Raw genomic sequence first — 72,089 nt, 5'->3', positions numbered from 1 at the left:
TTAGGTTACAATCAGGTGTCTATAGCACTAGAAGACCAGCATAAGACATCTTTCAATGCAATGTGGGGGACGTTTGCATACAAAGTCATGCATTTCGGTCTCACCAATGCCCCAACAACATTCCAATGATTGATGTGCATAGCCTTAAAAGACTACTTGCAGAAGTGGTTAGAGGTATTCATTGATGTGATCGATGTGCACACTCTCGATGGGCAAACCATTTGGCTTGCTTAAGGAAGATGTTTGAGTGATGTCGATTATATCGTATATCCCTAAACCCTTTAAAGTGCCAATTTTGGGTTAAACATGGCGTGATATTGGGACATATTGCCTCTAAGAATGGTATATCCATGGATGACAGCAAGGTAAAGTTGATCTTGGAACTACCACCACCCACTAATTACCAAGGATTGCAAAGATTCATGGGCCATGTTGGGTATTACCGCTACTTCATAATCTTCTATGAAAAAATTTCCAAGCCATTATACAAGCTACTCATTGTCTTTGAATGGACTGAGGAATGCCAGGAAGCATATGATCGACTGAAGTAGGCATTGGCTAGCACGCCAATTCTAAGACTACTCAATTGGGACCTCATATTTCATGTGCATATTGATGCCTCAAACTTTGCTATTAGATACGTACTAGCACAACTTGGTGAGTTCAAATTAGACTATCGAGTGGGCTTTGCTAGTCGTCAATTGAATGATACAGAGGTGAATTACACTACCACGGAGCGAGAAGGGTTGGCCATGGTTTATACAGTCAAGAAGTATTGCCATTACCTATTGGCCAACAAATTCGTGTTCTTTGTGGACCATCAGGCCTTATTATATTTGGTGAGCAAGCCTTGCACTATGGGAAGAATCACACGTTGGTTACTATTACTATTGGAATTTGATTTTACAGTTACGGTAAGAAAGGGGACACAGCATGTGTTGGCCGATCATATGTCAAGAATTTCAAATGGGGAACAACTGGTGTCGATGATGTGCTTGTTTGTTCAAACTGGACATGGTGCCCGAATGGGGCAAGGAGATATTCGATTATCTCGCTTACGGTTTTCCACAAGAAACACCCTTGAACAAAGATAAAATACGGTAGCTTATCAAGCTTGTTGCACCTTATGAATTAATTGTGGGAGAAATATATAAGCTAGGTAAGGACAATGTCCTAAGAAGATGCGTGAGAGAAGATGAGTTCATCTCACGATATTAAATGAAGCTCATTCAAGAGGAATAGCTAGAGGATATTTTGCTGGAGAGATAATAGTTCGCAAGGTACTTCAAGCAGGACTATGGTGGCCTACATTGTTTGGGGATGCCATAGAGTTTGTCAAAGGTGCGAGGAATGTCAACGATTTGCTATCCCGCAACAACAAAGGGACGTGATGCCGCTCACCCCTGTTATTGTAAGACAGCCTTTCGAGAAATGGGGGATTGATTTTATTGGACCTATTAGTCTAGTGGTGCATCCATCATAAGCCCGATATGTAATCGTGGCCCATGAACTATTTCACCAAATGGATAAAAGCCACAGCCTTGAAGCGAGCTGATGCAAGAACAATAGTAAAATTCTTATATGAGAAAATTATCTCAAGATTTGGCTGCCCATTAGAATTATTTAGTGATCACGGTTCACATTTCATTAATGAGGTGATTACTCATTTACTTGTTGCTAAATTCTTAGTAGTCCACCAGAAGTCATCACCTTATTATCCAAAGGCTAATGGTCAAGCAGAGAGTACAAACAAGATTTTGTGTACTATCTTGACAAAAACATTGGATGCAAGTCGAACAAACTGGGAGCATAAGCTAACACCAGCCTTATGGGCATACGGAACATCATATAAGGTAGCGATGGGATACACTCCCTTCCATCTAGCTTATGGTGTTGAGGTAGTAATGCCTATGGAATACCTAGTTCCGAGCTTAAGGATTGCAGTGCAAGAAAATTTGATAGAGAATACATTAGCTAAAAGGCTAATCGATTTAGAGAAGATGGATGAGACCACACTAATTACATTGCATTGACTCATGGTCGAAAAAATACAAAGAAAACATTGGTTCAACAAAAACTTAAAACAAAAAGAACTGAAATGGGGGATCTTGTCCTTATGTATGGTGTAGGGAGCACTAGAAAAAAGAAACTCAAGTACAGAGGCCTAGGACCCTTCCGAGTGTCTGAGATCACACCTGAGGGGTTGGTTAGAATTGAGACAATTGAGGGTGTATAGGTGGAGGGTTAAGTCACTGGGAGTAAACTTAAAAAATATTTTGGACCACTGACCAAAGAGATGCTATTGCAAGAACATCTCTTAAAACAACAAAAGCAGCTCGCAAAAGAAAAAATCCAGCAAGCTCAAGAAGAGGCTAAGGCAAGGGAGGCCAAAGCCAAACAGATACTCTAGAAGATAATGTTGCACGTGAACATGGCTTCCCTAACTCTCTTAGATGAAGAGGAACTAAACTTTAAGCCATCATGACTCAAGGTGGTACTCTCTATGGCTAAATGTCATGCAACGAACATTGTATTGATACAGGATCAAGTCATAACCTGATCTCATATGAGACATGGGTAGCCTTAGATAAACCGCACCTTGAAACCACCAATGCGCACAAGTACATAGTGTGCACTTGATAACTACAAAAGCTGAGGGATTTTTAAGTGTTAATATTTCCATCAGAAATAATTCTTTGGTTGGGAAGTTGTTTATCATGCCTGTAGGCTCCATGGAAGAGGAAATGAACCTAGGATGATCCTAGATTTGCACCAGCAATTGTAATATCCAATGGGAGAAGAGGACATCACTACTGATGAATGAGGGTAACAATGTCATATCCATACCCTTATGGAGCCTAATAAACACAGGAAGCAGGCCATGATTTAGCAGAGAGAAACACCAAGCATGGTGACATCAACTTATGAAGCAAAAAAGGCAGCAATTCTGCAATCCCATGTAAAAAGCAGCCCAAGTCACAGGGTACACAACATTGGGTGTCTAAAGGTTCATTTGTTTGTATGTCTATAGCTTGAAGCAGTGGACCGCCCCCCTATGCAAGATGAATATGATTTTACATTACCACAACGGGGTTTGGAAGCTCTCTATGAAAGGGTGCAAGACAAAGGATCGATTGTTATTACCGGAGGACATGCTTGGTAAGCATGGCAAGTAAGTACATTCCTAAAACCATAACCTCTCTGTTTTTACAAAATTGATTTTCACTTGTGTTAGTTTTATTACGTTTTAGGATCATGTTACTATAAACGGTGTTACTACAAATGTGCAAGCAAGAAGTAATGGAAATGTGAGAGAAGAGGGTGGAGCTACAAGGAAAAATAATAATCGAAATACATGAGATGTAGATCCTCTCAATGTAGCCCTTAGCTCCATAGATTTTATTATGCTTTATTTTGTATATAACCTTTTCGGACTCATACACTTATGTAATTTCACCAAGTATTGTAATAGAACTATGCCATTTGCCAACCATAAATAGCAATTGTTCTTTTTGTTTTTGTAGTTGTAAAGTTTTACATTACATGTGTCCATAATGATGAGTAGGACATGAGCTTGTGTTAGTTTTACTATATTTGTATTAAAGAAAAAAGCTGGGGGCAGATAGAGGAGTCCTATGTTGACTCCCTAGTCTATCCTAACTTTTTTTTTCATGTAGTTCTATCGCTTCTCATCAGTATAGCGAAGCGAAATTTTGTTGTTCAGCATCGAAATTTTGCTGCTGAGAGTAGCCATCTTGCTCTACAGCAAAAATTGCAACATTTTTAACAGCAATATGGGCCCGACATCTCCCTACCCTTCTAGTTATAAAAGCGCTGCTACACCCTCATTCAATTATATTATCATTTTGGCGAAGGGCGAGTATCATAATGGATTTTTTAGCCAATCAAACTAGGACACATTAGGATTTTTGTTTTATTAATAGAGCTTTGTCAATCCACTTTTGGACCATCAATGCAATAAAGGTGGGGGTGGGGCCATCTTTATCCCCAGCATGTGTTTTTAATAAGCCCCTCTACTTTACCTAACTATTGTCTTAGAGAAGAGTCTTGCATGGATAGTATTTATGATTCCCTTACATAAGGACCTTTATGTCATTCAAGGATATGGATAACATCAATGTTTTAAATAAATATATATTTTTTTCCAAGTCCATGTTGAAAACAAGTTATGAAATTCCACGCCTTATTTTGGGCTTCTAAGTGTTTTTTTGGGCTTTAAATTATGCTTGAATATTTATTTAAGGTTGTAATCATGAAACCTTATAAAATTAGTGAAGAGTAACCTTGAAAACCAAGTAAAGGGTATAAAGTTTCAAGGGATGTAAGAATATGTGACACGCCAATGTGGATGTGTGGTGGGTTGGTTAGGGCAGCACACTACGAATGTGGAGGTCGTAGTGCTACTCACCACACCATTGGCACGATTAAGCCCGTTGCCATGATTAAGCCCGCCGACGGGCTGAAATTTCCCATTTAGTACCAATCTCTCACTAATAAAAAAAAGAATATGTGACATGCACATGGAAAAATATTATCTTTTGATATATCTTTTTGTTATTATGCACACACACATATATATCTTTTTATTAATATTGTATATACATATATATTACATATAAGTGATGAAATTCATTTATGTTGTAATGCATAATAGTTGGGAGGACCATACAACATACATGTATATTGCATATAAGTTATATATTGTATATAAGTGATGTAAAGAGGAAAAATTTTAAAATAATAATGAAACCTCACTTTGGGTTCTTCTTATTTTTTTTTTGCTATGTACATATTACACACACACGTATATTGCATATAAGTGATGTAATTTATTAATGTGGTAATGCTTAAAATAATTGGGAAGGGAGCATATTGAGACCTAAATTGAAGAGGAAAAGTGTTAGCATAAAATAAGGAAACCTTACTTTGGGTTTCAAATTTAAGGCCTTCTTTCTAATGGTGTCCTTTAACCTACAGTCAAACCGAAAGCTAGTGGGGTTAAATTCTTTAGTGTAAGTAAATTCCAAATTCTATAGTGTAAGTGAATTACAAATCCTGTTAGCTATGACAGTGAAATAGATTAGAAACAAAATAATGGGATGATTATTAGAGTGGAGATACACACGCACGCACACACACACACACATAGAGCACACAGATGCAACAAGTAAATAGAAATAGACAAGTGAAATAAATTAGAAACAAAATAATGGGAAGATTATTAGAGTGGAGATAAAGGTAGCAATACACACACATGTACAGATGCAACAAACAAATAGAGATGGAGAGAAGCATAACACACAAAGTAGATTGATGAAAATGAATGAAGTACAAGCGAAGTAATATCATAAGATCACTTACACACTCATGGAAAAAACCTCCTAAGAAGGAAATAACAGCCCGGTTGGCCCATTATTAGCCTATAGCCATAAGAGTGCATATACATGCTCGGGGAAAAAAAAACTTCTAAGGATGTAAAGAGTGTCCTGGCCCATTATTAGCCTATAGCCATAAGAGTGCATATACACGCTCGGGGAAAAAAAACCATCTAAGGAGGAAAAACGTGTCTTGGCGCATTATTAGTCCTCATCCACACATTACTACCATATGAATGCCTACAAATCCCCTATGTAGTGATGATGTGAGCATGCACCCCTAGGGATCACTACCATATAAATGGATATAAATCCCCCATGTAATGATGATGTGGGGTGGTTGTAAGATAAGGGTGACCCAATTTGGTAGTTTTTCTAAAATTGGGCCACCCCTTGGATAACAATTTCAAGTGGATGCCCTATCTCGATCGAGGTTCCCGAGAGTCATGAAAGAGAACACATGATTAGTTTCACTTTCATCATTTTTTTTCCTTTCTTGCATTTGAAAAGGCTTTAAGATGAATTTAATGAACTAAATTACATACTTTTATCTTCTTTTAAAGTGATAGCTATTAAAAATTTTTATAAAACACTAATTTCAAGTAGATTTTTGTAATACTATTTGGGAATTAAAATTTGTAACTTTTCTTTTTACTTTTTTTCTGGATCCTTTTTATTGCATAGTGTGTCAAAGATCGAAATCACCATAATTGTAGCCACTTATATGGTAGCGATGATGTATGCACATAGGCTAAATGGAGAGGGGCAATTTTTCCCTCAGCAGGAGGTTGTTTTTCCCCCGCGGTTGTTTTCACACTTATGAGTGAGTGTGCAAGTGACCTTATCATATCACTTCACTGACTCTCATCAATCTACTTTTTGAGTGTTGTGCTTCTCTCTATCTCTATTTTCTTATTGCATGTGTGTGTGTGTGTGTGTGTGTGTGTGTGTGTGTGTGTGTGTGTGTGTGTGTGTGTGTTACTACCTTCATGTCTACTCCAATAATCGATATCAGAGCAGGTTCTCTTGGGCCTCAACTCCCTTGTCATCACCTCCTAAAGCTATTATTTTAATTATCTCAGATTGAGATATTGTTACAAAAATTCACACTTGAGTTATTGGAAATTATGTTGTTTATTTTATATCCGGGGACACCCATGTGTGCCGTGCCAGTGGGGTACGTGTGATTCAATATTATGATTGTCTATTTCTCATAATAGCATCGGTACTTATCGATGTGTTTGATTGATTATTTAGCTAACATGGATAATGTTTATAAGTATAGGTAGTGAGATGTGCAAGGGTATTGATTGCATTGTCGCACTATACGAGGGTACGGATTGAGATATTGTACGGATGGTGGAGTGAGTGGTGGTATGAAGACAAAGATCATGTGCTAATCATGATATTTTTATATTTGCATTTGCATATTATATGGCTAGAGTCTATGTTTACATGTGCACAAGGTTATTTTATATGTATGTATGTGCACAAGATTATTTAATGTGTGTGTGTGCACAAGATTATTTAGTGTGCATTTGGGCACAAGTAGTTGTGTATGTATAAGTCCATTTGATTTATTATTGGGTAAAAAGTTTAGCATGTGTAAACCTTTGAAAATTTGGACAAGATTATTTATACGTTAAGCAAAAACCCAAAAGTGGAAAAGGTGCTATTTTATTGGCTCCATGGCTAAAAATATCAATATGACATAAATTCACATGTTCAGGAGAAGGAGCCACACGCGTCGGGGGGACGGGGGGGAGATTATACCCAATGCTCTTGTTCATGTGTTGTTGAGTATTTTCTTTGTTATGCTATGCTATGGTGTGTTAATTTAATGTGTACACCCTTGTTTATTTGAATTGCAAGCTTACGTAAATAATAGAAGAAAAGATTCATGTTTTTAGTGGTATCATGAAGCCATCCTCTCCTGGATTTATGCAAATGAGGATAGTTGTAACCTAAGGAAAGAGACTGTTAATCATTCTTAAGTTATTGGGAGTTATATTGTTTAATTTATATCGGGGATGTCAGTGTGTGCCATGCCAGTGGGTACATGTGATTCGATACTATGGTTGTCTATTTCTCATGATAGCATGTGTTCAATTAATTGTTTAACTAACATGGAGTATGTCTATAAGTATAGGTAGTGAGATGTGTGAGGGTACTGATTGAGGTGTCGTTTGTGTGGATGTGAACTTAGCGTGGTGTGAAGATGAAGATCATGTGCTAATCATGATATTTTGTATTAGCATTTAATCGATCATTTGTAGCCTATCATATGGCTAGGGTTTATATGCGTATGTGTACAAGGTTATTTTATGTGTGTATGTGCACAGTATTATTTAATGTGCATGTGTGCACAAGTAGTTGTGTATGTATAAGTCCATTTGATTTACTATTGGGCAAAGGTTTTAGCATGTGTAAACCTTTGAAACTTTGGACCAGGTTATTCATATACTAAGAAAAAGCCCAAAAGTGAAAAAGGTGCTATTATTGGCTCCAAGGGATAAACATATGAATATGACATAAATAACGCGTGTGGGAGAAGGAGCCACACACGTCGAAGGGGAGATTGTACCCAATGCTCTTGTTCATGTGTTGTTAAGTATTTTATTTGTTATGCTATGCTATGGTGTTAATTTAATGTATATGCCTTTGTTTATTTGAATTAAAAGCTTTAAGTTACCTAAATACTTGGAGAAAATATTCTTTTTTCAGTGGTATCATGAAGCCATCCTCTCACGGATTTATGCAACTAAGGACAATAGCAACCCAAGCAAGAGGGAATGTTACAAAAATCACTCTTGAGTTATCGGGAATTATATTATTTATTCTATATCAGGGATGCCCGTGTGTGTCATGCCAATGGGTACATGTGATCTGATATTATAGTTGTCTATTTCTTATGATATCATTGGGATCAATTAGTTTGTTCAATTGATTGTTTAAGTAACATAAATTATTTCCATGAGTATACATAGTGAGATGTGTGAGGGTACCAATTGAGGTGTCGCACTAGACGAGAGTACCGATTGAGGTATCGTATGGATGGTGGACTGAGCGAGGTGTGAAGACAAAGATCATGTGCTAATCATAATATTTTTGTATTAGCATTTAATTGATCACTTGTATTCTATCATGTGGCTAGAGTTTATGTACGCGTGCACAAGGTTATTTTATCTATGTAAGGGCACAAGATTATTTAATGTGCATGTGTGCACAAGTAGTTGTGTATGTATAAGTCAATTTGATTTATTATTGGGAAAAGTTTTTAGCATATGTAAACCTTTGAAAATTTAGACAAGGTTATTTATATGTTAAGCAAAAGCCCAAAAGTGAAAAAGGTGCTATTATTGGCTCAAGGACTAAAATTATGAATATGACATAAATACCACGTGTAGAAGAAGGAGCTACACATGTCGGGGGGGAGATTATGTGCAATGCTCTTGTTCATGTGTTGTTGAGTGTTTTCTTTGTTATGATATGCTATGGTGTGTTGATTTAATGTGCACACCCTTATTAATTTGAATTATAAGCTTATGTAAATAGTTGTTGCTATGCTATGGTGTGTTGATTTAATGTGTACACCCTAATTTATTTGAATTGTAAGCTTATGAAAATACTTGTAGAAAAGATTTGTAGTTCAAATATCCTCTTAGGTGGAGAAGGTAAACCCTCCTATAGTGTATTGTTGACTACATTAAATTGACATTTCATTGGTGTCTACTACTATTCTCATAGCTTTATAGGATTCATACTAGAGTTTGCACCCACACTTCAGCTCATGATGAAGGGTAACCCCAACGCCTAAAAGCCTTACTTTAAGAAGAAAAATAACTGTTCCAAGCCCAAGTGAGGAACAATGACTAGTCGAGTGAGTAGGGTGGATAGGGATAGCCAGAGCCTATTTGTGAGTAGCTATAGCAAGACAATCAAGACCACTAGGCTAGGCCTACTTGCATAACCTATAGGCAAAAGTGGATTTGAGGATGTGGAAGCATGAAGACCAGGAAGACATGTAGAAGAACCAAGAAGAAACACAATAAAAACAAGGAGAAGCACGAAACTCTGACACGGGATCAATTGAGGAAAGAATCCGAATTAGGATCCTATCTCGGACATTTGTAATTAACCCTAGTAAGACATGTGGTAAACCAAGAGTGGTTGCCAAGATCCTAGGAGGGTATAAAAACCCCATAAACTTTATAAAAAGGGTTGTGAAACTTTATAATTTCCAACTTCGTTCAGTTTGTGTTGTCCTTACCTAAGCACTAAAGCGCTAAATGTACGTTTAAGGGCATAGTGCCAACATAGGATTCCCTTATCACTCACAGCAGTGAGAATACAATTATGCCAAAAGAGAGAAGAATGAAATAGATAATCTCATTAAGGTAGGGTTCATTTCAATACCCAGTAGAATGGTTGTTTCCTATAGTATAGTACCCAAGAAAAATGGATAGCTTAGGGTATGTGTAGAGATTATTGAAAACTAAATACTCAAATAGTCAAGGATCAATTACCTTTACTATTCATCACTGACAGGATGCTAGACAAGGTAGTGAGGCACGAGATGTACACTTGGATGGATGGATGGATGGATATAGTGGGTATAATCAGTTATTAATAGCCCGAGAAGACCAAGAAAAAACCACATTCATCTCAAAATGGGGGATATAGTACATGTACATAGTAATGCCGCTTTTGACTTATGTAATGCCCCAACCATTTCTCAGACTTTCTACATAAATTTATGTAGATCTTTGTGGATGAATTTACGGCACATACTCAAAGATGGTAGAGCATCTAAGGTACCTAAGGAAGATTTTCCCTAGATGACGAAAGAAAATAATACGAGAATAGTACCCTTAAATCCGTTCAAGTGTGTCTTCTTTGTGTACAAGGAGGAATTACTTGGTCACATCATATCTCGGGATGGTATTCTCACATCCTTGAGAAAAATTCAAGTCATAGAATAAATGAGTTCCTTAACAACAATCACCCAAGCTAGGTCATTTGTAGGTTATGTGAGATTCTATATTAGGAGATTTATCCAAAACTTTGCAAAAATAGCTACTTCCTTACATGAGCTTGCAAAAGTTTACTTGGCAGGATTGCAAGGAATCGACATTCCAAACATTCAAGACAATGCACCAATCCTTAGGCAGCCTCGATGGGATGTAATTTTCCATGTTCATGTAGATGCATTGGGGTTCTCCATAGGAACAATACTACCCCAACTTGAGAGAAAGGTTGATTTCCTATTAGATTTTGTAAGTAGGAAGTTTTGGAATAGCAAGAAGGCGTATACCACCACAAAACGATAGGCTCTCAAGATGGTCAATAGTGTCCAAACATTTAGGCACTATGGGAAACATTTTCTTGTTCTATGTTGAGATCACTAGGATTTATTGTACATTGTTGGACATTGGCCAGCTGCACTGAACAACTACACCGTAGACTACTGCCCAGTTGAGCCGAAATGCCGTCACCGCCAAATGTCAGAAGCGGTGCTAATAGGTCACTAGTTAATAGGTCATTGCTCTGTAAATCTACTATGTTCAGAATACCACAGTATCTCTACCACACTATGACTGCGAGTGAGTAGTATAAAAGGATGTAAGCCGAATATTGTAGAGGTTGTTGTTAATAAGACTATTTATAAGATTACTGATTTTGCTATTTTGCGTGTTGCTTGATTTTTTTGTGTTTGAATCAATTTTCCTTACATTTGAGTCAATCCTTCATGTAGCACGTGAATTGCGCTACTTGGTGTGGCTTGAAGCTTGGAAACTCCAGTTTGCCACACCCAGCACCCGCAGCACCTGAACTAGAAGAACCAGAATCTGAATTCGAAGAAGAACCAATAACCCCACCCCCACCTCTATTCATACCACCGCCCTTGCCCCCACCCCCACCCCCACCCCCACCTCCACCTCCACCACCACAACTTTGCCCCGTTCATACTCGACCACCACCTCCACCAACCCAACCTTGCCTTCTGAACTATGACATGCTTTCGTGAGACGACCAACCGTGAAGTATCCTAAGTTCTCTGGGAAATCCTTGGAGGATGCGAATGCTCACATCCTCTTTTTGTTGACAGTTCTTGGCACGTCCCCGGTCTGCCTGGTGAACCAGAATCTCAAGAAAGTAGCCTTCGTCCGACCTTACAGAAAGGTGCCTCTCTCTGGGTTGCTTAGTATGAGTACGCCCACCTTCCCATCTATGATGCAATGAGAGATGAGTTCCTTCAAAGATTCAGGGAGGGAAGACAAGACCTTCGTGCATGTGCTAGTTGATAAGCTATGCTGGATGAATCAAAAAAATCTGACGGTGGAAGACTATGCGAAAACAATTCAGAATCTTCTCCGTAGATTGGATGCAGCCAATTAGCCTGCAAAGGAGATCCTAAACTCTTATGTCATGAAGGGCCTCATCAAACAACTCAAAAGGGTAGTAGTTGACACCAATCTTACCATCATGACTCTGGAGAGTAGCTTGTCAAATCAGCTGTGAGGGTCAAGCGTGTGTTAGTAGGATCCGTCAACAAGAGCAATGGCAAGACCAAGAGTAAGAAGAAGTTTAAAAGGTCCGCTTCCGAATCCTCAAAAGAGGAGGAGGATTCTGATAACTCAATCGCAAGTGAGGAAAAATAGGAGGAGGAGGAAGATTACAAGGTACGGTCCGAGAGTAATCAAGTAGGAAAAATAGCCAAGGAACTAGTTGCAGCCATGGCTCAGTTCACCAGTGAAAGCGCTAAGTCCCCTCCTAAGGTCCAGTAAGGTACTTGGTGTGCAAGGTGTCGCAATCATGGACATGAATCCAAAGAGTGTGGCTTCAATGAGCCACACACACCATACAAGCATGCAGATACAATGGGAGGAGAGCACCTTTCCCAACCAGTGATCCAAGCCCCCGTGGTGCGAGCTGTTCAACCCACCCCACCGATGGCTCCACTCAATCCATACCACAAACCACAATTCCATCCCCATGGAAATGTTTCTCCCAGGGATGTGCCTGGCACACAACGGCCCATTTTCACGTGTTTTTTTTTGTCATTCCCCAAGCCACCCGCAAGTCAAAATGTAACATTTGGAGGAAGCACAGGGCTGAAGTGGAAGGAGCCTAGGCTTGGACATCAGGACCATTGGTAGTGAATGCCTTAGAAATCCAAGCTCTCGAGCAAGAAGCGAAAAGAAGTCAGGCCGACCAGAGAGGCGATCGAATTATTAGCCATGGTGGTAACACAATCTATGCAACCCTAGTCCCCAGAGGCGTTAGAAAACCCAACCTTAGATAAAAGGGGGAAGTAGAAAGTTTTCAACTGGAAGGAGCAGAACAAGGTACTGACGGAACTGTCTTACTAGGTGGAAAAGCAACAAAGAGGCGCTGCGAAAAACAGAGCCAGAAAGGCTCAAACCGATCTGCTCGACAAAAACCCAAAGTCAATTTACCAGAGATGAACCCAAAGCAAGAAGGCAAATTGTCCTCGCAACAAGCGGAGACACTGAGACCAAAGAAAGGTGCGGAGACAACATGGCCAGAAAGAGGTGTGGAAGCACCAAAGTAGGAAGAAAGCCGAAGTCGGCTTGCAAAAGTAGAAACTCTGCCGTATGATCTGTGGGAAGATCTAAAGCAGCAATTGATTTACATGTCAGTTGAACAGCTCCTGGTACCGAACTTCACGGAATAGCTACTATGTCACCTAATGCCTCAAGAAGAGAAGATGGCACCTTCACAGCCACCCGCTAGAAGCCATGCACATAGATAAGATAGAAACCTCGTCGAGGGAAGCCCCAATTTATGATGAAGCCATCCCAATGATCCAAGTCAATTTGGCCGAAGTGGATATAGCAGAAGTTATGTTGGATGGAGGATCATGAGTCAACATACTGTTGGATATGACATGTAGAATGCTCGGTTTAAGAAGATGGGAACCCACTCCGTTTGCCAAAAAAATGGTGAATTAGGCGAGTGTAGCCACTCAGATTAATCTGTGAGCTCATGTTAGAAGTCACTGGGTTTAGTTTCTATATCGCAGTAGTGGTGCTCCAAATGGAGGACATCAAAGATGCTTACCTGATGCTACTAGGCAAGCCATGGCTCAGGTAGGCAAGGATCAAGGAACAGTGGGATGCATATAGGATAACTATCCAAGGAAAGAATAAAGTCAGGATTTCCGTCACCACTCGACGAAAAGTGGAGAATCCATCTCAACCAAAAGTCATCGAGGGAATAAACATGCTAGAAGAATTAGACCTTGATGAAGAGGAAGAGTACCTCCAACAGAATGCCAACCTAATCAGCCTGTTAAAAGTTGATGTGGTCCGAGTAACGGACAGATATAGGCTAGATCATCAGGGAACAACCTGATCCGTTGAGCAAAGGGAAATTTCCTGACAAGGTCAACGGTTTTTTTGAAGCTTTAGATGATGGTAGTACCCCGAGTATACAACAGATCATTGCAGTGGAGAAATATTTTGATAGGGACCTCAAGCAATCCAAAAGGGTAAAGGAAGATAAACTGATGGAGATGAACCTAGGAACATAGGTCGACCCGAAGATGGATAGAGTTAGTGCCAAGCTGGATGCTTCATTCCCATAGGAAGTCTGGGTGTTGCTCATGTCCTTCAAGGATGTGTTTGCGTGGAGCTACACCAAAATCTTATATGGTGTAGGAGATCTTTGAGAGATCTTCCTTGATCGATTACACTCGCATATGGAGAGAATGGAAGCACAAGTGGGTCCACTTGTGTTATATGCTATATGAAAATGTTATGGAGCCAATATCATTCAGCTCTCTAGAGGAGGGCTTCTTAAAGAAAGGTTGCTTCTTCAATATGGATTGCTACTCCATGATCATGGCATCACCCAAGGGCAAATTGTATGTAAAACTATGGATGTCAAGCCATTTTTTGAGTGCATCAACATTAGTGTTTACACTAGAGCTAGGATTTAGGTTTGCAGTTTGTACCACAATTAGGGTTTGCAATATGTGATTTTGATTTATACCACAATTAAAATTTGGATGTGCTTGTGTTTCATGAGATGATTCCCTTGTAAATGTAAGAGAGGGCAAGGCGCATCAAGAACCAATTAGAAATGATGAGGATGTCTTGATGGCCTAAGGAGAGGTATACCAAACAACGAGTGAGTGGGAACGAGCAAAATAAAGATCACGAAAATCCAAAAAAGAAAAGACAATGACATCTACAATGTCTATTGCAATGAGAAATTCATGCATGAGATCACGTCACTTTGGCACAAAAAAGTTTGAGGTTGCTCTATTCATGCATAAGTTGAGAGTCTGTCTGTCCGTTGTTGAAATGCTGAGAAGCTTTGGAGCCTTGAAGATCAGGATGCAATGTCTGTGAAGCTCAATGGGAAATGAACTTCTTGGTTGGAGTCTAGGATCTAAATAATATATGGCCCATAAAAGAAAAACATATGTGAAAATCATCCTACTAATCTACGAGAGAGATAGAGAGAGACAAAGAGAGAGAGAGAGCGATTATGAATATTAAAATAAGTAGGCTAAGCTAAAGGGTTTACAGATGGGACTATGGATTAATGGTGAAAGGAGCTAGGATAGCATTTACACCACATACATGCACCATACAACATAATGCTTAATCATCACACCTCCATGCATCCTTGTAAGTTGTAACTGCCAAATCTATATATCATTGTGTTGAATTCCAACCAATGATATAATATAATCAAGTTATTCACTTATGTGCTCTTATATTCTCCATGTTGCGATCATCCTTAGGGGGAATAGCCATTTCACGAGTGAACGAGAAAGAACAAGCAAGACACTAAAACTGAGAAATTGTAAAAAAATTTATCAGCATAACACTTCATCTTGCAATATAAGTAGACTATTAAAAAGAGAAGCACGAGTTTTCTGAGGACAACTATAGATACCACAATATCCAAAGTAGCTACATCAATCCACCATAAAATCAAAACCCCACCAGAATATTAGAACTAGCTACATCAAAATATTAAAAGATGTTTGCCACATAGGTTTCTAGAACTGAGAGGACCAATTTAAGTTATCATCTCAAGATTCTCCTACCAAAAAGTTAAAGGCATGTAGCATTGACATGGAAGTAGCTAGGCAGTTTCAGTAGCTGTGGGATAACGACGCCTCAAGAAAGCCTGGAATAATTTAACTTTTGTGAGTGCCTGTTGATGCATGAAATAATGAGCAGTAGCATCCAAGTTTGTTGGAATTAGGGTTGCAGGAAAGCACACAAAGCTTGGAGAAGAAGAAGCAAGAATGCACACAACACACAATGTATTAGATTGTGTCAATGTACAAAAGATAAGTTAGCCCTAGAATAATAGGCGTATATGCAAGCCGAGGGAAAAAACCTCCTAAAGAGGGAAAAAGTGCCCCGGTGGTCCTAAGTGTGTTCACACACATCACTGCCTATATATATATCAACAAATCCCCCCCTAGGAGTGATGGTGTGAACGAGAGCTAGCACTCATGTATAGGGAAGTGCCATGCCCGAAGTAGATCAGTCCACAAAGGGGAGCAAGCCCAAAGCTTTGCGAAAAGCTTCGAACTTCTCACAAGGAAGCGCCTTTGTGAAAAGATCGACGAGGTTGTCCTGTGTTGGCACATAGACCAAGCTGATCTCTCCTGCTGCTGAGAGTCTCTCCCTGACATAGTGATAATGCACCTCAATGTGCTTTGTGTGAGCATGAAAAATTGGGTTTCTCGCAACTGCCAATGCGCTCTGACTGTCAGTGTAGATAGAGGTGGCAGACTCCTGTCCAACACCCAAGTCAGCCCCCATAAGCCGTCTGAGCCACACACACTCAACCATAGCTGGTGAAAGCTGCACTGTACTCAGCTTCACAACTAGAAGTGGGAAGTGGCCATAGTAGGTTGCTTCTTGCTCAACCAAGATATGCATGAGCTACCGAGCATGAAACAAAAACCACTTGTGTGGACACTCTTGTGTCATAGCAGCCAGCCCAATCTGAGTCCGAAAAAGCATGTAAATCTGGCGGCAACGATCCCCCCTTGGGATAAAACAACCCAAGATGTATGGTGCCACTCAAGTAGCGAAAGATGCGTTTAACTACTTTCCAATGCTGAGACCCTGGGCTATGCATAAACCTGCTCACCTGTGAGACTGCAAACTGAATGTCCGGCCTCATATTGCATACATAAATGAGGCAACCAACAGCTGTCTGATCGAGTGTGACATCAAAGTGATCTCCAGCATCATGAAGACTCAACTTCAAACCTGTCTCCATTGGAGTAGCAATAGGCTTGCAGTCTTCAAGGCCAAATCTCCGCAACAATGTCTCAATATACTTTGTCTGACACAAAGCAATACCTCCATCACACTACTTAAATTGTATCCCCAAATAATGATGCAAATGCCCCAAATTTGACATCTCAAAAGAGGCATTCAAATCAGCCTTAAAATCAGCAATATGACTTTCATTTGGTCCTGTGAGCAACATGTCATCGACATAGAGAGCAATGATTAGATGTACATCATCCACACGTTTAGCATACAAAGTGCTTTTTGTTGGACTATTCTGAAAACCATGTGCAGTCAAATATACATGTATCTTTTCATACCAAGCTCATGGAGCTTGCTTTAAACCATATAAAGCCTTTTTCGACCTGCACACTTTGTTTTCCTGCCCTCTTTGAACAAAACCACGAGGCTGCGATACATACACCTCCTCATACAAATCTCCATTCAAGAACGCAGTCTTTATGTCCAACTGATGTACATTCCAACCATTATGAGCTGGCACTGCACAAATGCTACGAATGGTAGTCATACGACAAGTGGGAGCAAAGGTCTCATCAAAATCAATGCCCTTTTCTTGAGCATAACCCTTTGCAACAAGTCTAGCCTTATAGCGATCAACACTACCATCTGGCTTTCGTTTCAACTTAAAAACCCACTTACATCCAATGGCCTTTTTACCAATAGGCAAATCACACAAAGACCATATGTACCATTCTTCATTATAGCATCATATTCACTTTGCATTGCAGCCAACCAATTTTCTGATTTTTGTGCCTCATCAAATGAAAGAGGTTCTTCCTCTTCACACATACTAGACACAGCCAAAGCATAACAATCTGATGCATAAGAGGCATGCTGAAAACCTGAACGAGTACGACTAGTCATAGGTGCATCAATTTTACTATCACGCAAGGTTTGCACCAGTCATTTAGGCATACCTCTAGCCTGCTCATTTTCAACCCTATCCTCATGAATTACATCCTGCAAATCTGCATAAGAAATAGGCTGATCTATGATGTCATTTGAAATCTGCATATAGGCTGAGTATTTACCTCATTAGGACTTACATTTGAATTCCCACCTGTAAATAGAGGCAACAACGTATCAAATACATCCCGTGAGCTCACACCTGTCTCTTTGGTACATGATAACAAAGGCTGCACAGCATCTTCCACAAAAACATCTCGACTAATCAAGATACGCTTTGACTGCGGATGATACAATCTGTAACCCTTGCTCTCAGCACTGTAACCAACAAAAATGCATTTGACAGCCTTATCATCCAATTTTCTGCATTGTTGCACGGGCACTAAAGCATAGGCCAACCAACCAAAGACACGCAAGTGACCAATAGAAGGCTTCCTGACATGCCAAGCTTCGTATGGAGTAATAGACTGCAAGGCCCTGTTGAGTACATATGCAGCACACATGACAGCCTCAAGCCAAAACGCATGTGGCAAAGCTTGGCTCTTGACCATACATCGTGCCATCTCCATAAGTGACCTGTTTTTCCTCTCAGCAACACCATTTTGCTGAGGGGTATACGGCATTGTACATTGGTGTTTTATCCCACGACTAGCCAGAAATGCATCAAACTCTTTAGACATGTACTCCCCCCCTCGATCAGAACGGAGGGTGCCCACAGTACAATTGGATACATTTTCAACCATAAGCATAAACTGTTTGAAGCACAAAAACACTTCGGACTTTGCCTTCAGTGGATATACCCATGCATGCCTTGAGTAATGATCAATGAAAGTCACGAAGTACAAGTGTTTACCAAATGACGAAGTTTGCATAGGCCCACATAAATCACTATGTACAAGTTGCAATTTGTGAGTGGCCCGCACAGAACCATCCTTTGGAAACGCAGAACGCTGCATTTTGCCCAAAATACAGCCTTCACAAACATGTTTCAATGGTGCCTCAAGAGGGGGCAATGAAGCAACCATATCAAATTTCTGCAAATGCAGCAAACCATTAGGGAAAAACGGAGCTCATTTTGGGGCCCTGTAAGAAATTCACTATTTTTCGATTTATTTCTCTCCTAAAAGATCTCAAAAATAATAAAATATGGAAACGTGGCTCAGAACTGTCAGTAAGGACCACTGAACTGTCAGTTCAGAAAAGAATAAGATAATCTTTTGTCTAACTAACACGATTTTGCATTAAATATCTCCTTAATTTTTTTTGTTTCTCGAAGATTTCGCATCTCTTTTGACGACGTGTGCAGGCCTCTCATAAAGAATCCATCACTGAACTTAATGATTGTATGGATACCGCCACACTTCCACAATTCATGTTACAAAAAGACTATGAGATTGACAAGCCAACTTTGCAACCTCAGAAGCACAAAAATGGCCGATACTAGTGAAGTACAATCTCAGAAGAAGCGATTATATCATCTTCACATCGACTTAGAAGAACAATATGCTCCAGCACAAAAAAGACGAAAGGATACGGTGCTAAATGCTCAACAACGGGAAAATATGAGAAGAGAAGGGCTCCAACATATTGACTTATGGTGTGATGGAAGTATATATCCAAAATGTCTAGTACAAAACTCTACACCTCCATTTGTCAATCCAACCACACTATTGAGGTTTGCGGGCGATGGACAAAATGGACTTCTTGGTTATATTTCAGCACAGTCTGCATTTGCAGAAACATATAAAACAATGTACCTACAAGAAAAGGGAGCCAAGATTCAAGAGATAGCTATTCGTGCAAAATTGGAGCAGCAGTTGCAGAATGAAATTGAGGAGCATTCAAAGAGTAAAAAAGAGTTAACAAGATCAAGAAGGAAGAGAACCATGCTTGGAGACAGACAACGAAGTAGGAAGATTAAAAACATTGCAAATTTGAAGGCTGGGACTGGTGGATGCAAGCGAAGAATTCAGGAAGCAAGGTTAGTTTGTAATTTTTTATTTTTTAAACTCAAAAATACTCTCAAATGACTATGTATTTTGTCTATTAATGCAAAACAGGATTGGAAGTGTTGAATAATATAGGCATATTGTGTTGTTACTATATTGTTACTATAGGAAATTATTGGAGCCTGCAAAAGAAAATATGGATCCCAACCTTCTTCCAGTTAAACAAATGAAAGGATTGCTTTCTTGTGGTGTAGCAAAAGGTTTGATTGAAGAAAAAAAATACAAAACAATCAAACGCAATGTTGTAGAGGACTTTATATCCAATAATCAAGTTGATGGTACTACAATCCAAGAGGCTCTTGATGTTAGTGGAGTTAGCAGGAAGGGATATAGTTCGATTTTCCATGCGATATCCTCAACTTTGAGAGATCAAAGGATTAAACGAGTTTTACTGCCAAATCCAGCAACAGTGTGGAAGATAAGAGGTCATTTGAATGAAAGTATAGATGAGTTTATTGGACCATATATCCATATTGAAGATATATTTCATGGTGCTAAAGGAACCACCGTGTATGACCCTTGGAACAATATATTTGTAGATCTACAACAACTTCAAAGAAGAATGGTCGAGTTTTATGGAATAACATTTGAAGAGTGCAAAGGCATTTTGAAATTTGTTATCAAACTGGATGAGTGTGAGATTGTAAAGGAAAAGAAAATGGAAAGGATTACTATCACATTGATGAATGGAGCACTTGATACATCATTGAATGAAGCGAGTTCGAAGTATTTTAGTGTGCAGTCGGAGAAACACATATGGTGGTTGGGCTCATTCCAGGTATGATCATTTTTTATTTCGTACTTGATTTTAGTCAATGTTTTCAAATCTTTTATAGTAAGACTTTTGTTTTGTATAATCACAGGTAAAGACAGAAGACCATGAAACACTAGATTGGGTGTTTCACCACACGGAAATACCAAGAATAATTAAAAGACAGGTGCAAGGAGAGAATCTCCATGTTGCAGGAAAAGGTGATTTTCAAGTAGAGTGGCACATGGCGAGGGATCTTAAAACACTTAAGTGCATGTATAACGTTAGTAAAGGAGGTAACTCAAAGTCTCCTTGTCTTTACTGCAAAGAATCAGCGCAAGTAATGGATTCTAAATGGTGGAAGAGAGCACCTAATAGAGATAAAGTTGACCCTGACTTCAAGGCCATTCTTGACATTCCACTATGTAATGTTCACATATGCACATTGCATGCTCTATGTCGAATTATTGAGAAATTGGTATTTTTGTATATTGGATTTGCTTGGAAACTCCGTCCCGAAAGAAATAGAAAGGATGCTCTTCATGCATTGGAAAAAGTGTTATCCGATATAGGTCTGCATGGAGGTGATGTTCATATCACAAAGGATTTTAAAAAGTCTAGCAATGGCAAGGAGGTACCAATCAAGCCCTCTATTGGTGGTGTTAAGGCAAGAAGATTCTTGTCTCGACCCAAACACAATAGTAAGCAAGTAAGGCAAGGTAAAACAGTTTCAAGGATTAGTTATGGATTGTGGAAGCAAGTCCATAATGCCGTGAAAGATCATGAGGCAGATGGGGAAGCACGAAATGTGAAGGCAGAGGTGTGGAGGTCTCTTGATCAACTCTTCATGTTCTGTGACAATGTAACATGGACAAAGAGTGATTACAAGAACTTTGAAGAGGCAATAAAACATTTTGGGAAGTCAATGAAAGACGCATGGACAGCCTGCAATATAACTCACTACATGGTAAAGTGATGTCTTCTTTTTTTTACTTAAGTGTGATCCTCTTTTCTTTTATAACTTACTATGCATTCTTATGTCTTTGTGAAAACAGCATATCATCTACAACCACCTTCCCTATTTTGTCAAAAAGTATGGATGCCCAGCAATTTGGTCTACCCAAGGCATGGAGAAGTCTCACTACATGGCACGTAATGCATTTTTCAGACACACACAACACTATGGGAATGTGTCATCCTCAATTTGTAGCTGCCATGTATCAAAAGATTATAGTGAGACAATGATACATAACTACAAAACATTTAAACACAACATAAAGTATTTGATTTGAAGTAATAATATCATACCCTCTCATTTTCATCAGCAACAAGAAGTTCATCTTTCCAAAGATTTATTCCTCTCCCCTCCAGTCCAGCCTCTTCTTTAAGTTTTTCCTTATGAAGTGATGAGAGATTCATAGCTTCCTGGGTGAGCTGGAAGGCAGCTTCATCTGGCTCTTGGAAACTTTCAGCCTCTTTGAAACAAATAGTAAGGGCCTCTGCAGGATCAAAGGTTGTTTCCAAAGCTAGCAGTGAATGGTCATCCTCTATGCCAACCTCCTTGTCAAGCCTTGAAGCCTGGGCAATAAGGGAAATGGCATAGTCCTCCCTCAAATTGAACATACACTCTATATCATGGAGGAAAACATAATCTTTACCACCAATCAAGACACCTGGAAGCATGGGCACTGCATAGTTGCTGCTCTGAACATCAAAGTCTTCAACTGGCTGTGCTGCCCTAAGAGTCTCAGTCCTTAGCTGAACAAGGTCAAGAGCAGCCACTTGCAGCCCCTCATCCTCGAGGTTGATATCTTCTTCCTGCTCTGCTATATCTGTTGCCATAGGAATATCCTCTTTTACCTCTGCTATAGATATATCTTCTTCTTCAGTCTCCTGCCCTTGCTCTTCTAGAGATTGCTGTTGGAAGACAATGTACATAAGGAATGCCATGTTTTCCTCAAGCACTCTACACTTTCTGGTGTGCAAGTTACAACTGAATTTATATTCCTCAGGCAGGCTGTCAAACCTTCTATTCACATGGTACCTCAGCTTGTCAATGGAGACAATATGATTTAAATGCACAAAAACCTTTTCACCTTCCACAATCCTTCCTGCCTCTGTCAGTTGTTTGAAGGTATCCCAATGGTCTGAAAGGAAATCTCTGTGATGGTCCAAAAGAGAGCTCATAGTGAACTCCCTGTTGAAAATACTGTGGTATATGTGGAAGTTCCTTTGAGCCTTGCACTTGTGAAGAAAGTCAAATAGGAGCAAATCTGGAGATTTGTCCTCTTCTGGTTCCCTTTGTTTTGAAAGGGAAGACTCAGCTTTCTGCTCTAGTCTCTTGCTTTTGCCTGAAGCAAAATTTATATAACATGAATTCTATATGCTCACATATGCAATCAGATAATGTATAGGATATCACCAAACAAAACTCTTCATCAGCACACATGAATCACCTGGTGATTGCTGTGGTCTGAGTATAGCAGCAGAGAAGTCCAACTTCCTCTTGAAAGGAGGGGCCTGAGGATCAACTGTTCCAAAGCAGAAACATTTCTCATCATCAAGAAAGACATCTCCATGGACATAGAAAGCAAAACAATGAGCAAACAGTAAAAACCAAAAGAGACACAAGACTTTGCAACAAAACGCGATGCAGATCCATTTGAAAAATGTAAAGTGTTCTCCTCGCATTTTATTGCAAATTCTGAATTTCTACTGACATCCACTTCCAATCTAATGCTAGGGATATCTCACAATGTTCAGGACAGTAAATGATGCAAGGAGGAATTCCCCAGTGCAAAAGAGATTAAAAGAAGGAGAAAAAAGAAAAACTAGAACAAATATCAGAATTTGCAGCAAAACGCGATTTGGAGCATTTGGAAAACATAAACCTGTCTAATCGCATTTTGTTGCAAAATTCTATATCCTACTCATATCCATCTCTAATCAAATCCTAGGGTGATCTGCCAGATTTCTAGGCACTGAGATTTAAGAATTCTACAGATGGAAGAAACATATGTCAGAAAACATTGGAAATGGTATAGATCTCTGACCTTTCTTTTCCTCTTCCATACTGATGGAATAGCCCTGGAGATTGTCCTGCTCTCTTCCAAAACTGAGCTGTAGCACTGGTAACCTGGAGATCTGGTAGTGGTAGTAGTCTTCAGACAGGTTGCAGAGTGGATGGAGTGTGTTGGATAGAAAGTGGTCAAGGTGGGAGAGAAGAGGATGATGGGAGGGTGCTGGCAGGGATGGAATACGGGGAGGGAAAAGTGTTAATGGATCTAATTATGAAATCATGATTGGCACAATTTCCAAGGCAAAAAGTGACCCACAAATTTAAAATCCCAAAAGATTTGGTGGGACCCACACGTGTTAAAAAACGACTATATCTCACACGTGTGGTATTAATAACTCCATTATTTGTATTTTGTAATAATCTACTCTTCTAACTCAGTTCTCTTGCATCTCTACCTCTCTACTCCACACCATCAGCATCCAGACCAGCAGCAGAGATTCATACCCAGCACAGGATACTCATCATCAGCACAGAACACTTGCAGATAGCTTCCAGGTTAGTAAGAAAATCTTTTTCCTCTTCTTCTTGTTTAATAGTATATTAGGGTAAGGAATTGATTGATGTGATGTAGGTTACATATTATGATAAATACTATATGCATTTTTTAGATTTTCTCCACTGCATGTAGAAGTAGGAAGACTTTTTATTTGGCCCTGTTGAATGAGAGTTTGATCACTTCTTGATGTCTATAGGCTCAATCCATGTTGCACCAAGCTGCATACACACTGAAATGACTAAATGCATGCTAAAGTATGTTGTCTCTAGGATTTGCAGCAAAACGCGAGGAGGGTATTTTAGAAATCTCAAAATAGTTCAAATCGCATTTTGTTGCAAATTTTAAAATGCTTCTTCATCCACCCATTTCAAGCCTGCATAGTTCTTCTATGCAGAAAAACGCGATTTTGAGCTGTTACAAATTTCAAATGTTCATAATCGCCTTTTGTTGCAAATTGTTCAATTTTGCTTCATCCAAGTTGTCATCACCTTCTTTAATCATTCTATGTTCTCCATGTTTCTAATCTTTTACTATTGTTTTATATGGACCTTTTCAGAGTGATGGCAAGAACCAAGGCAACTGCAAGGAGGACTGGCAAGGGGCCAGGGCTTGCAGCAGCAGCAGCTGGGGCTGATGTCAAGGAATCTAGTGTTCCTACAAAAGGAAGAGTTGCACATGGCAGGAAGGGGAAGCCAATGAGCATGCTACAGCAGAAGTCCAAGAGGTTAAAGCATTCTGCTGGTGTGCTAAAGGAGATCAGGAAACAGCAAAAAGCTATAGGCTTTGCAATCCCCAAGGCACCTTTCCAGAGGCTAGTGAGAGAAATTTGTGATAGCTGGCACCTTGGTTTCAGGTGGAACAGGACTGCCATTCTTTCCTTACAGGAAATGGCAGATGATTACCTGGAGAAGTACTTTGAAGATGCAATGCTTGTAGCAGCCCATGCTCACAGGGTAACTCTGATGGCCAAGGACTTCAACACATTGTCCAGAGTGAGGTGGAGGTATGACAAGCTGGTCCATCCTGTGGAATGGCAGGACATAAAAATGAGAGACATATTATTAATTCCACCTACAAGGAAATTGAAGGCAGACAAGGTGAAGGTTGTTGAAGTGACCCACTCAATGAGCACCAGAGGGAAAGCTGCTTATGAGGAGTCACTGAAGCAGCAAATAGAGGAATCCAAGTCTGCTATAAATGTGGAGACTGTACAGATGGAGCTACAGATACAGAGAAGGTTGCAGGAGCTGGGCCCTAACATAGTTGTCCATATTGAAGATGATTTTTCAGAGAATAATTTTGACTTGACAAGAGCATGCTTGGCAGCATTGGCTCATAAGAATGAGTATTGCTCAGATACTATCATTCTTGCAATGCTCTAGTAAGTGTCTTTTATTTTACATTTGTTTGCAAAACAATCCTTATTGTACCTCCTCCCTTACACCTTACCTTAATTATTGTTTTGTCCAATGTAGCATGATGAGAAGCTGGCTGAACCATGCTGTAGAGCATACAGTTTATATTATTGATCCTGCAATTTCCTTCAAGTTGAGAGATCCAAAGGAAACTCCCATGGATATTTCCAATTGGTTCAGACACTGTGATTTTGATCATGTTGATATTTTGCTACTTCCATACCATAACAAGTATGTGTGTGGCTGCTTCTTTTGGGATTTTCCTTCAAGATTGAGTACTCTTGTAGCCTTTGATTTCTTAATGCTTTTTTCCTTATGCAGTGACCACTGGAGCTTTGCTTCTATTGACATCCAGCAGAAGCAATGCTTTTTATTCAACTCTCTTAGAAACACACACAGAGAGGTTAAATTGTAAGTGGTTTGTGTGCTATTTTTAACTTTAAACTTCATTATTTGGATTTAATGCACACTAACTGAATTATATGTATTGCAGTTGTATTAGAAGACTTCTAGATGCATTGGATCAGTGTCCTCCTAATGTCAATCTTTTGGATTCAATAGAGCCAATAGATTTAGAGGTAGAAAGTTGCTCCCTCTACTGATGTCTATTTCATGCTATGCCTTTGAACTTATTGAATAATTTTATTTTGTTCAGACATTAACAGTTTCTAACATATCTTTCCAACTATCCAGACACCACAACAAGATGATTCAAGTAGCTGTGGCTGGAGAGTGCTGATTAGTGCCAAATATATACTTTCAAGCTATTTTGAGATAGGACAGCCAGAGCTTGTAAGAAAAAATAATTTTCATTTAGCTTCAAAAAATTTGATATTGGTACAAAGTGTTCTAAATCATCATATCTCATTGCAGATGAGAGAAGATAGCTTCAACTCGAGCTATGTGTATAGTTTCAGAGCTGATATAATTTGGAAGTTTTTGAAGTATGCCTTCCCCAAACCTATTGTACCAGCTACTGTCGAGTTAGGTGAGAGCTCTAAAGTCCGAGAAGGTGTCATACACCTTGATGACACAGATGATGCAGATGTGGTGCCACAAGAACAAAGACCTAGTGCTGATGAGGAGAAGCCACAAGAACAAGGACCTGTTGCTGCTGATGTTATTGAGGAAATGATGGAGCAACAGCAAACAGATGCTCCAAGGGTAGTAGAGGAGACAATGGAGCAGCACCAAGAGACTGTACACGACAAGATGGAGCAACAGAAAGTAGATTCTCCAAATAAAGATGATACGGTGAGCTTGGACCATGTAGAGCAGCCTCTAGATCAACCTGTAGATAAATAGAAAATTGTTGTCAAGAATATGTTCTACATATGTAATTAAACACTTCTGTACAGAATTTTACATTTCTGAATATAATACCTTTGTTTATGGAGTCTGTGTTATCTCAATTTTAAAATTTTCAATGTCTTTGCATTTTATTGATCTCTCTCTTCTTTTGAGCACCTGCAAAAAAGCAATATGAAACAATAGGGTAAAGTAAACTAATAGCAGTGCTTAATGAGACTAGGATAAGTCACATGGTATACCTTCTTATTATTGTAGATAAATAAAAAGTCCTTTGAAATAGAACCTTCTGTCTCAAATAGAATGTCATTGCGCAATTGAGCTAGGGAGCAGCATTGTCTTAATGTGATATTGACTAGCACATCACCATTCTCAACAACATCAATATCAAGAAGTTTATTTTCTGCACCAAAAGAATCTTCATCTTGATCCATAGGGACTAGTTTTGTACCTAGCATTCGACTGCGCTTATAATAAAAAGAAAAAATGAAATTTTGTGATGCAACCATGTACTTCAGTTGCATAGAAGGTTGGACAACCTCACAAAACACTGAACTACATGTCTTCTTATCCCAACCTTTATCCAAAAATTGTGGCATGCATGCCAGACTTGTTGCTTTAACTGTGAACATTGTTTTTGAAACCTTCACTGGAAAGGTATTAAACAAGTCTACAAAAACTGTGAGAGGCATGCACAAAGAAATTTTTATTATCCTTGTGGCAATATTGGGCCTAAGAGCTTTCTGTACTTCTTTGAAAAGCTTGGCTCTATATGCCTCTGTAACACTAAAATGTGGGAGAGGCCAATCCACTGAATTCCATGCTGGAAGGTCTTGTTTTCTTAACACACCATGTGTGTTTGCATTGTCCAGCAACTGATAAAAATGATCAGTAAAAAATATACCGGATTGAGCTAGCTCTGTTGCACATCGACCTTCGTATTGTTGTTCTCCTATCGATCCATGCAAAACATCTATAAATCCCAGAATACAATCGATGTTTTGCCATGTCTCATACGATGAAGGGTATAAATCTGAAATAAAATAACACAAGAATATCAATAAGCAAAGAAAGAAAGCTTTGTCTTAAAAATCCATGCACCTCATAAAAAACAAAACCACAATAGAAAAATATACAATTAGGCCTGTGTTGCGGAAGATCATTTGGATAGTCTCGCAAGACAAGTTCTTTATGCATGTACACATGCTGAATCAAAACTTCTTTCACCGATATCTTTCCTCTGGTGATTTTAAAATCTCGTACTCTTCCCTTCCATGATGCCAAGAAAATATTTTTTGTCTGGGGTCTCTTTCTTTTACTAGGTTGCATGAGCACCCATGCTCCTTTCGAAACAGTAAACCTTTCCCAAGTTCCTTCCGTTTTGACTGTACTTGAATTCTCTACCGAAGAAATAGAAGAAGCAGGTCGACGGGGTAAGGATGTGTGGTATAATTCTGCCTTCATAGCATTATCATCCACAGAGCGTCTTCCACAAGAACGACCATAGTTTTTATTCACCATGGATACCTTGTGAATCTGTAACCACAGCAAAGTAATGTAAACAAGATAACAAAGTGAAGTTTCAAGTAAGAGAAAGTAGGCAGACAGATAGTTGACAAGAAACATCTTACTCTAAGCCAAACTGGATCAAGGGAGCAGTTTTGGAAAAGAAGAGGTTACTGCACAATGAGGTAGTGGTGTAGAATGGTAGACCTTTCGAAGGAAAGGCAGCACAACAATTCAAAGTTCAAAGGGAGGTGGAAGCGGGAAGGCCCTTGTCAGAGAAAATGTCAGACTAGATTCTATCTTCATGTCCAAAGATCTTGTGAGAATAAAAAACCAATCTCCACATTAATGTAGCACGCTTGTACCTACATAAAATATTGTTTCTTTTATCTATTTTCTTTTATTTTTGTGAATTTCCAACGTTACGTTGGCCCTCTGTTCATTGGTTGAGAGCTTATTTTTCCAAACCGTAAAAGGCCCCAAAATGAGCTCCCTTTTTCCCTAATGTAGCAAAGTTCAGATGACCAAAACGAGCATGCCATAGTTTTGCATCTGAAACTGCCTTTTCATCAGAAACTGCATTTGCGGAATCTTCCACACACTTGTCATAAGAATTGAGCCTATACAGCCCACGAAACAAGGTGCAGATACAATAATCGTATCACCAGAAGTCAAATCATGAACAGTACATCTGTCATCCACAAATTTGACTACAAGTCCAAGTCTAGCAAGTGGAGAGACAGACAATAGATTCTTCTTTATCCCTGGCACATACAAAGCATCTGAAAGTGTGAAAGCACTGCCATTTGCAGCAGTAAGCATAATTTTACCAATGCCCTTCACTAGGTAAGAAGCATTATTGGCACATGTGACAGTATTCCCATTAGGGACAACCTCAAGACAAGTGAACATATCACGATGCGAGGTAATGTGCTTTGTAGCACCACTGTCAAAATACCATACATGAGAGTCAACAGAAACTCATCATGTACAGAGGGGTCATACTGGTAATACACGCTAAACGCCCATTCTGTATCCTGCACAACATTTGCAGAATCTGAATTTGTAGAAGCACCCGCTATTGTGGCTGTATTTGACTCTTTCTTATTTACCTCTTTAGCCTTTAGCTTAGGGTAATTCTTAATGACATGATCAGTTGCCTTACAATAGTTGCACCTGATCTTTTTCTTGCCTTTATCAAGAGCCTTCTCAAACTTATTGTTGCTACCTGTGGAAGGAGAAGAAGTTGCAGACCTACTAATAGGAGAAGAAACAGTGGAAGGGGCTGCCTTACCACTTCTTCTCTGCTGGGCAGCAACAAATGCCTGATCAACTACAGCTGCCTAGCCCTGTTTTGCCTGGACTGTGCTTCTTGCAAGGGCTTGTTGACTAAGGTATCATCCTTGACAACATCAGGTCTGTCCTCAGTGACAAGTCTCCACGTGGAAGAAAAAGTCTGATATGACTCAGGCAAAGCATCGAGAACAGTCTGCACAAGAGAATGATCAGGAATAATCTCACCTGCAAAAATCAACTGTTCCTTGAGATCTTTAATCTCAGCAAGAAAAACATTCATGTCATCATATTCGTGCATAATCTTTGATTCTAGCTCTTTACGCAGGTAAGAGATTTTTGCCTCGTTATTACGACCTGCATACAAACCAGCTAGAATATCCCAAGCTTGTTTTGCTATTTTAGCTGAACGAATATGTGGGGTGATGTTACGTTTGACAGAAAGTGCAATCAAGGCATGAGCCTGCGCATCTTTACCATCCCAACAAGCTTGTTCAGCAGTGGTAAAACTGCAGCAACAGTAGAGCTACTAGAACCTACAACATTCTCAACAGATCCTACATCCACAGTGCCATACCCTGCACAATGTTCCGCACTCCTTTTGCAACCAAAACATGTTGCATCATGTATACCCAAAGTGGGTAGTTGCTGTCTCCATCCAATTTGTCATCATCAGCAGACATGCAAAATACATCATTGCTGTTATCAGCCATGGCCACTGACTGAAACTGATGCAAAAGCTACCTGTAATGAAGCAAAGACTGAACAGAGAACAACTCGTGCTATGTAGCACGGTCCACAATAGAATACGTATGCCTGTTTTGCAGAAAACTACACTGTCAAAATTTTTGCAGAAAATGACAAAAACACCTATGCAGAACTTGCAATGCAAAAACGGAGCCCGAAACGACCTCAAATGCAGAGTATATGGACCTGCAAGCGCTCGTGAAAGCTCACCTCAATCGCAGAACGTGAGTCGGAGGGTGCTGGCTGCGTAGCCTTGGGAGCCGATGCCTGCTCTGATACCAATTGTTGGAATTAGGGTTGCAGGAAAGCACACAAAGCTTGGAGAAGAAGAAGCAAGAATGCACACAACACACAATGTATTAGATTGTGTCAATGTACAAAAGATAAGTTAGCCCTAGAATAATGGGCGTATATGCAAGCCGGTGGGGGAAAAAACCTCCTAAAGAGGGAAAAAGTGCCCCGACGGTCCTAAGTGTGTTCACACACATCACTGCCTATATATATATCAACAAACAACACTTGTATAATTAGGAGAAATATAGACTCATTTTTTCCCCTTTAGGATTTCCTTGGGCCAAAGACCAAACCCCAAGAGTAGGACCTAATGGCCCAATGACATTTGTAGTGTCTACTTTCCAAGAGTGTGTGTTATTGGAACAACAGAACCAAACAAAGCCCTCTTTGATACCACTAGGGTAAGTGCAACGTCCCGAAAAACAAGGGGTTGGCACTCCCTTCTGGTTAGACCCACCCACGGGGTTAATAAAAGCACTACATCTCTTCCAGAAGCCCAAAACATGTAACTTTTCTCAACGGCTCAATTTGACGAATGGCCCAAAAGCTCCAATTAAATTGTCTTTCTTTGGCCCCACTGATTGAGACTCCTCTCTAGGCATGCTACGTGTTGCATTTCTCTGTGTGCGTCTATGTTCACTGTCAAGAGTATGCAATGTAATCAAACTCAACCTCCACTCCTTTCCACAAATGTTATGTGATTAATATTCTTTTCTCTGTGTGCATCTATGTTCACTATCAAGAGTATGCAATGTAATCAAACTCAACCTCCACTCCTTTCCACAAATGTTATGTGATTAATATTCTTTTAATGTAAATATAATGTATATTGAATCATTGAAAACAAAGCAAGTTTGAGTATAAATATTATGCATTGAATTCACAATGGTGATGTTGACAAGAGTACAAAGGTATGAATCATAAGAGTTTGGCAAAATAATTAATATGTGTGATGATGGAATTTTCAATACTGTTGTTATCAAATTTTATCACAAATGAGGAGGGAAAAGAAAAACAAGAGCTTATCTCCTTTTGCTGACTTTTTTTGTTGAATCCATTTGTGAGTTGTCATCGATGTTGCCGTTCTCGAGTGTGTGTATCCTCTCGAGTGTGTGTATCCTCTCGGTGTTCAAAATACACAAATAAATAGAATTTCACAATTTTTAGTAGGTCTTTTGTATGTGTAATCACAACTGAATGTGTATGTCTTCTTTTTTTAAGGGAAGGAAATCTCACAAAACTATCACATATGCAGTTTCGACAAATCCCATATAACGTTGAAGGCTTTTAAAACTAGGGTTAATATATAACTTCAGGCTTTCAACTTGTAAGAGAGAAAGGGAGAGAGAACGCTCTATCTCTCACACAGCTATGCATGTTTGTGCCTCTATGCTACTTGATGCCCCCTCGCGCTTCTTGTGTCCACTATCGACCCCTTTGATGTCCTATGCTGATTGCGGTTCATTCGCCAAAAAACAATGCCCCTTCGGCCTTGATGCAGCTCTAGACCCATATGCGATGGCTACATACTACTACATAGATCCCCTGAACCCACCCTCTCTCATCTCGATGGTGAGCTGCTATTGGCCCCCACAATTCTGTTTCCCTAGCACCCCCAAGCCAGACTATCCCCACCCTCTTCTAGAGTCATCCTAGCCTCTCCACCTCTCTAAAACTAGTGAACCATCTCCCCTACAACCCCCTCCTCCTTCCTTGTGCATGACCCCTACAACTTGTAAGAGAGAAAGGGAGAGAGAATGCTCTATCTCTCACACGGCAATGTGTGTTTGTGCCTCTGTGCTACTTGATGCCCCCTCGCGCTTGTTGTGTCCACTATCGGCCCCTTTGATGTCCTATGATGGTTACGGTTCATTCGCCAAAAAAACAATGCCCCTTCGGCCCGGAACGCAACTCTAGACCGTATGCGATGGCTACATACTACTACATAGGTCCCCTAAACCCACCCTCTCTCATCAATGGTGAGTTGCTATCGTGCCCCCCGGCCCCCACAATTCTTTTTCCCTAGCACCCCCAAGCCAAACTATCCTAGAGCCATCCTAGCCTCTCCTCCTCTCTATCACTAGTGAACCGTCTCCCCTCTTCGACCCCCTCCTTCTTCCTTGTGCATGCCCCTACAATTCAGCTTCCCTAGCACCCCCAAACCAGACTATCCCCACACTCTTCTAGAGCCATCCTAGCCTCTTCCCCTTCTCTAACACTAGTGAACCGTCTCCTCCTTCCTTGTGCATGTTTCATTGTGCCCAACACTCTCAGGGGGCATGGTGCCCCTTTGACCCCCTAGAATGCAGCTCTAGCCCCATATGCGATGGCTACATACTACTACATAGGTCCCCCGAACCCACCCTCTCTCATTGATGGTGAGCTTCTATCGGGCCCCCGGGTCCCCCCCAATTCTGTTTCCTTAACACCCCCAAGCCAGAATGTCCCCACCCTCTTCTAGAGCCATCCTAGCCTCTCCCCCTCTCTAACACGAGTGAACCGTCTCCCCTATGACCCCCTCCTTCCTTGTGCATGTTGCATTGTGCCCAACACCCTCATGGCATGGTGCCCCTTGGACCCGAAACGCAGCTCTAGCCCCATATGCGATGGCTACATACTACTACATAGGTCCCCCGAACCCACCCTCTCATCGATGGTGAGCTGCTATCGGGCCCCCACAATTCTGTTTCCCTTACACCCCCAAGCCAACCTATCCCCACCCTCTTCTAGAGCCATCCTAGCCTCTCCCCCTCTCTAACACTAGTGAACTGTCTCCCCTACGACCCCCTCCTCCTTCCTTGTGCCCACCACCCTTACCTTGGCAACAGCGGGACTGATGCTAAGGGGGGCTTGGGGGCACTTTTGGCAGCCAACAACGTGCCACTCTCGGGCTTGATCTTCCTCGCGCTGGGGCATTGCCTGAAGGGGAGGTCTGTTGGCATCGTTGATGAGTGCAACCACATAGCCTGCACCAAATCCAGCGCTAGCCCCATAAGCGATCACAGCAACCATGCAAGATTTTGAAGTACCTCACGGCATTACCTCTACAAAACCAACGTCTAAAATACCTCACATACAAGCTTCTGAAGTACCTCACAGTATTAGTTACAAAACCAACGTCTGAACTACCTTACAGCAACATCTACCTCAAAGTACTACTACCTCCAAGGCTTACGTCTCAAGTGGTATAAGAATATGGACCCAACTACACAAGTGACTTGAAATAAAAACATTTTCATTCAATACTTTTGGTACCAACTACAAAACCAACGTTTGAAATACATCACAAGGATGATCGCTTTTAGAAACACAACAACATGTGACATACCACACTCTTTAATTTAGAGAGTAACAAGATGTTCTGATGATGATTCAATGATGTGGGTGGACCATGGGTGTTTATTAATGGCTAGGGTTGCCAAGGCCAGTCGGGCTTGTGAGGTTTAATTTGCTTCTGTAGATTCTAAGTGGGTAGTGTTTTGCTACTTACAAATGCTCCCTGTAGAGAACCACAAGTCTTAGGCACGCTCCAGCTACATGTGAGATGTCCAATGATCAGCATAGCTTCCAGCCTTCTAGCATAGTCAAGAATCTAGATTCAAGCTACCCTCTACTATGCTATGATGAATCATCACACCACTCCTATCTTCTCCAACCATACAAATAGGTCCTTGCCTATGATGACAATAGAGCTATATGGCTAGCAATGTGTAGTGGCCTTGTATGGGTGCCTAGTAGTGCATCTGCACGGCACATCGGCTTGCTCGCTTTTGACCCCGACGGCTTGAAAAAAAAAACAAATTAAAGATGTTTGCAATACTCTACAATAGCTACATTTACGGTGTGCTTAGCAGCATACCCGTGTGACACAATATGAACATTTGCATGGATTTTTTATAACAGCTGGGTAAGGGGTGTATGACCATTGTACAAGCAACAACACAATTAAGAGCAAGTTGCAACCAAAAAGAGAGTTGGGCTGTTAGATTGTGCATCACAAGAGCATAATTGGAAAGAGAATTATGGGTCAAGAATTTGGAGTGTCTAGTCCTAGCTATCAAGCATAAGAGTAGGAAGACGAGGTAGCATTTCATGTTCTCACTTTTATGTTGCTGAATGCAAGTACTAGTAATTAGTGGAGGACATTGCAAGCATATCCAAATCATATTTGAATCGTATGACTTGACCTCACTGCAACTAATTCCCAGGCTTGTGTCTTATTCTCATTCTTTCAAGTTTTTACCAAGCTATCTTTAGTAATTAGGCTTCTCCATTTTGTGTCTTATTTTCCTTGTTAGTCCATCATCCCTTAGTTATAGTAGTATGATTGCATGTCTTATGGTTTGAGGTATGCTCACTTCTTGTACAAATGTCTTATATAAATGCCTTTCTTGTGGTCTAGGGTATATACTCAAATTTTTTTTCTTCTTGTCTGCCTTTTTTTCTTATTTTTGAGTCATGGCTAGTTGTCCCAACATAGTGCCTCATAGAGGACTCTCCAAAAAGAGTAAATAGATTCTTTTTTATCAAGAGGGAGTGAAGCCAATGCAAAACATAAGAGTAGTGGTGGGAACTTTGAAATTGGTACTGAGATTGCATCGGAGACTTCTTCCAATAAACCTTAAAGGAAATGGAGGACTTAATGGAATCTGCTTCATCCTTGGACATATTATGCAAGTCTCCTTGTAATGAGGTCCGAATCACATGTATATGGTGTGAAGAAGCTGCAAGAGTAAATACTTTCATAGTGGGCAGATCTTAAAGCATTCAACTTTTAGCCTTGAATGAGCATGCAAAATCCTCAGATCATAGGAGAGTTGCAGATCACCATGCAAAATTGAAGGCTAATCCAAGTGGTAAAAGACCAATAGATGGGGGCATTGACACAATGGTGCATTCTGAACAACCGAGGATCATAACTTGTATGAGGTTGGTGCACTTTTGTGCATGCAATTATATTGCATTGGAAAAATATCCCAAAGTTGCAAAGGGATCTTAGAATTCCTAACATTCCAACATCTAATGAATATGGTGTGTATACTAATCCCATATCTAGAAGGGAGTTCTTGATGGCTTTAAGAGATTGTACTAGAAAAGATTTGTATGTTGAAATTCATGGAAGCTCATTCTTTTCAATCCTCATTGATGGAAGTACATATAGAAATATGGAGAAACATTTGATTATTCACATTTTGTACTTAAAAGGGATTGGTAAAGGAGAGCTTAGCTGCAAATTTTTGAGATTGTTTATGGTTGATAATGGATCTGGGGAGGCAATCTACAATGCTATTCATGCTATGATCTTGGAGAGAAACTTGGAGTTAAAGCAACTAATTGCATCTGCACAGCTGATGGTGCTTTAACTATGACACGATATAAGTCTGGTGCAGTGGCATGGTTCCAAGCATCAACTTAACGAATTATGGGTGTGCATTGTATTTTCCATCATGAGGCACTTGCAGAAAAGGATGGTTTTTCATCAAATCCTCATGTATTTTCTTTTGTTGATAAGGTTGCAAAAGCAAGGTATAAGCATGGCTAGGGAAATCAATAAATCGACATGTTGAACTTTGAAACTTGATGCATGAGTTATGATGTTACAGACTAGAAAGTGTTACAAATCCACTCTATTCGATGGCTATCTAGAGGCTAAGTGATGGAAATAATAGTTCCCTTAATGCATGCTATATTGGAGCAGTGGAGAATGCATAAGAAAAAATGGTAGAGCTATGCTACAATCTTTCAAGTGAAGATTATGATGCATCTTCTAGCCGATGTTCTCGTGGAATTGAACAAATTGAATATAGAGTTTGAGAGGTAGAACATTGATGTTACAACGATTAAAGGCTATTTAGTTTTGACATTTGAGAAACTCACCAGAAGGTATATATCTTATGAAGGCCAATTTGGTGTTAGTTCAAAACACCTTACTAAGTTTTTGAATATGTCAAAAGAAGATGGGACTCTAACCTATGTTGATTCTAATGGCCTTACTCATGAGCATGTATTAAAATTTGTTCCGGTTCTAAAATTAGCTAAAAAGAAGAAGAAATGGGCAAGAGCTTCAAGTGATTCTGAAGAGGAGGATGCAGGTCCTGATCTCAATGTATTATCTATGGATGTTGGAAATGCAAGTGGTTCCCTTGTTGAATGCATTTGTGTTGTTGGAAGAACATTTGTGCAATATATTTTGGATGCTATGAATAAAAAGTATCTCGATCTTGGAGTTTTTAATTTGATCAAGCTATTCAATCCATCTGCTTATCCGTTAGGTGCAATTGAAAGGGAGAAAAAGATTGAAGAATGGTTAGAGAGGCTTATTGACAAGCTTAATGTTGATGATTCAACAATTGACATTAGGGAATATCTTGGTGAACGAGAGGATTTTATTGGCATGTTATATAGAGTTGCTAGGGGTAGAGGTATGCATGATGCTTGGGTAGCACAAAGACTTAGTGAGAACACTTCTAGGATTGATGCAAGCAAGCATAGTCGTTCTCCCACGTACAACATCATGTGAGCGAGGTTTCTCTCGACAGAAAACCATAAAGAATAATTTGCAAAAAGCAGCTCGTGTTCGGAGACCCTTGATGCATTGATGTTGTTATCACTTATTGCAAGTGATGCATCTTTGGTTTGTTGGAAAGATTTTTTTTATATATACTTGGTTACAAGTCAAGAATAGGCATAGGACAAATGGTTGGGTATAGCATATGGGCATCCATGATGGTTGGACGATAGCATCTAAGCAATTTGGATTATATATAATCTTATACTTTTAAAAAAAGACTTTTCATTTTGATGTATTACATGTCTACTCAGGCTCCACTTACAATCTATATTCTATGTAATTTGTATTTAAAATAAGAAGCTTTTCATTTTTTTGTATTACATGTCTACTCAAGCTCCACTTGCAAACATGGTGAGATAGAAGCTCTTGTGATTACCCACTGGCATGCATAGCTTCTTTGGCAAAGCTACACATCATGTTGTTTGAGCTCTGAATGCAAAGCTAGCATGTGAAATCATCATCTACCTCATGTATATGAAAATCTAAAGCATTTGGGATTAATATATGGTCTTTAACTATTTCCATTATTTGTAGGTGCTCACAGCAATTGGAAACTTTTGCATATGCTCTATTGGCATTGGGATGGCAGAAGAGATTATAGTCATGTATTCCATACAAGACTGAACATATAGATAACTTGCTAATGCTTCTCATTGGTGGAATCCCTATTGGTTTCTCCTCTCATAGACTCTACGGGTAGGTGATGTGGGCATGTTTATCAATCATTTCTAGGTGTAATGAAATGAAATGTTACTTGAATTCTTCTCTAGCATAGCAATTAAGAAGTAGTTCTTAGAGGTTAATATTTTGGGATATGTGAAGTGATGGTATTGTGGATTTGCCATGCTCTAGCCTGCCATAACCAAAAGAATGACTACCATCGAAGAGATGTCTGGAATGGACATTTTGTGCAACGATAAAACTGGCACTTTGACATTAAACAAACTCATAGTTGACAAAACAATCAAGGTGATCCATTGTGCCATATTCAACTTAGGCTTCAGTTTCTAAAACTAGATGCTTTTTTGGCACGTTTTATAGGTGTTGAGAAGGACAATGTGGTCTTGATGGAAGCCCTAAGTGGCAGATAAAGCAAGCTGCCAGATTCAACCTAGGCTCCAGTTTTCGAGAATAGTTACTTTTTTATAGCTGTTTACTAGAGGTGTTGAGAAGGAAAATATCGTCTTGATGGCTACTAGTGGCACTTCTCGAACTGAAAACCAAGATGCAATCGATGCAGCTATAATGGGAATGTTGCTTGATCCTAACGAGGTGGCTTTGGGGTCTTGCCTTGTACTTCATGTGACCAAAGTATCAATGTGTCATGGAGCTTACATGTGAAGCACCATTTCTTGCCTTCTAATCCTATTGACGAGAGAATGGCTCTCACTTACTTCGATTTCGAAGGAAAGATTTCCAAGGTACCCATGAACCTTGGATAATTATAGCATTCAAGCAATCTGTATTATATCTAATTTTGTACTTAAAAAAAGGAAGCTTGCCGTTTTGATGAATTACATGCTAGTTGAATGGTATGAATTTAGAGTTTCATGTCATATGAAAAGTAGCTTGAAAAATTGTTTGTCACTTGAAATTTTAAGGAACTCGTCCCTGATTGCATGCACATGACCGGAGCATGACTCATGAGTGATTATGTACTCTTTTCTTTTTTTCTATTTTAGAGGAACCATAATTGTTCTCTTACGCGTGTGATAGCATTGTACTAGCACAGATTGAACTAACACTAATTTCCTGACATGCAAGGCAAAAAATACGAACATCTTACTCCAATAGGCGATACATTAAAGGCGCTGCTTGCACAATGGGCGTTGCGAGTGCAGCTTAATCCTACCATAGCGCATAATCAAAGCCCTTATTAGATTGATGTAGTGCCACAAAAGTCACTCTTTGTTCAAGAAGCTACACCACACCACAGTGCAGGTGCCCAGTGGGGCATATCAGCTAATAAAGAGGCCAGAAGACGTCGATATCCAAGCGTAGCGTCTGATTGAAGGTTGTGATGTCCACGGGCACAACGGTAACGGTGCCTTGAGCGAAGAGAAAGCTGCCGGTGCCGCCCACAATGGCCGTGGGAGTGGGTGCCGCGCCAAATGAGAACAGGCCCATCATGGCGAGGGAGCCCTGCAGGCCCATAGTTGAGCTCAGGTTGAGACTGAGGGTGAAGGAGCCAAAATAGACGAAACCCTCGGAGGAAGTGGAGACGGAGGTGCCCGTGAGGGAGCCCACGAGCGGAGAGGTGAGCTCAGGGCCGGTTGTGATGGGGTCATTGGCCAGGAAGATGCTGCCCAATGGGGCGGTCGTGGTGGTGAGGGCGCCCGCCACCACGCCTGGAACGATTTCAATGTCCGTCACGTTTGCTAAGTCGTGAAAGAAGACATGGAACTTCTTGTGCCTGTGCAGGCGACGGCCCAACCTCCCATGGTGATGATCATGAGCAGCTTCTGCGCTGCATATCATCACGAGAACGACTAGCTTGCAGACGGCCAGCCCTAAACGATAAGCCATTCTCGAAATGCGAATTAGCCTTAGCCAATGAAACCTTGGCTTGATTTATAGAATTTCAGCGGGATTTTTTGATTAAATAAATGATAAGCATATTCCAATTTTCTTTACAAGAAGCTTGGCCCACGCTCTGGGCCAGAAGTCAGTTTGCCAGAGAAAAGTAAAGCACAAGAAACCGATATAGCACTCGGCTGTGCAGCACTATCAATGGTGAAACTGATGAGAAGTCAGGACCAGGTTCAGGGAATTCTTAGGCACCTACTAGTCTTAGAGAAAAACTTTTTTTCCCAGCAAGTGAGAAAAAAGTCTGAGTACATACTACAATCGGTTTCTCCATATTCAAAATCACATTATTAACTGGTTTTTAAGTTATAAAAACATAAAAAAAAGACGAGAGTAGATTCAATCAGCTTTTTTGAATTTTAGCCAATGCGGAATACATTCAGAATATATTAGCATCTACAAGGCTTGTGCCAGGCAATACCATCAAACCGAACCAAGAAGAGGCCACACCATGGAGTTATAGCACATAAGCGAGTCAGAGCATAAGCTTGAGACATCATCTCCAGAGCCATACACTAATGCACCACAAGCACATGCTATGTGTACAATTATGCTTATATGCAACACACACACACGTCACTTGCATACACACTGTTGATTATCTTTACTATATCGTCAACTATATCATATAGTTCTTACTACGACTCCAACGACGAGTGCACAACACTGAGCAGAGCCGAGTGGATCAAGGCGAAATACATAGGCCTCATCCACTCAATTTTAGGCTCGCCAAAAACTTCTAACAATGGCGAGAATATAGAAATTAAGAAGTAGAGAAGTGGTACCATAGTTGCTTTTTGACAAGCACGTCACACTTGTTTTGTACCATAATACTTGCAAAATTTTAAAGTGCCCGCATCAAAAGTTACACTAAAATATTAAAAAACTTGCTATATTTCACCATACCTATCAGTTTTGAAGGGCAAGGGTGCCCACCAAAAATCAAACTTGCCCCCAACCTTATGCTCAAGTCTTAAGCATGTGCGTTTGTGTGGGGGATATGGCCACTAGGCTTATGCCCTCCCCTACACTTTGAAGTTTCCCCTTCCCCCCCACCCCTCTTTTTAAGATAGTGAGAGTTGACACTCAAAATTTTTCATGAGCTTTGAGAAAGTTAAAACTGATAATTATCAATGATTACCACTACTACTACAGCTAGGAGTTCTACCATCATTGAATGTGCATCATGTTACATTTAACATGATCACTAAAAATAAGGTCTTGACGATTCATAATATTAAAAACATTGATGTTATTAAAGGATGAGTACTAAAGGATGATTTGATCTATCGATCTACCCCATCCATACCTTATAGCTTTGACTTGATGACTGTCCCTCGAATGTTCCCAATGCCCATTGCTATGGAGGCAAGTGAGTAAGAACTTAGAAGCACAGTAAGTAGTGCGTACTTTGCCTCTTCTCTTTTGTGTGCCGTGCTGCTACTACAGCCTTACAGGAGACTGCTTGTAGGCGATGACTCAATGAGTGTACCGCTACTTACATGTCACACTTTGCTTCGTAAAGCTCCACCATAAGAAGCCCTTTCTCTCTGTTTCTATGGCCATGGCAATTAATCCAAACCTTCAAATTGCTTGTTGGGGTTATTTATACATGGAGGCACCAAGTACGACAGAAATGCTAGATCTATCAACAGAGAAAGAAGAGAAGTTTGTAGCTCTAAGCTCACTAGGTAGCCACCCATAAGGATCAAAAACAAAGAGTGAATCCAAAGCAAATATTTATGGAACTAGATATGGTAGGATCTCAACTTGGCCTAGTAGCTAGAATGAGAGGGGGGGGGAGAGGACCCCTCATGTAAGAAGCTCCAAAAAGAAAGCTCACATTGTGGAGCAGAAGGTGTCCTACTAGAGCTAGTACTGTGTTGTACTGTTAAGCTAAATCCCTACATAGGATGACTATGGGCAACACCAAAAGAGGAGATAATGCACAGGGTTAAAACCTAAAGGTAGCCTAGCTATGATGAGAAGGTACTACTATCTATGAAAATCCCAGTGAAGATACAACCCCAATAACAAAGCTGTTGAAGGCTGGGAGCCGAGCCAGGCAAGCTCGAATAGAATAGATTGTTCTGTGGGATGTGTTAACAACACTGTAACAAAGAAACAAGAGGTTTGGATACATGGGTAGGTGGAGGTTCTACTTTCTTTTTGCACTCTATGTGTGTGTGACACGTGTGTGTGTGTGTGTGTGTGTGTGCGTGCATACATGCGTGCATGTGTGTGTGTGTGTGTGTGTGTGTGTGTGTGTGTGTGTGTGTGTGTGTGTGTGAGAGAGAGAGAGAGAGAGAGAGAGAGAGAGCTACAAAATGTGTGTTTTCCAATTGTTGCACCCAAGCTTGAGCTGATAATGTGAACCTTTCCAAGTTCCAACCCAAATGGAGCTTGTAAGTTGTGAGTGCTACCAATGTGTAGGTACTTTTTGCATTCTGGTTGAGTGGGTGGCAAACCAATAGTTGAGGAGAGAGAGTACGAAACAATAGGACCTTGAGTGGACAAGTCATGGCTTTGGGAGTGTATACCATGCCTATCCATTTGATCTTGGAGGATACACGGTTAATGTCATTATCGACCCTATCATCTAGTTGTAGATAGGTCTCTAACTAACCACGACTACCAACTCCATGGCGTATCCTAGACCAGCCACACCATCCACTTCTCATCATCAGCACCTTCACCACCAACTTGGTGGGTAACATGAGGATGTGGTCACCATTAGGAAGGGGGGTCTTCACCACTGACTTGGTGTGTAACGTGAGGATGTGGTCACCATTAGGAAGGGGGTATCTTATGGCACTCTATTGGTTAACATGGTTCTGGTCAACCTAACCTATCGTAAGACACTTTGCCATCTTACCCATGCAAATGGGTAGTTATCTATTATAAGATGGCATTGGAACATATAAAGAAGCCTTACCAAGAGCTTAATGTCAAATGGGGAAAGCCTACAAACTTAGTGTACATGTTGCTTAAGACTAATGATAGAGACCAGACTATTTTTTAATTTGGCTAGCTTAGCATGAAAACTAGTCACTTGTATTTAAGCCATTTTTGACAAAAATCAAGGATAATCATTATCTTGCAATAGTTTTCTTACAAGATCTCCTCCTTCCATCTTCTTGTTACTTATATGCTATTGTGTTCCTTACATGCTTGGATAGGTGTGATTGTAGGTTTCCCTCTTGCAATGGCTTCTTCATTTCCATTATTTTATTAGAGAGAACCATCATGAAGGCCCATATCTTATTGCCTCCATCAAGCCATTGAGAGCTCTCCCTTCACAACCCTTTAGTAGCGAAGGAGTATTCTTGTGTGACAATGAAGTGAGGATGCGAGATGGACGAGCCAGTAGACCCACACGAGAAGTTGCAATTACGGCTCTAAGCTAAACCCCAACAACACAGGCTTTTTCCATAATAAGGAGAATTATCCCTCATATTTGCTCATGCAAAATTACCAAGAAGGTTTGGGATGTGCTTGTTCATGTAAAATTACAGCAAGCTTGGCACCACAGCCTACTGGCACAAGCAATTAGAGTTCAAAAATATTCATGAGTGGGGGAGACTCGATGGATGAGTTTCTCACACAGATCAAATGTCTCAAAGAGCTTGCATGTATTGATGAGGCCTATCCAAAGAATTCTTTGTTAGCTTCCTTTATGAATCAGTCATCACACGCTTTGGTTGCCCCCTAGAGCGTGAGTGTGACAATGGGACACATTTCATTAATGATGTAATCCAATTTCTCCTACAAGAGTTCCTTGTCACTCATAGAAATTCCTCCCTCTATTACCCCCAGGCAAATGGCCAAGCTAAGAGCATGAACAAAGTTTTGTGTGCCATTCTAACTAAAACTATGGAGGCCAGCCACCACTGGCAATTTGGGAACAAAAGTTGTCGATAGAACTTTGGGCTTATAGAACTTCCTACAAGGAAGCTACCAACGCTACCCCCTTCAGTTTAACTTATGGTACTGAAGTGGTTATATGCATGGAGTTCTTAGTCCCCAACTTACGCATCGCAGTGCAAGAGAAGCTCACAAGAAACGTCCTAGGCTATCACCTTTTTGAGCTTGAAAAGCTTGATGAAACACACCTTTTAGTTGTATATAGCATGATTGTTGAAAAACTAAGGCGTAAACAACGACCAGCTAAAAGATAAACAAATGAATGAAGGAGACATGGTCCTCCTATTCAGCACAAAGACACACAAGAAAAAACTCAAGCTCGGAGGCCTAGGGTCTTTCCTAGTCTCACTGAGATAACACCACAAGGTGTTGTGCGCAGTGAGACACTTGATGGCATAGAAACAGCTAGTTAATTCAACGATAAAGCAAATTAAAACACTACTATGGCCCACTTATGGAAGCCACCTTAAGAACCATCCAACGACAAGAAACAATGAAAAAAAGGCCATGAGGATATGAAACAAGCCACTCAAAGAGAGACCAAAGCAAGGCAAGCCAAGCTTTTCTTGAAAAAAAAATCATGGTCAGTATGGCCCAAGTGGTCGACCTTGAAGAAAAGAATGGGAGGTGAAGCCGGCTTGGTTCTAGGTAAGGAATGACCACCCCGACGAGCTTCATCCAAAAATTAGCTCTTGTAGATATAGGGGCTAGTTACAATTTGATGTCTCGTGAAACATGGCATTCCCTTGGGGAGCCTTCACTAAAAGAAACCCATGCCATAGTCACAACAATGGCATCACAGCATGTTCACTGCTTGGGCACAGTCACGATTTTATTCCACATTGGAAATAATCTCTTGGAGGGGAAGTTCTATGTGATGCTGCCTACAATATGCTGAGATCCAAGAAAGTTTCTACTGCTTCAAAGAATGCAGTCCAGAATTTCGATGTGAATTTAGGATCTCGATCACTTACTATCCTCCTGGGTAAACCATGTAATCTGAAGATCTCCTTAAGGAAAACTCTAGCAACATCCACTGTAGAGTATGTTTCTTTCACTGGAATCACATGGGCAACTTTGGTTAGCCTGTCAAACCACAAAAATGGAGTTGTAACCTGATTGCACTGAAGGTAATCTAGTGTGACAAAGTCCATACTGATGCATTTCCACTTCATCTGCGGAATGTCTAGAGGCTACAGTTTCCCATGGGCATCTTGACTCTTTGGCACATTAAGCATTTCCTTACATGATCAAGTACATCCTTTTTGAGTCCTGGCTAGAAGAATAATGTGCAAGGAATACTCCTTGAAAGGGGTTGGATGGGACATAGCAGGTGCAACATCAACTAGGACGCACGGATGACAACCTTATAGTTGGCCTCCGACCAAGTTATGGTCCTCATGATGGATGAAGAGCCCATACCACTACTACATGGTAGCCTAATACCGACGCTTATACCGACATCATTGAACGGGGTCTAAAAAAGCCCCGTCATCGGTATAAATGCCGGTATCTGCGCCGGAACGACGACGTCGGTATAAGCGTTGGGGAAAGATACCGGGGTCTATACCGACATTACACCGGCGCTTATACCGACGAGTATACGGACGTCTATACCGGCTTCTACACCGGCACTTATACCGGGGTCTATACCTGTGTCTATACCGACGTTTCACCGGCATCTATACCGACGACAATACTGGCATGTATACCAGCACATATACCGGCAACAATACCGGCGTCTATACCGAGGAATATACCGATGCTATAGCAAAAAAAAAATTTAGACAGAATAGTGTTGCCTGGCTGTTGCCTGGCTGCCTGCAATGAACAGGACTCAACAACAGCAAACAGACAGCACCATTCTATCTAAAATAGAGCACAAAAACAACCGTGCTCATTTTTTTATTTTTCAGATAAACAAGAAATAAAATTAAACATTAATGCTCAAGAATCTTTTGATCATATACCAATAGTTTGAAGGTCATCTTACATCATGGTAATGCCTCCCAATTGACGGTCTCTCCTTCTTCTTCAAGCATCTCAAATAAGGCCACAAGGCCATGTTTGTGAGCGTACTTCTCCTCTCGCCTACTTGGTGGGCGATTCATGGCCAACTCCTACACAAACGATTAACAATTACAACTTTTAGAAATCAACATTTAGCCCACATACATACATTTAGATAAATAAAATTGCTACAAATACTTACGAATTCATGGCGCATGGTTTCGTAACCACCACTCCCAAGATGAGAAGCCCCTACTGTTTGGAGTCTTGCCCTTGCCGCCTCTCTTTGTTGTTGAAACCTCTCTGGTGTCTCTGTGAGCTCCTGAGCAATGGCTTCCCACTCCCTGTCATCTAGCCAAACAGGTTTCTCTTTCCCCTCTCTAAATGCATCCCTCGCCTCTGACCTACGATGCCCCATCAAAATGCGAGCTGTATACTGTATCCACTCATTAGAGACGACATTCATAGGGTTAGATGGCTGAAACTCTTGCTTTATCTTTGTATTTATATAATTTTTCTTCTCCTTATCTTGCTGATCCCATTTAGTCATGACAGAGTTGTGAAACTGTATAGTGCACAATTGTCGAATGCGTGTCTTCATTGCCTTCCCTGCACTATTCATTATTGGTGCCCCATCCCTAATTGTGTATATCTTGCTGTTGTCATGGTCATGTGCATCCCAGGGAGTGGAAGGTGAACCTATGGGTGTGCTATCAACAGATGAGAGCGAAGGACGACGCTCACGTGGTGGTGGTGTCACAGCATCTATGGCACTACCACCACAACCACCTCCCCCTAAAGACCTACTACGTGAGCGGCGTCTATGTGAAGAGGTGGTAGATCGAGCTGTAAGAGGAGTGGAAGGCTATGTGGTATGAGGTGTGGGAGCTACTGTCGTACCTACGGGTGTGGGAACTTGCGTCGGGAAGCCAGATGGTGAGACAGATGTCCCTGCTCCTCTAGAACCCCAATAACTCTGAGCCATGGCTCTCTGCTCTGGAGTCATGGACGAGAGAAAACCATATAACTGCTGGGGACTCATGCCCTGCGGTGTAGGATTAAATGAGAAATCAGGACTGTAGTCGAGCGGCGGTGAGTCATCACCCATGGCCTGTTGGACAAAAAACCATATGACAAACTTGTGCGAAATGAAAATTACACGGTAAACAATGAAAGAACCATATGACAAACATTAACAATGATAAACAACAATGGTAAAACCATATCAATTTGCACCTGCACTAGTGATTATGATGGTAAACATTAACAATGGTAAACAATGAAAGGACCATATGACAAGCATTAACTTTCCTAAACAACAATGGTAAACCATATCACTTTGCACCTTCAATGTCATAAAATCATTACAAATATGTCATAACTATTTGCATAATCATTAAGATACATCATTTTAAAAATCATTATCTATTCTATCATCCTCATTAAGATCAGTAGCCGCAAAGAGATCTATGTCTATGTACATTTCAGCATCCTCATCATTAAAAGTCCCTTGATGAAGGATGTCCTCATCATCTATGTCTTCTTCCTCAACATGTTTTTCAGCTTCATTTGGATCTTGCTCTAGTTGCTCCTCTTCATTTTCTTGCTCCTCTTCATTGTTGATATCGGCTTGTTCTTGCTGCTCCCCACCACCCTGTGAATCCACATCACCCTGTTTTTGTAGCTCAAATTCTTCAAAAATTTGCTTATTGCGGGGGGCGACTTGAACCACAAATAGCCAGCGTGGATCTTTTGGATCCGCTTTAAAGACAACCTGCTCACAATGCTCTGGGCGTACAAAAGTATCTTGCTGATTGGTCCATACCTTTGTGGAGTCCACTTGGATGAGGCCACTCTTGTCTCTACGTATAGTTGCATGTGTTTTAAAAATAACTTATACATTAGCTTATCTTCTCTCCATACAAAATTAAGAAGATAATTAGAACAAGGATGGAGAGAGAGGATATCTCTATTCATAAATAGCTATTTATAAAGGCATTTATGCAAAAATCTATATGCATAGATTCTGCAAATAGAGCCTACACATTGAGCTCTATGCATAGAAGCCTACACCTAAAGCTGAACGCATAGAGCCTTATGCATAAAGCCTATGCATAATGATCTATACATAAGCTTATGTGTAATGCTCTATACGTAAGTTTTATGCAAGCTTTATGAATAAGGTTTATGCAATCGTATGCATAGTAAGGCTTGCAAGCCTTAAGTATAAGCTTGCATAATAAGGCTGCAAGACTTATGCATAAGCTCTATGCATAAGCCATATGCATAAGTCTTATGCATAAGCTCTATGCTATAAGCCTTATGCACTATGCTAACCCTTAATCCCATCACCCAATGGTGTAATAAACATGATCTTGTCTTACATGGATAAGAGATCTTACCTTGATAACATATATAAACTCTATGAATAAAGAGAATACCTTATGCATGGAAAAACAGAGCATAAGAAATATATGTTATATGTATAAGAGAGTATAAACATTCAAAAAGCTTATGCTCTCCATCCATGCAAGGCACTCTACATCAAAAAAAGCTTTATGCATAAAAACATAACGCATGTGAAGCCTTATGCATAAAGCTCATCCATAAGATTTATACATAAAACATTATGTATTAAGCTTTATGCATAGATCTTAATTCATGCATTCAGCTAGATTCATATAGCTCTATGCATAAAATCTATGTATAGATCTTGCATAAGCTTACAAGCCCTATGTATAGAGCTTTCATAATCTTACAACCTCTATGTATAAAGCCTATACATAGAGCTTATGAATTAAGCTTACAAGAAGGCTATGCATAGAGCTTTCAACAAGAAGGCTATGCAAGCTCTATGTACAATGTCCATGCAAGCTTTCAAGAAACCTATGCATAGAGATTTTATAAGCTTGCAAACTCTATGCATAGAGCCTATGCATAGAGCTTATGCATAGAGATTTTACAAGCTCGCAAGCTCTATGAATAGAGCTTATGCATAAAGCTTGCAAGAAGGCTATGCATAGAGATTGCAAGCTTATGATAGGTTTTATGCATAGATCTTACAATAATCCTATGTATAAGCTTGCAAGAACCCTAAACTAACCCTAAACCACAAAACAGGGATGCAATAATACGTAGAAAAAAGCATAAACAAGGAAAATCGAAAGAGGGACTATCTCTTTTTTGCGAAGCTGAAGGAGAGAATTGGTGAAAGATTGGTGAAAGAGCTGCAAAACAAAATATTAAACAAAGTAATTAGTAAATTAAACATAAGAATAAGAACTAATACACAAGTAATACAAAACCCTAAAATCTCTATGCATGCATTAGGAGATCTATGCATACATAGAGAGCTCTCAACATGCATAGAGAGCCAAAAAAAACACAAAACCCTAAACGTCCTATATCCTAAAAAGCAAAAGCAAGAGCATATTAGTAAAAGCAAGAGCATATAAGTTAAAGTGGAGAAGGAGAAGAGGAGAAAAGAGGAAAGCTTGAAGGAGATGCTGAAACGCATACCTTCTTTGGATGTAATTCGACGCCGCGAAAAACAGAGAACAATAGGTTCTCGGTTGTAAAAAACTTACGAGCGTCGGTATGAGCGTCGGTATACACGCCGGTATACAACCCGATATATGCGTCGGTATACGCAACGGTAAAAGCATCGGTATACATGTCAGTATACGCATCGGTATTTGAAATTTTGAAAATAGCCCACCCGACTTATCTTCTCCAAGATTACAACGGACATACCGACGTTCGACATTTGCATCGGTATTCTAACGTCGGTATGCCCTAAACCTCTAGTAGTGTACCCTCTGCTACTCCCCCATGCCAAAAAGCCCCTTCTCCACCACCCACCATCGTTCCATCACCACACCCCCACAAATCCAACCCACTCAAAAAGAGACCGCTCATCATTCCCCCCCACATCACTGCCTCTCACACCCTCACCACCACCACACTCAGCAGCAACCCACTCTCACATCGCCAACACCACACAAGCTCCTAACCGACCACACCACCAAACTAACCACACTAACATTTCTAACAAAACTAACCGAACCAAACAGGGCATGCCATCTCCCCATTGGGTGCCTAATAATCTTCTAGCAGCACAGAGCTGTTATTATGAGGGCGCATTTGCATTGTGGATCCCTCGATGATCCAACTCTCACTCTCATCCACTGGCACCTAAATCTCTTCGTCCCCCTCGTGGGCAACCAATTCGCAAACCACAAGCCTACCAGGTACAGGACAGATGCAAACCCAAACGCTCTCCACGGGATCCCTATCCTTAATCAAACCCTGAGTCATGCCCAAAACCAACCCCCAAGTGGATTCCCAAACCTCTCCTATAAGCCCAACACTTCTACGATAGCAATCGTCATATTTGGATCCCCAAATCTCCCCAACCCCAACTCCCACCTCATGTCACTCATCAATTACCTACCTTCCAATGGAAACCCAAACTGGCCTGGCCGACAAGGGAATGGCCGGCAGACCCTGCAGTCATCTCACAAAGTTGGAGCAGTTGGGGCTTGGAAGCATGCCTACTTTGGCGCCATGGGAGCCAGACTTGTTGAACTGCCTCTACTTCACCGAGACCTATAACGCCAACTTCCATACAGGTGAAGTACTAGAACAATGACGACCATCCAGCATTAGGATTTTTTTTAACCCAAAAAGTGCCTCCTAAGGATTCCTAATTTTAAGAGATTAGAACTTAAAAAGTTGGGCTTAAGGGAGACAAAGGCTATGATGACCCCTATTTTTTGCCTTGCCACATCAGTCATACCCCCTAGTTTCACTTTTTAAAGGGAATATTCTCATACTCTCTCTCTTACTTTTGACTTTTCTCATACTTTCTCTCTTACTTTCTGAATTTTTTATCTTCACTCTCTACAAATTGAATCTTTCTTGTCAGTTTGAAATCTCTTTCCTCATTAACTCCCACCATATCTCCCTTCCACATCAGCAAAACATTCTCATGTTTAGGTGGGCCCCAAAAAGCCAAGATTTTTAATTTTCCTTTTTTTTACATTTTGAGTAGAAAAAACACCACCCAACCAATATGTATGATGAAATAATTTTTTCCCTCCAAAAAGCTTGTAATTCAAGGGTCACATCAGAAGCCTGTCAGGAGCTAGTACATCCATAACTAATTGTCAGGTCTCCACAACCCCATAAACATAACTAACTGTCAGGAACCACTACATCCATGAGATCCCGAAATTGTGGGGACCTCAAAAAAATTTAAAATTTTTCTCATAAATGCAATTTATTAATAAGAAAAACTCTATGTTAGTATATTTGTATATCAAAAATATCATTTTTTACTCAGAAAAACGGATTTGTATTAAACCTCCAACAGCACACTCTCTCTCTCTCTCCTCTCTCTCTCTCTCTCCCTCTGAGGATCTCTCTGCTTTATCTTCTTCCTCTACTTAGCTATGGAGCCTTTGCAAGCTGTGTGTGTGTAGCCCCTTGTGAAGCTAGAAAGCAGAAGGTTGATTTACACATTCGTATTTTTGAAGAGTATGGCAACTCTAAAAAAATCCATCCTACTGATGCACAATCTGTCTAAGCTCAAAGGATAGCTAAGGAGAAAATTGTAGATCTTTGGGTTGATGGGCGTCTCTATCCAAACACTCCTTTCCACGATTTATCATCTTTTATGCAATTTGTTGGTGAAGGAGAGCTTGGCTTGTTAGGATACTGCAGAAGATTGACTACAAGTGGAGCTTGGCAAACCCATATTCTCCACTCTCAATTGCAAGCATCACAATTCACTCTTTTACAATGTCAAGAAGGACTTAAAACCTCATCAGATAAAATGAAAGAGATCCTCGCAAAGAATGTGGAGAAGGATGCAAAGATTCAAAGGCTAGAGGAACTTATCAAACGACTCATAGAGCAACGCCAAATGGTGCTCGTGAACGCAAATAGACATTGGCTGGTATAGAATCTCTTACGTTTAAAGGTGGAGAATGGAAGAAACGGATTCGTACAACAAAGTAAGTAACATAAACTTTCATTATGCACTCAATGAACAAAATAGTCATGATTTGTGTTCTGCATGCCAGGAATTTTTTGCAAGAGGTGTGTGGTTCTAAAACGAAGAGGGATGGAAGGATTTGGTTAAGGCCATTCTGAATACCAAGAATATTCTCTCAATTATTATTGACCCTCATCATCCTAAAATATGCCAAGCTGTTGTCAGAATGTGGTGAGCGAGATTACCGCCTCCATCGATTCTCATCAATTCAACATGCTTGTGATGCGGCTGGAATCAGCATGAAAGGGTACCAAGCAATCTGTCAGGTTGTAAAAGATGCATTTCTAAGACAAGGAATCACTGGCACTTTATTTCCTACACTCAAGGTGATTCACAATGTCAAGCATATCAATAATTTCAATTACAATACTTAACGGATTACATAAGTGTATGTTTCCAAAAAACTAATATACAAGATAAAGGGTAATAAAAACCTTTGGAGCTAGGGGCTATCTAGATCTCATGATATGTGATTGGTATTGTTCCTTACGGCTCCAACCCCTTCGCTTCTCATATGTCCATTGCTATCAGTAGCTATGTTTGCACCATCGTTTCGAGTTATATAATCCTAAAACATAATAAAACTAACACAAGTGAGAATCAGTTTTGCAAAAACAAGGGATCATTGGCACTTTATTTCCTACACTCAAGGTGATTCACAATGTCAAGCGTATCAATAATGATGATGTGCAACGAGGTATAGGACAATTTTATCACGTTGAGGGCACACTAACATTAGACACAGGGTCGAGTAGAAAGAAAAGCAAGACAACAAGTATAGAATTTCACTATGATGTTTACAATAACATCTTTGTTCATATTGAGAGACTACAACAAGCTATGGTGAAGTTCGATGGTCTTTCACCAGAAGGTGAGAACTTGCAATTGCTATTCCTACTTTCAGTATAAAATGAAGACGATTATTTTGTTTTGAATATTATAAATTACCGTTTATTTACAGTTTTAGGGAGCACACTTTCATTTGTGCTCAAGCTATATGAGTGCCAAATTGTGAAAGGTTAAAAGCTGAAACGTATGAGCATTACGCTCATGAATGAGGCCATGATATGTGCATGGGAAAAGACTACCAAACCAAGTTTTAGTGTGCAATCTGAGAAAGAGGTCTGGTGGCTTGGTGCATTCGAGGTACCGAAGGAGACACATGAGGTATTGACATGGATGTTTGAAAGGACTCCCTAGATAACAGATGTAATCAGAAAGCAAATTGATGGTCAACTTTTAGATGTAGAAAACATAAGAAAGTTCAAGGTGGATTGGCATCTTGGGGGAGATTTGAAGACAATTAAATGCATGATGGTGGGTTGTGCTCAAGGCACGACACCAAGATGGCCTTGTCCATACTGCAATGCTCAGATTGATATTACTAGGCAAAAAAAGACAAATGGAAAAGGTATGTAGAGGGTTGGTTCTGTTGGGAAGGATGCCTTGAATGGTCCCAAGAAAGGGAAGAAGCAACAGGAAGATGCACTAGATCCAACCAAGTCAATTGACGAGATGAAGATGAGGAACTGAGCCCCATCATTAATTTTCTACTAAAGAATATTCACTTTTGCACACTTCATGCATTCATGAGAATCTTCGATCGATTGCTTAAGTGCCATATCTATTATGCATTCACAATGCCTACACAAGAGAGGAAAGTTGTAGCCCTTGGTAAATTAGAGCATCTTTTGAGTTCTCTGGGCTGCCATGGCGAAAACGTGAAAATTGAAGTGAATAAGCAAGCCTCTAGTATGTCATACAAGGTTGATCAAAAGGTCTCCACCATGACTAGAGCAAAGACAAGGAGATTTTTGGAGAAGCCAGCAAACATAGAGAATTCAATGAAGACTTGGGGACTCTGGAGAGACCTGTGTGCAATCACCACAAATGTAGATTGTCCAATGCTAGCTCTTGTAAATATGCACAAATAGCCTTGGATAAATTTCAATAACATGGTTCGCATTATGAATCAAAGTAGCACAACTAGGCATCATTCCAATAACATATCGTAACTGGGCACCCAAGAATGAGCATAGGTGCTTGGGGAGAGAGTAAAGTAACAGACTACATGGTAAGTTGTACAATAAAAAAATAAAGTGGTGTTTTAACTTGGACTTTTTCTAATTCAATTCTATTGTCATGTGTACAGCACATAGTTTATGCGCATGGTGCATATTTCATAACAAGTATGGATCGCTCGACATGTGGAGTACCCAAGGGATGGAGAAATCACATTATAAAGCAAGAGGGGTTTATTTTAAAAATACAAGACATGGAGGTGGAGCTGTGCAGGAGGAACATGTACAAACTATCCTACAAGAGATGTTCAATTGGTTTTATCGCACAACCTTTGGAAGGCTATTGGTTAGGGAGGGGGCCCAACAATCAAAGCTTGCGTAAGAGGCATGCAAGGCTGCAAAACGTCATGCTCGGCTTGAATGGTTACAGACCAATGCTTCCCATAGGCATGGTGCTTTAGCGTGCATGAATGAGGAGACAAGGGATGCATTGGGTTGTGCATGCACCAACACAAATCTAGATGTAATAAGGCTAAGAAAATAAGTTAGGTTTTTTTTGCCCTTAAAAAAAACTATTAATAGTTGCTTCACTCACTTCATTTTCATTTCACTTCTTTAGAGAGCTTGAGCTCAAGATCTACGTAGGCACCCACGTAAGAACACCATCACATCACCACGTTAGCATAGTAGGCATAGTCGTACATGGATATGGCACACACCAAGAACACCGCACGTGTTACCATGCCTTCACAAAACACAGTGCAAGGCACCCAACGACCACATACTGGCGACACCACGGAAGAGAGTGACCCCTGGGATTCTAGGACATGCCCAACGGGATCACTAGAGTCCAGCCATCCTCCCACAACAACACCAACATACACACATGTAGGCCTTTCTAGTGGGAGCAAGTGCGTGAAGGAGACCCCACGATGCATCCACCCCAAAGATCAAGACAGAGACTCGGGGGGGTCACTCACAAAAAAATGTGAATATCACGTGCGTTCAACAGAAGCATAATTTTAATTTATGAAACTTACAGAAATATATTTACATAAGAGTATGATTTAAAAATTTTTCAAAAAAATTTACAGATTCATAAAGAAAAGGGGATATTATATAGATTAAAAAATTCACAAATAAGGGATTTAAAATATAGGCCTTGAACGCACGCTGTGAGGTGAAAAAAAGAAAGAAAAGCGTGCCTCTATAGCCCTTCCACCTCGCAAACTTGGACACACTCACCCGAACGGGGGCACCACCAGCCACCGGCTGGAACACTCTCTCACCATGCGCCACCCACCCACACCATAAGACAGCTCAGAACCACAATGAACAGATGATCATTCAGCAAAAAACATATACAGCATCAACCATGTACAAACTCAGCAAATACGCCAAAGACCAGGACTCTGGCCAGGATTTACTGCCAAGGGAATACACCCTTGCGTCTGACAACCAAGCCTCTGTCTCCCAATCTCTGCAAACTTCAAAGAGCGCCCACACCAGCAACCCTTCTTCACTTTCTCTGTAGCCCAGCTACTCTCTGTCCCCAGCTGCTACCTGCCAATTGTCGTAGGCGAGCCCCACTGTCTCCAGCCCACACATCAGCACCTCTTCTGCCAACACACACAAAAAACCAAGGCTCCTCACGCACTGCCTGCAATCATCACCCACACAAGACCAGCTACTCTCACCAGAAGGCGCCCACACCAGCTAACCTTCACACAACAGCTCCCACTCTCTGTATGTCGTGACCAGCAGCTTCACCAACCACCAGAGCCTTGCATCTCTTCACCACGAACCACTGCTCAACGCAGCATCACCATCCGTATCCAGCCCAAGCCACATCACTCAATCCCTTCCTAACAGCAGCCCTCTCTTGCTGCTTCAACACCAGATACCAAGGTTACCAAACCTTCACACCAAGGCTTGCTCTCTCCACATTTGCTGCAGCACCTTCAGCTCTCTGGTAATATACGAGGTGGCATACACTGCCTCCCTCTAGCTGCAATAGTTCCCGCCCGGCTACTCTCCACTTCGAGGTGGACACACCACCCAACAAAAGGCATATCCCTCTATCCTTGCTGACCACCGGCGACCCTACGGACACTTCCTTTGGCTGACGCCAGCACGTCAACTTTCATAAATGCAGCCCTCTCTGTCACCCGCTACCTCCTAGTAGGCGGCTCTCTGCAGTTATCACCAACGGCGACCACCACTGTCTTCAGCGCCACAGCAAGGCTATCCTCACACCAAGGTGGCCAGTTCGCTTCACATATGCCAGCCCACTGCAGCGTCCTTCCACGCTCACCTTCTCTACACCTGTCAGCCAGCTGTCGCCTCACTACCTCGCCTCTTCACAACGAGACGGCTCCCTCTGCGCTTGTTCTGCAGCTGTGCCCTTTCCTATAGGCTCGCCAGCCTTCACGACCCAAGCTGCTCCTTCGCCCGTCCCTCTTCAGAATGACGAGGCCCCCGGCTCTTCACACAACTTCAGCGCTTCCAGCAAGCCCGACGACTCTACACTGGCTCTCCCCTGGCGTCTCTTTTCTGCAAGCGCCTCTGCTAGTGTTTACGTGATTGCCACCTTCCCCATTTCTCCGTCTTCTAGACGTCAAGCTGGCGGCTCCACAAGCTTCCAAGTGGCCCCTTTACAAGGTGGCCACCACTCAATACATTTTTATTATTTTTTTAAGGCTCAAAATAATTACCACACTCAATACTAAAAACCCCTCCTCTTCCTTGTACTTCGGACCACATCACCGCGTCCATAACCTTCCAATACCACCGGCCACCCTCATCAGCATCATGACTACCAAGCCCATCAATTTCCAGTCGGTGCCCTCTTTTTAGTAACCACCCGCACATCACACAATTGCCATAAAACTCCGGATCTCCAGCGTCTGCTCCCAAAAAAACACGTGCATAAACCAACTTTCTGCCAAACCACTCGGCCTGTACACTTGCCAGGGCATTCAGGGCAAAATTTATTCACACACCACACGCACCATATATACACAGACCCAAAACAGTTCTCAAATTTTAGCCTGACATACTTTGCCCAACCCCTAGCCTGCTGAATCATTTATGATCAGCAGAAAGCATATGACCACGTTTCCCTCCATCTATCCTCTGAGTATCATACAGTGTAACCAACACATCTCTATTCCAGGTGATCCAAGAAACTCTATCATCCTCCTTCGAGGAATTCTGATTGGAATTCAGACCTGCGATCAAAAAGTCTTGGGATATGGATTTAAGATATACTCATTGTATTCAAAAGAAACTCAAAACTAAAAACTTGCATAGAAACCCTGTTTTCTTAAAGGACTGTCTTACGCCAGAATGCTGGAGGGAGCATTTGGTATATGTGTTTTTCTAAGGGAAGTTCGGTTGCAACAGCTCGCGGGGAGTGTTCAAAGGAGGGCTCATGCGGCAAAAACCTACCCATGTCTTGACCAGCCTTGGTATGGTGAAAAATGGTTTGTTGCTTCCGGTAGTACGATGGGCGAGGACCGACGAAGCGGTCCCTGAGTGAAGTGCTAGGACACCTAAGGAGGATCCTGGAGGGTTCTGACCAGGCGATGCACGGGCTCGTGGTGCTTAGGACACCCATACGTATGTCGTGGAGGAAGATATATATGTATGATGACAAAAAAATATTGTAATCTGTTACTAGATCTCATTGCTGGACCAGTTGGTCTCGGGACGGAGAGTCCAGAGTGATACCTGTTTTTGAGAAACAAGGAAGTGGATGGAAATTTTGAGTTATGATATCTGTAACCAAGAATTGTTTGTCAATGAATTGTTTTATAAGTTAAAGTTTAAAGAGGAGTGTGTGCGTATCTGTATTCTAAAGCAAAAGTTAAGAAAGGCATTCAATTATGGGTGGGTGAGTACTTGTCTGGTTCTACCAATTCCAGTGGTTGGGCGGTGGCTAACCCATGGGCCGGATGGGGTTAGGCTGGAATCAGTAGAGTTTTAATAATAAAATTGATTAATAGGATTATGCTTAGAACTCGAATAGTTAAATAATAACCTGAAGACTTCTCAAATGAATAGATCAATGGCTGTGCCTGATTCAATTAGGAAAAAAGCGTTGATTCCTTCAAGATAAGTCTGTACTAGTTTTCCTTCTATCAGCAGATGCAAGTTAGTTTAGTATCTTGACCTCGTTAGAAAATTTCATTAAGAAATTCAAAATGGTAAAATCGTCCCCGTTTTTTGGGCAAGGAAAATTTTTTCGTTTTCGGTTTTCAGAATGACCACTAGCTTAGTCTCGTGCCCATACATTCGTGGGCGAGGCCCCGAGTGGGAAAACCTGCCCCGCGCATGAGGGAGCTGTTTCCGTTGCCAGCTATCAGGAATTCGGTGTGCGGAGGGGGCAGTGGGATCCCACAGACTCTGGCTCACAAGCATGGCCAAAGCATGGGAGGTAACAACTCTGCCATACCCCCACGAGACTCACCGCCACTATGTTGACGACATCCAGAGTCCCTTGATCCTGTAGACCCTCCACTAAGTCAATGGCATCTAGCGAAGGTTGACTCACATGTGTGATGTGGAGATTAAAAACTATTCGGAGGATTGGATGACTGTGCAGAGTGTGCACTATTGTCTGTGGTGCCAAGGGTGGCACACTCGTAAACTGTGGTGAGGGATAGTAAGACATAGGTGGGGTGTAAATACCCAAATGGGCCATATCCTCAAGAGTGTTCCTTATGGTAAATGTCTTACATGAGGCGGCGGGCCATCTCCTCCTATATCTAATACAATCATAGCACTAGTGGGGGTCTATAGGAAAAGGGATTTGTGAAGAGGAGGGTACTTGTTGGGATTGTATGAGAAAGAAAAATGAGTGGATTGGCATGGAAAATTAAAAAAAGCAAGACAAATAGTAAAATATATAGATGTAAGCGAGGAGCTTAATGTACTGTAAAGAAGTCCATATAGCTATTTGGGGTTGGGGTGTCAGCACCACTAGAACCTAGTGGGGTGTAAGATGACTCTAGAATCTGGTTTCCATATAGAGGTGGGGGCGATGAACTGTCCATTTCTCTATACAATTGTTTTGGAATTTACCTTTTTACAAAATATCCCCATAGTGATAGTCATCATTAAAAGAAAAATTATTTTATTATTAGGTAGCATGTAGGAGTTACAATGAAAAATCTAGTTGCTTGTCTTGTTTTTCAATACAAATAATAAATCAAATTTTATATAAAAGAAATTATCATTAGAATACAATGCCACCAAAGCGAGAGGTCATGGGGCTAATGGGTTGAATTACAAAAATCAAGAATTACCACTAAGGTCTGTGTTATCTAATATCTAAAACTAAAAAACAAATTCATTGCTAGTGGTGGATGCACACATTGTGGTTCATAAACACCAAAAACTCACAAGTACACAAAGTACATATGCTTGCATGCCAAGAATGCATGGCTTTGATGCTTGCCTATAATGGAAGCCATCGCATGTCTTGAATGTCTTGCAACACAATGGACATATCGTATGCCTTGCAGTCAACATATCACATCTTAGTTTAGAGAAAGATTTCTTTATTACAAAAAAAAACATGTTCATTCTTCTTAACCACAATCTATGAGAATGAAGCAAAATAGAAGATAGGGTAGTGGTGGGAGCATACCTTTTTAGAGTGCCCATATGGGATAAGGGAAGCTCACGATGCATGTGTCCAAGACGATCCAATAATACTTACTATACAAAAAGAAGAATAAGAAAAGGCATAAATACAAAGTTAGTGGTCTACCCAAACCGGATATGCATTGAGAAGCATGAAGTCAAGGTTGTGGAGGTAAGCCATATTCCTATTGCTATTGATACATGTTGCAATCTTGTGAACCAAATGAAACTGCTTGTAGCCCACCCCACCACTGAGATGAAGCATGGCCAAATTGTTGAATGAGAGAACTTTTTACCCTTGTTCCAGGTGCAAGAGACAAGTCATGCATGCTCAACAAATCACACGATAACACATGGGCAAATAGGAAGAATGGGATGCCCCACAATCAGACTCTTTGGCCAATGGAGATGATTTGGATGAGGAGGAAGTTCATCAAAGAGCCATTGATTCGATGCCTCATCACAAAATGGTTGGTGGGTGTAAAAGGGGAGTTTCTAGGCTTCACACCAAGAGCAACTTGGGGTGCATATTGCTCCACCATGAGCAGAAAGAGAGCAAACGAGGGCTATGCATTGATTCCATTCCTATACAATGTCGATGTGGAGGAACACAACATGGAGGATATGATTGATGTCCTCTTTGAGGAACATGAGCCTCCGATATGAGGAAGCTTTCTAAAATCAAGGCACACATAGCCCACTGTGTATGAAGGGTGCATGTAGCCCATTGTATGACAGGTGCACATCTTCCATCCTTCAAGCATCTTTGGAGCTACTCAACCCACAAACCTTATATGGTTGGAGAAATGCGGCCTCTTCTAATAAGTGTACTTCAAGCTTCCAATGTGTTACTATTGTTGCTTCCGCTGTCGTGCCCAATCGTCATTACCGCCTTGATCTTTATCTTCAGAATCCTAGGGCCCACAGGCTTTGAAAAAAGCTTTTTCTTCCACAGTGTTCTCAAGCGTGAATTCCATGGGGAAGGCCACGTGCGAATTGTCGAACTAGTAGATGCTTGTGGCCTCCATGACCTCCATGACTTTTACCCGGACGTGGCATCTTTAGTATAGAATGAGGAGTCCTGCACACGATGAGTATGGAGGAAGGGTGTCATGAAGGAGGGAGTGGTAGGCGACAATTACAGTGTGCCATCCCCTACTATGTAGATGTTGTAATGCTTTGGACATCCTCTCAGAGTAGGGGTATGGACACATGCCTTTAGGGATGGAGAGGTCAATAAGATCAGCTGGGTCCGTTTGTTGGCTGAATCTAAGGATATGACACTAGCTGATCAAATTGGTGTGGAGAGGGTGGGGAGGAAGCTAATAAAAGTTGTGGGGGTGGGTGAATGAGATGAGCCCCTGGTGGAAGTAAAAAATGGGGAATGAGGGTGATGTTGTTGAGGGGAAGCTTTGTGAGGATGTAAGTGTAGGTTTGTTGGCTCGTCCAAAAATACATTGTGCTGGAGGAGGTTAAGTCAGACACTCCTGTAATAGAGGTCGATGAGATGGAAACAAATCTGTGGGGGGAGGGCAAGTAGTGGCAGCTTGGTAGCCGTATCCATAAGGGCATCTACCTTGCATTCTGTGGCACTGGATGAAGGTTTAGAGGGGGTCGGTGGTGGCTGTGCACTGCTCTGGCCTCTGTGGCACCCAACAGTTCCTCCTTCTCATGGAGGATCTCCTGTGAGATATCCCTATATCTCTGGAAATCTAGCTTTGTCTTTGTTGCAAGGGCCTCTTTCGTAGCATGAGCACGATGATGGGAGTCTCAGGAAATGGCCTATACTAATGATAAATTGTGATTGGCCCAATGTACCGCTTTATGAGCATGCTGGAGCTATTGCTAGAGTTCTATAATAGTGCTGATTGCTTGGCCAAGTTGCTTCTCCTTGTCATAGCACAATTTCAAGCTGGATGTTGTTCATATTTGCTGTGTATAAATATTTTGAGACTTGCCTCTCCTACACCTTTGCTAGCAATATCTCTCTTTGTGGAATGGCGCCCACCTCCTGTTGGCATTAGATATAATCCGTCATCTGGGATATCAGCTCCCTAACTATATGTGAGAATCCAAGTGCAAATTTGGGCATCGCACCATGGGATGCATGCACACTCTCTGCGTATGCCTAGCTTGTTCTAAAACTTCCTGACCTTGCCTAGTGGAGGGTCTCAATTGTGTCGAGATGAGAAGAATGAGGGGAGGAGGGCCCTATGTCTATGAAGTGAGAGGTGAAGTCTGTGAAGCTGTCTGGGAGCGGGGTTTCATAAAGGTTTTGTTGAAAAAAGTCTTGTTTCTGTTTCTCCTCCTCCTTGGCCTTTCTTCGTGCTTCCTCATCTTCCAGTTCCTCCTGTGTATGGCCTTTAGTGGGTGAAGAATGAGGGGAGGAGGGCCCTATGTCTGTGAAGTGAGAGGTGAAGTCCGCAAAGTTGTCTGCTGGGGACAGGGGTTTCATAAAGGTTTTGTTGGAAAAAGTCTTGTTTCTATTTCTCCTCCTCGTTGGCCTTTCTTCATGCTTCCTCATCTTCCAGTTCCTCCTGTGTATGGCCTTTAGTGGGTGATGGTTGAACTAGAACCTTGCCCTTAGGTTCGGGGTGATGCCTCTTTGCTGGTGGTGGTTGGGGGGAGAGGATTGTGGCGAGGGCATATAAATTGGCACCATGTCAGGGCCATAGAGTTGAATTGCATGGGGTAGATCTTCCCACCTCACAGCATGATAAAGTACCTTTTTCACGAGAGTGGCTACTATGCAAGCTTCCCTTGCGGATTGGAGCACATGGCATGAATCTCCTTTGTGTAGATATTCTACCCAGTTCAACATCTACACACCTGGTGCACCCTATCGAGAGTGGACATGTTGCATCTGCTGAATCGATCTGTCTAGCGGGTGGTTAGGAGAAACAGTAGGGCCTATGCTAGCATGAGCAACTTCTCCTGTGTAATATTGGTCCATTTGACCGCATCCTTGTTTGGTGTGCCTCTGTAAGGGCCCTTGCTCAACTTGGTTTGTTTGTAAGCCTAACCTATTGTTGTTCCATGCAGGGGAGCTGTAAAGTATCTCTGATAAGATCCACACTTAGCTGCACTCTTACCATTAGGAATTTTATGACCCAAAGAGGGCCTCTTGGATTAACTTTTGATTAGGAGTGGACCAATAGGATTGGGTGCACATTTTTGACTTCTTTGACCGTAGGGGGCCTAGGCTTTGGTTTGCTAATGGGGCCTAATTACTACTCTTGTCCCCCTATCTCCTGGGCCCAAACTTAGAGGTCCCCCCACCTATAATCTCGCAGATTAAAAAACCCTAAAAATTGAAAGTTTTTAATTTTTTCCCAAAAGTGTGTTTTCCCTCTCAAACTTCCCCTCGACATACTCTAGGTTTGGAAAGCTCATTTTGAACCTCTTTCTCCCTCTTCTAAGCTCTCCATTGCTATAGAAACTCCATACATCTCAAACTCTCCCTCCTTCTCAAGCTCCCTCTCCCTCTTTCTTCCTCTTCTAAGCTCTCCATTGCTGTGCAGAAACTCCATCCCTCTCAAGCTCTCCCTCCTTCTCAAGCTCCCTCCCTCTCAAGCTCTCCCTCCTTCTCAAGCTCCCTCCCTCTCAAGCTCCCTCTCTCTCCCTCCTTCTCAAGCTCCCTCTCTCTCCCTCTCAAGCTCCCTCCCTCTCCATTGCTGCAGAAACTCTATCCCTCTTTAGTCTACTCTAGGTTCAGGAAGCCTATTCTCAAACTCTAACCCTCTTTTAAGCTTTTCATTGCTGCACACTAAAAACCCTGAACTTTCTCTCCTCTCAACTCCTCTGTTGTGGTAACAAGAGTTTCTTTTCCCTTCTTCTCTTTTCTTACCACCGTGGTCTCTTTCAGTAATGTGAGAAGACCTAGGGAGAAGGTGGAAGAGCTTGTGTTGCATAACACAAGAGATGAGCATGGAGTTTGGGCTCCAAGAAGATTCAGGGTTGGTGGGGCTTGGGTCTACTACATGCAGCCAAGCTCTAAGGGACCACATCGAGTGCGTCAACTAGGGAATATTCTACATCATTGGAAGGGGCGGCTATAACTCTTCAAGCATACTAAGAAGGTAGGACTGGTTGCCATAGTGCAACATTTGTATACCCTTGGAGACCTTTACATTCAAGGCCAACGACCAAGGTTTCCTTAAAATTATCAGTGTAATATAAACATAGCTTTAACAACATGCTAATATTGGATTTTTTGTTTTAAATTTTCTTATGATTCTCCATTTTCTTATGTCTCTATCTGCAGATATTTTCCCCTCTAATTATGTTGAGGAACAACCACTCCAAAGCCTCACTGGAGTTTTCTATGCTATGCATGCATCCATTGGAGAGGCAATTTTTGTATCTCAAAGCCCAAGTGAGCTTGTACAAAACAATATCTTTTTCTTTTCTCACTCATATTTTGTAGATAAAAGACCAAGTTTATTTGGCAATCTGGAAGAGATCTCCAACCCCCCCTCTTAACAATCCCGAATAACCCAAACCTGATGCTTGGACCATCTTATGCTTAAAGTCTAAGATGGTAAGTGATATCAAGACATCACTCAAGTTTTCAAAGGCATCTAGGTTAGTAGGGCTAAATTGGTTTTGTTCTTTACATGTTTTTGTGCACATGTTCAATTCCATGCCAATGCACCAAACGAAAACAATGTATATTTGTAAGGAGGTACGGTCTGACGACCTCATTCAAGGATTACTAGGAGAGGGTTGGGAGGTTAATGAGGGGTCACATCAAGGTGATGTGTACAAGTGCAATGTAGTAGATTCTATAGTGTCTTTCAGGTTCTTGAAGGCATGCTCTATTTTGTACATGTGTCTACACTACCAAAGATGGATGCAAAAGCATGGGACATGGATCCCACTTCAAGCCTCAAAAGAAGAAATTGTGCCTATTGAGGTAGCTGTGATGATGCAAAATGGATGGATTGAGCGAGTGGTAGTAAGCAAGCATTGGAGCCTAGCAAACCTGCGTCAACACTTTAGCATCATGGGCTTTGACAATGTGGAAGAGTCAAGTTTCAAGGTGATGAGAAAAAAGGTATATCTGATTCCACTACATGTCTAGAATTAACCCTTACACTTTCTGGTTATTGTGCCACTTTCTACATTTTTACAGACTGGGAAGCGTAAGGAGTGGACAACCATGGTCTCATAATCATGGCAAATGGGGCCCCTTGACTTTTCAGTAGAGCAAGTTGCATAGCCCTACCAACACATAGTAGGCATGCGGAAGAGCTTGAAGATGAACTGGCTATATGGGAAAATAACCTCTGTTTTGATGCACGTGAGGGGCAAGAGTTTTAGGATCGAGGTGAAGGCAATGACAAGCTTTCAAGTCAATAAGGAGATGGAGATCAACATGCAGTAAATGTTACAAAAGGAAAAAAATAAAGACATTATAACAATTTTAGATTAGATGACATGCTTGTAATTATGTAACAGGATCTTTTTTAAACCCTCTTTATAACATGAAGTAAATGTCACAAAAGAAAAAAAATAAAGACATTATAACAATTTTAGATTAGATGACATGCTTGTAATTATGTAACAGGATCTTTTTTAAACCCTCTTTATTTAATTGAAATCTTAATATTTTTGCAAACTGTGATTTTTTTTGTCTAGCGGTCTAGTGTGAGAAGGCCAAACTTTAAATTTTAACTAAAAATAGGCCAAAGGTGCCTTCTTTCTCATTTTCATGAGATAGAAACTAAGCACGAGCTCACACTATCTCTTTGCATTCACACATGGCTACCCACTTTGATGACTTCTGTGAGTTCCTCTCCTCCACCACCCCGTGGGCAAGCAAGAGCGAGCTCTTTGCCATGTTCTGTTGTGAAGTCAACTTTGAAAAGTCGCTCGCCCTTGCGTCCCAACATTATGAGACGCAGATTGCATACATGGAGCAAGACTTGGCTCCCCACTCCATCTCCTTTCCCCATTGCCCCCAATGATCGATGGTTGCCTATTGAGCTGCTTAAGTACATTCAACAATACGCCCGCCCCTACATCCAGCGCCTTGAATGCTTCATCGACATCTGCATCCCCACAGGAGCTTAATGTACCTTCAATAAGCAGCAGGTGAAGAGGTTGGGGAGGGGCAATTTAGGAGCTAGGTTCCTCTCGTGGCTTGCCACTTTTGCATTTGATGAGGATTTGGATGAGGAGGTAGAGATGCCTACATTGTAGTTGGTAGGGTATTTGAGGGATGACAAGGAAGTGAAGGCAGTACGAGTGCTAATGTGGAAGATCAACTTGCATTAGAGCACTTTCCAGAGGGTGCACAATCTGTAGAGCTGAACAGCCTGCTACTATAGTGGAAGATGCAGGGCCATCTTCCCCACACGAGGAGAGTAAGGTGCTATGCCAGAGCTTGAGATCAATCTCTTAAGCACCATTGTGGTGGAAGGTGAAGAATAGTTATTTCTTCATGACCTTGAAAAGCCAGCTGGCTTGATAATGGATGAATGCTTGGGCATTATATGCACGCGATGTGAGGTGGACCTTGATACGTCCAACCTCGATCCTCACCTAGATAGTGTCATATTACCCCTTGGAGAATCTATCGCGCAGAGATAATTTCTTTGGTCAAGGATAGTGTGGTTGAGACCGCGGAGCAAGCCCTTGTTCTAGAGAAGGAAATCACAACCTTACAAGACAAGCTAGAGGCTGAAAAGGATACCCCTGCTACTACTGGAGTGATGGAGGAGACCAAATCACCTAAAAAGAATGAGGCTAAGTCTTCGATTGACCTCTCCGCCCCCACCAGCACTTTGGCAAAAGAAGACATTGAGCAAGAGGTAATAATTGACCTTTAACAACTTAGAAACGTTTGTAATTATGTATAGGAAAATATCGTTGGAGAATCTCCTTGATTGTGCAAGCGAAAGGGGCTCTTCTTATCAGCAACTCAGTGTTCCTCTGATAAAACTTGATTTCTTGTAGAGCCCTATGTCCTTGGTGCATCCTTCTCCTTTGGAGCTCTCTATGTTGTGTTGGTGTGTTGGCAAGGTTGGGAATTCCTTAGCTTGAAGAGCTTGACATTTTTGCGCTTGCGCACACTTGCAGTAACCTCCCCTTGATCTCTCTCATAGTCTGAATCCTCCTCCTCCTGTGGTGTTGTGGTACTTGTGTATCAAGTTCCTCCCGAGTAGGTAGGGGACCCTGTCTTGGTAGTAGGGTCTTGCCACCTATGGTGGTCCGTAATGTAGGAATATTTTCACTAACCCAGTCAAACTGCTCATCATCAGAGTCTCTGTCCTCGGGGGGGTCACTATATGTAAAATATCCCTATCGCGTGTGTCAAGCTAAAAAATGAGAACTGTTTTGGGTCTGTGTATATATGGTGCGTGTGGTGTGTGAATAAATTTTGCCCTGAATGCCCTGGCAAGTGTACAGGCCGAGTGGTTTGGCAGAAAGTTGGTTTATGCACGTGTTTTTTTGGGAGCAGACGCTGGAGATCCGGAGTTTTATGGCAATTGTGTGATGTGCGGGTGGTTACTAAAAAGAGGGCACCGACTGGAAATTGATGGGCTTGGTAGTCATGATGCTGATGAGGGTGGCCGGGAGCAGTTCTGGTATTGGAAGGTTATGGACGCGGTGATGTGGTCCGAAGTACAAGGAAGAGGAGGGGTTTTTAGTATTGAGTGTGGTAATTATTTTGAGCCTTAAAAAAATAATAAAAATGTATTGAGTGGTGGCCACCTTGTAAAGGGGCCACTTGGAAGCTTGTGGAGCCGCCAGCTTGACGTCTAGAAGACGGAGAAATGGGGAAGGTGGCAATCGCGTAAACACTAGCAGAGGCGCTTGCAGAAAAGAGACGCCAGGGGAGAGCCAGTGTAGAGTCGTCGGGCTTGCTGAAGCGCTGAAGTTGTGTGAAGAGCCGGGGGCCTCGTCATTCTGAAGAGGGACGGGCGAAGGAGCAGCTTGGGTCGTGAAGGCTGGTGAGCCTATAGGAAAGGGCGCAGCTGCAGAACAAGCGCAGAGGGAGCCGTCTCGTTGTGAAGAGGCGAGGTAGTGAGGCGACGGCTGGCTGACAGGTGTAGAGAAGGTGAGCGTGGAAGGACGCTGCAGTGGGCTGGCGTATGTGAAGCGAACTGGCCACCTTGGTGTGAGGATAGCCTTGCTGTGGCGCTGAAGACAGTGGTGGTCGCCGTTGGTGATAACTGCAGAGAGCCGCCTAGGAGGTAGCGGGTGACAGAGAGGGCTGCATTTATGAAAGTTGACGTGCTGGCGTCAGCCAAAGGAAGTGTCCGTAGGGTCGCAGGAAGTGTCCGTAGGGTCGCCGGTGGTCAGCAAGGATAGAGGGATATGCCTTTTGTTGGGTGGTGTGGCCACCTCGAAGTGGAGAGTAGCCGGGCGGGAACTATTGCAGCTAGAGGGAGGCAGTGTATGCCGCCTCGTATATTACCAGGGAGCTGAAGGTGCTGCAGCAAATGTGGAGAGAGCAAGCCTTGGTGTGAAGGTTTGGTAACCTTGGTATCTGGTGTTGAAGCAGCAAGAGAGGGCTGCTGTTAGGAAGGGATTGAGTGATGTGGCTTGGGCTGGATACGGATGGTGATGCTGCGTTGAGCAGTGGTTCGTGGTGAAGAGATTGTGTAAGGCTCTCAACGCAGTGGTTCGTGGTGAAGAGATTGTGCAAGGCTCTGGTGGTTGGTGAAGCTGCTGGTCACGACATACAGAGAGTGGGAGCTGCTGTGTGAAGGTTAGCTGGTGTGGGCGCCTTCTGGTGAGAGTAGCTGGTCTTGTGTGGGCGATGATTGCAGGCAGTGCGTGAGGAGCCTTGGTTTTTTGTGTGTGTTGGATGCAGAAGAGGTGCTGATGTGTGGGCTGGAGACAGTGGGGCTCGCCTACGACAATTGGCAGGTAGCAGCTGGGGACAGAGAGTAGCCGGGCTACAGAGAAAGTGAAGAAGGGTTGCTGGTGTGGGCGCCCTTTGAAGTTTGCAGAGACTGGGAGACAGAGGCTTGGTTGTCAGACGCAAGGGTGTATTCCCTTGGCAGTAAATCCTGGCCAGAGTCCTGGTCTTTGGTGTATTTGCTGAGTTTGTACATGGTTGATGCTGTATATGTTTTTTGCTGAATGATCATCTGTTCATTGTGGTTCTGAGCTGTCTTATGGTGTGGGTGGGTGGCGCATGGTGAGAGAGTGTTCCAGCCGGTGGCTGGTGGTGCCCCCGTTCGGGTGAGTGTATCCAAGTTTGCGAGGTGGAAGGGCTATAGAGGCACGCTTTTCTTTCTTTTTTTCACCTCACATCCTTCTGGTGCCCCCACTGAGGAGTTGCTCAGGCATTGTTTGACTGAGGATAGCTCAGATATTTCTCTTACGAGGGTGTATGCCCCAGAGTGAGAGATTGAAGGAAGGTGTTTTTGGGTTTTTTTGGGATTGAAGGTGAAGTTTGGGGTTAAGATGATGTCTTACCCAGAGTTTTATGGTGGTCCGAATGAGGATGTGGCAGATTTCTTGGAAAGGATGGAGGTTGCATGTATAAGCAACCATATTAATGAGCAGGTACAGGTGTTGCGGCTGCTGAGCATCTGTTTGAAAGGGGATGCAAGGATCTGGTACAGGACTTATGAGGAGTCGTTAAGGGATGCTGTTCCACGCATTGAGATGACTGAGGATGGATTAAAGACAGCACTTAGCAACAGGTTCAAGAAAGTAGAAGACCCCGACAAGGTTTGGCACGAGGTGCAAGCTCTGACACAAGGTGAGTTTGAATCAATAGACGATTATATGAAGAATTTTCTTTGTTATGGGAGACTCTATGCAGGGCTTTGGGAGAAGACCAGGTACCGCCTGACATGATGAAGAAAAACAACTTTGTTGTTGGGCTTAAGAGGAGTATTCGCTGGAAAGTGGAATTGAAGAAGCCCAGGTCTTATGAGGATGCGGTAGAAATTGCTAAGTCAAAAGACTGGAAAATGCAGCGGATGAATCAGCTGGGGATGATTCCAGTTGTAGCACAGCCGGAGATTCGTAGAGTGGAGGCTACACCCATGAATGCAGTGATTGAGAGGATGAAGCCCAAGCTATGCAGATGGTGCCACAAACTAGTCAAGGAGTACCTATGGTTCCTGCAGGTTCTGATGAGGGATTGCGATAGGATATGAAACAGATGGTTGATCTTATGAAGAATTTGAGCTTAAATTTAATGGGAAGTACAGGCGGTGGACGTGGTAGAGGCCGAGGCAATAATCCTGAAGGGGGAGATGGACAAGCAGGATATGGACGTGGTCGCGGTAGGGGCCGTCATTTCATCCCTACATGCTGGAACTGTGTTGGGCTTGGTCATCTGAGTACAGATTGTGATAAGCCTCAACGAATGGGTGGTGACATGTACCCACTACCTTCACAGCTACCTGACAGGTCAAATGATTATGGTATTGATATTAGGGATCAAGCAGGTCCCAGTGGAATCACAGCTGAGGAGAAAGGTAAAACTAAGGTGATAGATGTGGTCACCCTTGAGAAGACAAAGGAGGCAGAAGGTGATGTGATGCCTTTGGGGAAACGGATGCCACAGGAAAGAGAAAGCAAAGATGCTGCAGGGCCTAGCAAGAAGAAAGGTAAAGTGAAGGAAGGAGAAGATGTGAAGGTCAAGCAGAAGCGGAAGTCTCGTAGGAAGTTTCAGGTAACTGATTTTCCACTAGGGGGTGGGCAGGATAGCTACAGTTTGCAGGAAGATATGGCTGGAAGGACAGCTAACATTACTTTTGGCCAATTGATAGAGTTAGCTCCCAATTTGAAGCGTCAGTGGAAAAGACTTGTGAACCCGAGAGAGAAGGAGCCTGCCAAAGGGTTAGTGACTGTTTTATCTGTTCAGGAGTTGCCTGATATATGTCCTGTGGTGAATGTGTGGTATAAAGGGAAGAATCTGGGAGAGGCATACATAGATGGTGGTGCACAAATTTGTGTGATCACATTGGTAGCTGTGGAGAGGCTTGGTCTTAATTTTACTGAAGCGTCTGGACTAACCTTGATCCTCAGATCAAAATCAAAGGGTCTCAACTTAGTTTTAGATTCGGTGGGTGATTTGAGTGAATTTTCCTGAACTGGTCACATGGTCTTTTCTTGAAACTGACGAAGGAGTTATGTTTTGGTCATAGACGGATTCAGGGTGGTTTGAGTTTGGAAAGGTTCTCCCTGAACTATCTTTCTCGAAGGGTAATATTTCAATTACTACTTTATTGAATTTTTTTCTTTGAGTATTTGCTTAACTGAATTCAAAACTAATCACGAATTCCTTTGAGGAATAAATTAATAGTTTATCTAAAATTTTGACTTCGATAGTTTTTCTGAATTTTCTCCCATTACCATCCTAGAGAATATGAAACGGTAGAATTTTCTGTCTCACAGAGTATTTACTTATTCATTTACCAATATTCATGGCATTTAAACATAGGACTAAAGAGAACTCTTATTTTGATATAAAAAATCTATATGCATCTATTTATGCATAAAATCAATTTTGATGAAAGTAACACTTTTATAATGAAAAAAAATTCTTTTATGCATCTATTTATGCATAAAAATCCATTTTCATGAAAGTAACACATTTATAGTAATAAAAATTTCTTTATGCATCTATTTATGCATAAAAATCAATTTTGATGAAAGTAACACTTTTATAAAAAAATCTTTTATGCATAAAAATCAATTTTGATGAAAGTAACACTTTTAGAATTAAAAAATTTCTCTTATGCATCTATTTATGCATAAAAATCAATTTTGATGAAAGTAACACTTTTATAATTTTTTAAAAAAATCTTTTATGCATAAAAATCAATTTTGATAAAAGTAACACTTTTATAATAAAAAGAATTCTTTTATGCATCTATTTATTCATAAAAATCAATTTTGATGAAAGTAACATTTTTATAATAAAAAAATTCTGTTATGCATCTATTTATGCATAAATATCAATTTTGATGAAAGTAACACTTTTATAATTTAAAAAAATTCTTTTATGCATCTATTTATGCATAAAAATCAATTTTGATGAAAGTAACACTTTTATCATTAAAAAATTTCTTTTATGCATCTATTTATGCATAAAAATCACTATTGATGAAAGTAACACTTTTAGAATTTAAAAAAATCTCCAATATGCATCTTTCTATGCATAGAAATTAATTCTAATGGAAATAACACTTTTATTATAAAAATATTTCTAATATGCATTTTTCTATGCATAGAATGAAAATAACACTTTTAGAATACACAAACGGTGGGGATTACTCTTTTTGAATAATAAAAGATAAAACTTATTTCACAAAATTTAAGAACATTTTGCCATAACCTGCTTTGTATGGCTTACCATTTTTTATTTTTTTTTCATTCTCAAGTTACTTAGAAATTATCCCAGTTGGTTTAAAGTATTCTAAACTAATCAAATTTCACTTTTTAAAAGAGAAGCAATATGAAAAGTTTAATTCTAAGAATTTGATTACATATCTAGGATAAAGAAAGGCTGAATTCAAGAATGAAGAGAGGGGGAAAGCCTTTTCGACAAGGCATAACATCATTTTTCATTTTAAAGAAAACAAAAATTAGAAAACCATTAAATGGAATAAAGAAAAAGTAGGATTTCTAGCTTACATGAATTTTTGTGAGCTTGCCTTTGGCTTGATGGCTTGAGGGATCTACACTTGTTTGCAACAAGAGTGGCCACCAATTCTTTTGAAGAGGAAATGGTCAAAAACTAATGAATTATCAATAAATTCACTGTTTTTGGC

General features: G+C 41.2%; 2 protein-coding genes across 2 annotated transcripts; both read right to left on the bottom strand.

Annotated features, from left to right (window-relative positions):
- Positions 1–38,889: 38,889 nt before the first annotated feature.
- On the bottom strand, positions 38,890–39,615 carry LOC147623894 (dirigent protein 1-like). Its single transcript, XM_086820821.1, has one exon. The coding sequence runs from the start codon at positions 39,613–39,615 to the stop codon at positions 39,052–39,054; it is 564 nt and encodes a 187-aa protein (XP_086676947.1). The 3' UTR covers positions 38,890–39,051.
- A 5,978-nt stretch (positions 39,616–45,593) lies between these two features.
- Positions 45,594–46,250, bottom strand: LOC147623893 (uncharacterized). Its single transcript, XM_086820820.1, has 2 exons — positions 45,812–46,250; positions 45,594–45,719 (listed from the first exon to the last, which is right to left on the bottom strand). Exons 1-2 carry the CDS (start codon positions 46,229–46,231, stop codon positions 45,594–45,596), a joined length of 546 nt encoding a protein of 181 aa, XP_086676946.1. The 5' UTR covers positions 46,232–46,250.
- Between the last annotated feature and the right edge of the window lie 25,839 nt (positions 46,251–72,089).

This window comes from Cibotium barometz, chromosome 26 (genome assembly GCF_041138505.1).
Source record: "Cibotium barometz isolate CiBa-2024 chromosome 26, ASM4113850v1, whole genome shotgun sequence".
In the NCBI taxonomy this organism is placed as follows: domain Eukaryota; kingdom Viridiplantae; phylum Streptophyta; class Polypodiopsida; order Cyatheales; family Cibotiaceae; genus Cibotium; species Cibotium barometz.
The sequence above is the reverse complement of the archived record's forward strand: the minus strand, read 5'-3'. Positions and strand labels throughout refer to the sequence as shown.

Bases quoted from the DNA above. Each gene is read 5' to 3' on its own strand.
- LOC147623893 (XM_086820820.1), bottom strand. From the start codon at position 46,231: ATGAATAGTGCAGGGAAGGCAATGAAGACACGCATTCGACAATTGTGC. The intron at 45,720-45,811 runs GTAAGTATTTGT...TCGTTTGTGTAG, and splicing joins AAACCATGCGCCATGAATTC to GAGTTGGCCATGAATCGCCC.
- LOC147623894 (XM_086820821.1), bottom strand. From the start codon at position 39,615: ATGGCTTATCGTTTAGGGCTGGCCGTCTGCAAGCTAGTCGTTCTCGTG.